The sequence below is a fragment of the Capricornis sumatraensis genome, chromosome 1, assembly GCF_032405125.1.
Source record: "Capricornis sumatraensis isolate serow.1 chromosome 1, serow.2, whole genome shotgun sequence".
NCBI classification, from domain to species: Eukaryota; Metazoa; Chordata; class Mammalia; order Artiodactyla; family Bovidae; genus Capricornis; species Capricornis sumatraensis.
The window spans coordinates 58,734,610-58,806,429 of NC_091069.1; the positions used below are offsets into that span (position 1 = coordinate 58,734,610).

The 71,820-nt window shown below is 45.9% G+C and overlaps 1 protein-coding gene and 2 pseudogenes across 1 annotated transcript; 2 read left to right on the plus strand and 1 right to left on the minus strand.

Moving 5' to 3' along the window:
* Nucleotides 1-3,137: 3,137 nt before the first annotated feature.
* LOC138090870 (spliceosome-associated protein CWC15 homolog pseudogene) lies at nt 3,138-3,884 on the minus strand (annotated as a pseudogene).
* Nucleotides 3,885-9,319: 5,435 nt separating this feature from the next.
* THNSL2 (threonine synthase like 2) lies at nt 9,320-24,617 on the plus strand. Its single transcript, XM_068984073.1, has 8 exons — nt 9,320-9,542; nt 12,016-12,210; nt 13,238-13,390; nt 16,612-16,842; nt 20,382-20,530; nt 20,629-20,754; nt 23,735-23,886; nt 24,392-24,617. Exons 1-8 carry the CDS (start codon nt 9,320-9,322, stop codon nt 24,615-24,617), a joined length of 1,455 nt encoding a protein of 484 aa, XP_068840174.1.
* A 19,694-nt stretch (nt 24,618-44,311) lies between these two features.
* Nucleotides 44,312-44,778, plus strand: LOC138092839 (ubiquitin-ribosomal protein eS31 fusion protein-like; annotated as a pseudogene).
* The last annotated feature ends 27,042 nt before the right edge of the window (nt 44,779-71,820 follow it).

Here is a 71,820-nt window from a genome sequence, read left to right on the forward strand (position 1 = left end):
TGATCACACTTCTGGCATGAGAAGGCAGATTCTTAACCACTAGACCACCAGGGAAGTTATACCTAAGAAAATATTAGGCAGTAATTTCCAATCACCATGAAGAGTCATACTCTAGTATTTGCCTAATTTTTCAGTAATTTTGGATGGTGGATATAAATATCATATATAAATTTATGAAGTAAAGTAAAAGAAATGGAAAACCCTATTGCCACAAGATTTCTCGTTTTGTCTCCCTTCCCCCACTAAACCAAAATTGAATCTAGTTCAATTGAAAACCACTGTAGCAAGCACGCTTGACTGAATACTGCCCTCTAGTGGCAATGAATGTAAACACTCTGGTTTATGCTGGAATCAGGAACCAAGAGTTGGAATTCAGGGTTGGTGGTACCATACAGGAGAGAAGGGAGTCAAAGGCTCCTATCACTTAAATTTCTGCATGGTGTGACTGTGTAAAAGACGCCCTCTTCTGCTCAACCTAAAGTTGCAAACTCGAGTCGCCCAGGCTGGACCAGGGGCCACCTCTTCCACGAAACTCTGGCTACATCTCCTGAGCCCTAAATATATGAGGTGAGCCAGGCCTGTGCTCGCTTCCCTTGGAGCACTTGTCGGTTGGACTGTGTTCCTCTGCTCTGCAGACTATGGGATCAGGAAGTGCAGAGCCTGGCCCAGTGCCTGGTACTTTGTTAGGTGCACTGTATATATATATATATACATATATATATATATATAATATATGTAATAATATATATATATAATATTTAATTATTGGGTTTCCCTGGTGGCTCAGATGGTAAAAGAATCTGCCTGCAGTGCAGGAGACCTAGGTTTGATCCCTGGGTTGGGAAATCTCCTGGAGAAGGGAATGGTTACCTACTCCAGTATTCTTCCCTGGAGAATCCATGGACACTATATATATACAACATATTTAACTATGCATCATATATGTATAGATTAATTATACATCATATATATTATACATAATTTATGCAATAAAATGCATGAATGGCAGAGTAAATGTTTATCACTTTACAATGTCAGCTCCAGAGAATGAGAGTTCTACTCATCTGAAATCATTTTCTAAATGAGGAGGATGCGGTATGGGGTCGCACAGAGTCGGACATGACTGAAGCAACTTAGCAGCAGCAGCAGCAGCAGCAATGCTCTGCTCACACCCTGCTTCAGGAAGGAAGAGCATTTTCCTCAGCTGCTGGGAACCCCTGGGAGAAGACTTTCAACCCAGGAAGCTAGGAACCCCTGGGAGAAGATCTTCAACCCATAGCCTTCTTTGGAGAGTCTATCAGCTGATGGGACAATTGTAGACACTGATTGTATCGGCTTCATTCAAGGTCATACCTCCCCCGGGGCAGCCGTGTGCAATGACTGACAGATGTCAGAGTGACTTATAGCATCATATCTGATTCCTGAAGACACTCTGATGTCTCCAAGGTCTGGCCTCAGGAACCTTCTTCGCCAAACAAGGGTAACTTGCCCCATTCTTCGTGTATGCTCAGTCATGTCCAGCTCTTTGTGACCTTGTAAACTGGAGGCTGCCATCAAGGCAAACACGCTGTTCTCCCCTCCCCTCCTACTACTTGGGATACACCTTTGGTGCTCCTGCTCCTTCCTTTCAGGAAGCTCCGCTGAGCATCATAGATTTAAAAACTGTAACCTAGGGACTTCCCAGGTGGTCCGGTGGTTAAGACTCTTTGCTGCCAACTCGGGGGGAGTGGGCTCGAACGCTGGTCTGGGAACCAAGATCCCCTGAGATGCCACATGCCGTGTGGTGCAGCCAAAAGATCAACCAACCAATCAATCAAATAAAAAGAAAACTGTTTTAAGCTGTGCCCCTTGCCCCTGTGCCCCTCTGTGACTCACATGGTTTCCTGACTTCGGTGCCTGCCTTCCTTCCCTTGGCAGATGTTTTATTGATGCTGCTTGTGGCATCCCATTGCGAGATAGATGGTCAACAAGTCCTGAATCTCCCTCAAAGTTTTCAGACAAACACTTCCCACCTTCACTCTCTCCCTGTCAATTCTACTTAGGAAGAAGCTGCTAGAACAGGGTGGGCAAACACCTTCTGTAAAGGGCCGGAGAATAAACATATGAGGCTGTGCAGGTATGGACGAAAAATGTCACCTGCCTTACTGGGAAACAAAGGATATTGGAGCCATCAAACCTTCAGCCACTGCAGCCTGCATCAGACTATACACCCCAAGGGGATTCACATTGGAGAAAAGTGGGATACTGGCCCTAGACAGCTAAGGTGCATATCAAAAGAGTGATTTCAGTGAATCCAGACTCTTACATCTTCCTATACATAAGTGCTAAATTCATTAACTTGACATGTCTGATTTCCTTTTTGACAGTTATCTCTTAATGTTCTGACTACCTGGTTTCTGTTCTAGCTCTTCTCTTACCTCTTTGGAGCAGTGTTTCAGAGCTATCTGAGAGGCTGCCTCCCAGGCTTAACTTCTCTGTAAGTCTGCCAAACAAAGCATAATTCTCAGCTTTTGTACATTTTTTTCCAATGGACATGGGCCACAGAGTCTATGGCGCAGCTTTTCCACTCTGTGCAAAAACTGCCATAGAAGGTACTCAGATGAATGGGCACAGCTGGGTTCCTGTAAAACTGTATCCATGAAACCAGGCAGTGGGCCAGACTTGGCCCGTGGGTCATAGTTTGCAGACCCCTGTCTGAGACAGTGGACATCTGCTCCCAGCCTAGCTTGATCTATGACAGTCCTGCCTGACTCGTGTCCCATGTTGTCTCAGGCTTGTTCTCTGTGATCTTGACCTGTGTCATCCACATGGTGTGTACAATACCTGTAATGACTTGATGGTCATCTATTATTTTGTTGTTGTTATTGTTTTTTTAAATATGCAATGTTTTACTAGCTGCATACATTTCAACAAACTAGTTGGGGACACAGATTTGGCTATTTATTAAAAATATTTATTACAAGGTTTCTTTTCCTATATTTAAGAGAAAACACATGACTGGAAATATTGAGATGGAAACTGGGTTAAACCAATTCCCAAGTCCTTATCAAGTAATTAATCAATAAAGGAAAAGATACTTTGGAACTAAAAATTAGGGAAGCTTATACACAATTTAGATAGGGGTGGGAGAGAAAAATCAAAATGAAGTCAGATCGTTTACATTTTATAGCCTTCAATTCAGCACATAAAACTGTACTATTTAATGTATTTCTCCATGAACTTTTTGTGAAATTCAGATCGAAGCGTATCATTTACAAATCTTTTGTCTTTCTTCTGATCATCTACACCTTTTGCACAGTTCTTGAAGACAACATCATCATCCCACCTTCTTTTAACTTTGAAGTTGGCCTGAGGCTGGGATGGGCCAGTGAGATTAAGAAGAGGGTTTCCACTCAGAATGTTTTCCATACGAATCCTTTCTTCTTCAGCTTTTTGTTCTTGTTCCTTCCTGGCCTGCTCTTCAGCTCTTTCTTTTTTAATTTTTTCCAACTCTGCAAGAAGAGCTGCAGTATCGCCATCATCACTCTCCTCTTCAAAATCTTCATCTTCCTCATCTGTTAGTGGATCGTCTGATCAAGGTCGGCAGCAGGAATCTGGTCCAATCGAGGCTTCTTTGACACTGAAGAGGAGGTTGTATGTTCTCGGGTTGACCGATCTCTGTTTTTTTCTCTGGCGGCAGCTCTCTCTCTCTCCTCCAACTCTCTCCTGAAGTCACGGTTTCGAACTTCTTCAGGGGCATCCTGAGTGGTCTGTCTATATTTTATCTTTGTATGAGAGGGTAGGTCTCTGCTTGAATATTGCTTTGAGAGTTGGCTCAAATCACCCTCACTTTTTCCTCTTCCACCTCTTGCAGGTTCAAAAGTTGGCCGAGCTGCTGTTGTCATCTTTTATGTTTGGCCGAACTCCAACGCCGCTACCTCCGGAGATCATACAGATGCCATCTTGACTCTAAACTCCCAGAAACCTCTGCCTCATCTATTATTTCTTAACTCACCTGAAGTAATAAGTTACATATTGACCTTACTCTATTTTGCCTCTCTCAAAATTTGTTGAAAGCCACACATAACAACTCAGAGTTATTGTTTAGGTGCTAAGCCATTTCTGAATGCAGCTTTGTAGACCACCATGTTCCTATGTCCATGGGATTTCCCAGGCAAGAATACTGGAATGGGTTGCCATTTCCTTTTCGAGGGAGTCTTCCTGACCCAGGGATTGAACCTGCATTTCATACATTGTCAGGCAGATTCCTTACTCCTGAGTCACCGGGGAAACCCTCACTCAGAATAGCATTACTCATTAAAAGGAGTTAACTGGTTGTTTTTATTCCTGGCCATGTGCTGGTAAGAAGTTTGGGACTTAGAGGCACCACGAGGAAGGGAAGGTATCAGGGTAGAGACAGTGTCAAACATCTCCATCACGGTAGTAATGTCTTCCTTCCTCTTTAAGCAAATACTTTATCAAGCAGTTACTATATGACAGACACTGTTCTGAGCACTGGGGATAAATCAGAGAATGGAACAAAACTACCCTATGCTTTCCGGGGATCTTCCAGTATGGTGAGGAGAAACAGTGACCCTCTAGATTGTCTGGGGTGATAAGTTTATGGAAAAGAGTAAAGTAGGGTAGAATAGGTACAGACACTATAGGGACAGACACTCAGTTGTGTCCGACTCTTTGTGACCTCATGAACTGTAGCCATAGCTCCTCTGTCCATGGAACAGTACTGGAGTGGGTTGCCATTTCTTTCTCCAAAAGGTACAGAGTAGGTGATTAAATAGTTCATCTCACTGAAAGATTTAAGTGAAGAAAAAAGTATGGGAACCTCTATAAGTTAATGATCACTCAAGCAAGCAGATTTGGGAGGGAGGCACAAGAGGGAAGAGATATGTGTATACTTAGAGCTTGTTCACATTGTTGTACAGCAGAAACTAACACAACATTCTAAAGCAATTATACTCCAATTTAAAAAATTTTTTGTGGTTAAACAAAACCAAGCAGCCTTGCTTAGCAACAAAACCATGTAATAGAAGCATAAGACACACCCTAAAACAGTAAAACAATGGCAGCATGAGACCCACACCCTGACAAATGAGCTCACCAAGCGGATGATTCCTAGGACACACTCCTCTGCATGCACTAAAAACAAAAACATAAGGAAAAAGTGAGATGGTTTACCACTTTTAACATACGTTACTGCCTTTTTGCTTATTTCCATTGTGCCATGACAGCACTCCAGGCCTCCCTGTCCATCACTAACTCCCAGAGTTTATTCAAACTCATGTCCATCGAGTCGGTGATGCCATTCAACCATCTCATCTCTGTTGTCCCCTTCTCCTGTCTTCAATCTTTCCCAGCATCAGGGTCTTTTCAAATGAGTCAGTTCTTCGCATCAGGTGGCCAAACTATTGGAGTTTCAGCTTCAACATCAGTCCTTCCAATGAATATTCAGGACTGATTTCTTTTAGGATGGACTGTTTGGATCTCCTTGAAGTTCAAGGGACTCTCAAGAGTCTTCTCCAACACCACAGTTCAAAAGCATCAATTCTTCAGCACTCAGCTTTCTTCACAGTCCAATTCTCACATCCATACAAGACCACTGGAAAAACCATAGCCTTGACTAGACAGACCTTTGTTGGCAAAGTAATGTCTCTGCTTTTTAATATGCTGTCTAGGTTGGTCATAACTTTTCTTGCAAGGAGTAAGTGTCTTTTAATTTCATGGCTGCAATCACCATCTGCAGTGATTTTGGAGCCCACCCCCCAAAAAAAATCTGACACTGTTTCCACTGTTTCCCCATCTATTTCCCACGAAGTGATGGGACCAGATGCCATGATCTTCGTTTTCTGAATGTTGAACTTTAAGCCAACTTTTTCACTCTTCTCTTTCATCAAGAGGCTCTTTAGTTCTTCTTCACTTTCTGCCACAAGGGTGGTGTCATCTGCATATCTGAGGTTATTGATATTTCTCCCGGCAATCTTGATTCCAGCTTGTACTTCATCCAGCCCAGAGTTTCTCATGATGTAGTGTGCATATAAGTTAAATAAGCAGGGTGACAATATACAGCCTTGATGTACTCCTTTCCCTATTTGGAACCAGTCTGTTGTTCCATGTCCAGTTCTAACTGTTGCTTCCTGACCGGCATACAGATTTCTCAGGAGGGAGGTCAGGTGGTCTGGGATTCCCATCTCTTTCAGAATTTTCCATAGTTTATTGTGATCCACACAGTCAAAGTCTTTGGCATAGTCAATAAAGCAGAAATAGATGTTTTTCTGGAACTCTCTTGCTTTTTCCATGATCCAGCGGATGTTGGCAATTTGATCTCTGGTTCCTTTGCCTTTCTTAAAACCACCTTGAACATCTGGAAGTTCACAGTTCACATACTGTTGAAGCCTGGCTTGGAGAATTTTGAGCATTACTTTACTAGCATGCAAGATGAGTGCAATTGTGCGGTAGTTTGAGCATTGTTTGGCATTGCCTTTCTTTGGGATTGGAATGAAAACTGAACTTTTCCAGTCCTGTGGCCACTGCTGAGTTTTCCAAATTTGCTGGCATATTGAGTGCAGCACTTTCACAGCATCATCTTTTAGGATTTTAAAGAGCTCAACTGGAATTCCATCACCTCCACTAGCTTTGTTCGTAGTGATGCTTCTTAAGGCTCACTTGACTTCACATTCCAGGATGTCTGGCTCTAGGTGAGTGATCACACCATCTTGATTATCTGGGTCATGAAGATCTTTTTTGTATGGTTCTTCTGTGTACTCTTGTCATCTCTTCTTAATATCTTCTGCTTCTGTTAGGTCCATACCGTTTCTGTCCTTCATTGAGACCATCTTTGCATGAAATGTTCCCTCGGTATCTCTAATTTTCTTGGACAGATCTCTAGTCTTTCCCATTCTGTTGTTTTCCTCTATTTCTTTCCACTGATCACTGAGGAAGGCTTTCTTATCTCTCCTTGTTACTCTTTGGAACTCTGCATCCAAATGGGTATATCTTTCCTTTTCTCCTTTGCTTTTTGCCTCTCTTCTTTTCATAGCTATTTGTAAGGCCTCCTCACACAGCCATTTTGCTTTTTTGCATTTCTTTTTCTTGGGGATGGTCTTGCTCCCTGTCTCCTGTACAATGTCACAAACCTCCCTCCATAGTTCATCAGGCACTTTATCAGATCTAGTCCCTTGAGCTATAGGGAAACCCCTAGAATAGATCTATGCTTAATAAAAAGTGTTTTCCTACAGAACGATGTCATGAATCCCCGTGGATTCTGAATTCCAGACGCACTTCTGAGAAGTTCCTGAGAAACACAGGGCTCGTCAACCTTGAGATTTTTGCAGGTGGGAAGCATGAAGCCCAGCGAAGCTAGGGGCCTTTCTTCTTTCCACCTGGCGCTCAGTTTTCTAATCTGAAACATGCGGCGATATGGTACTTCCAGGGCTGCAGTGACGATTAAGAGGCTGAATAAAACGTTTAGCAAAGTGGTTTTTAGTTCAGTTCAGTTGCTCAGTCGTGTCCGACTCTTTGCGACCCCATGAATCGCAGCACGCCAGGCCTCCCTGTCCATCACCAACTTCTGGAGTTCACTCAAACTTACGTCCATCGAGTCGGTGATGCCATCTAGCTATCTCATCCTCTGTCGTCCCCTTTTCCTCCTGCCCCCAATCCCTCCCAGCATCAGTTTTTCCCAATGAGTAAAAGGCCAAATGTGGAATACAGGTTCCGTCTCATTTTTATTCCCTCCCGTTTCCTCCTCCACTTATTCCGCCCTCGGCCTCCTACCCATGAGGCCCCGCTCATCCGCCAACCCGAAGCCTGGAAATCCCGCCCTCAAGACCGGAGCCTGGCACTCCCGCTGCGCTCGATCCGCCTCCGGCCGAGCCCTGCCACTTCCGGAGCCTGGGACTGGGTAACCACACCGCCCCGGCCCCTGCAGCCCTCGCACCATCCAGCCCAGCAGGCTGATTTCGGGGTGGGGGTTGGGGTTCCGCCCCACGCGAGCCGGCGTCCCAGCCGCCGAGCCTCCCGCCAGCGCGCCGGCCCTGGGGCCCCTCCCCGCGTCGACCCCCCCACCTCCCGCTCTCGCCCCCGCCCCGCGCCCCTCGGCCATCGCGGCGCCCTCTCAGAGCTCATCTGTAGCAAGACCGAAACTTCTCGCGATTTCACTCAACCCTGTCTTCAGCGTGGCTAGGTCGGCCTCCCTGCCCCCCCCCCTTTTTTTCAGCCGCTAGTTCGGGCGCTGCGACTTGGAGGAAACCTGGGAAGGTTGAGGGTTCCCGACGCTTCGAAAGTTTTGCAGGATTTCTGCAATTCACGGAGAGCCCCGACACTAAAAAGGCTGTTGGGTTTTCCTAGGCTGGGAGTGGAACTTTATTCCGCAGGCCTGATCAAAAACGCCTTGACCCAAGGCCAGGCCAGCCAGAGGTGCCAGTGACTTGGAGAGGCTGGCGGCGCCTGCCATGGCCCTGCCTTGGCCACCATCCCAGGGGCGCAGCGATAGCCACCTAGGGTTCGTCTCCGCCCTGCCCCCATCCTTGCTCAGAAAATCTCTTGGCGTGGAGGAGGAGTCCTTCTTAAGATGTTTCCCTGCCTTGCGGCGGCCATCTCTTGTTTCCTTTGCTCTTCATCCAGATTATTGGTCGGATATTTTCTGATCCGTCTCCACCCTGGAATAGGGCCCAGCGGAGTCACAGGGGCAAATTACAAAATCATGCGCCCGGAGGTCATTAGTCCATGCAGTCCAAGCCAGGCGCTCGATTTTCTTGGTTAACTTCACCAATTCACCACGTCCTGTGGCAGCTGCTTCTGCTTCTGGGCCTCTCTATCTGGTTTGTTGTTGCTGTTCAGACTCTCTGCAACCCCCATGGACTGCGGAAGGCCAGGCTCCTCTGTCCTTCTTTATCTCCTAGAGTTTGCTCAAACTCATGTCCTTTGAACCAGCTCATCATCTGCTATCCCCTTCTCCTCCTGCCCTCAGCAATTTGACTCTCAGTTTTCTAGGTAGCGCCAGGGGTAAAGAACACCTGCCAATGTAGGATTCATAAGAGACTCGAAGTTTCATCCTTGGGTTGGGAAGATCCCTTGGAGGATGGCATGGCAACCCACTCCAATATACTTGCCTGGAGAATGCCATGAATAGAGGAGTCTGGCAGGCTATAGTCCATAGGGTCGCAAAAGAGTTGGACACGACTGAAGTGACTTAGCACACATGCATGAGTGATGGCCCAGGGGTTAGCTGAGGGAGCTGGGTGTACTTGGGCTTTGCCCCGTGGGGTAATGAGCTTGGAGACTAAGTGCCTCTGGGGCTGGTCCCTCTGCAGGCCCCGGGATCATGTGGTATGTCAGCACTCGGGGGATGGCCCCACGAATTGACTTCGAGGGGGCGCTCTTCTCTGGCTATGCTCCAGACGGGGGCCTCTACATGCCCGAGGAGCTCCCACAGCTGGGCAGAGAGACCCTGCATGAGTGGAGCACGCTCTCCTACCCCAGCTTGGTGAAGGAGCTGTGCAGCCTCTTCATTGCACCTGAGCTCATTCCTAGAGATGACCTAAATGGTGAGCACCCCTCTACCTTTCTACTCTCCCGCCTCACTATTCTGCCAGCCCAGACCCCAGGGTTGCAAAGCCATCATTTAACCCCTGGGAAAGCCCCATTTTTCCCAAAGTTTGGCTTCCCAGGTGGCTCAAATGATAAAGAATCTGCCTGCACTGTAGGAGACCCAGGTTTGATCCCTGGTTTGGAAAGATCCCCTGGAGAAGGGACTGGCTACCCACTCCAGTATTCTTGCCTGAGGAGCCTGGTGGGCTACAGTCCACGGGGTCACAAAGAGTCAGACATAACTAAATGACTAACAAGTCCCCAGTCATATTTCCCAAACTTTGGAGTTTTTCCCAGACTCTGAAATCCCAGAACTGAAAATATCCTCAAAGAGTTTCATCCATTCCAACTCCCACCCGCAGTGTGGGGAATGCCAAAGTGATCAGCAGAGAATTTGTTTTTAAAAAAACCTTTTCAAAACTAGGGATTTTACCATTGACCTTGAATGAGATGCTTGAATATTTGAATATTTCCTTCTTGCATATACTTCAGCATTCCTGGGCTTCCCTGGTGGCTAGATGGTAAAGAATCTGCCTGCAATTTGAGAAACCTCGGTTCAGTCCCTGGGTTGGGAAGATCCCCTGGAGGAGGGAATGGCAACCCACTCCAGTATTCTTGCCTGGAGAATCCCCACGGACAGAGGAGCCTGGCGGGCTACAGTCCATGGGGTTGCAAAGAGTCGGACTCGACTGAGCAACTAAGCACAGCATAACACAGCACATGTGTAACACATAACACAGCACAGTATATAAAGCACCCAGACCCACAGATTGCTGCTTTATTTCCTCAAATGGTAATTCCAGAAGGGACTTTGAGAGTGTTCTGGACCAGCTCATTTCAGACTGTTATGTGCCTACAGATTGTCCCTGGGAATCTTGTTAAAATGCAGATTCTGATTCAGTAGATCTGGGGCAGGCCTGAGAATTCTGCATTCCTATCAAGCGTCCAGGCTTCCCTGGTGGTGCAGGGGTAAAGAATCTGCCTGCCAATGCAGGAGACTCAAGAGATGTGGGTTCTTGATTCCTGGGTGGGGAAGATCCCCTGGAGGAGAAAATGGCAACCCACTCCAGTATTCTTGCATGGAAAATTCCATGGACAGAGGAGCCTGGTGGGTTACAGCCCATAGGGTTGCAAAGAGTCAGATATGACCGAGCAACTGAGCATGCATGCATCAAGCGTCCAGATGATGCTAGTGCTGCTGGTCCATGGACCAACTGTATAATGTAATCCATAACTTAATGGTGAGAGTTTGAGACTGAAAAGAACTCAATGTAGTTTGGGACTTCCCTGGTGATCCGGTGGTAAAGAATCTGCCTGCTAGTGCAGGGGACACAGGTTCGATCCCTGGTCCGGGAAGATTCCACATGCTGCGGGGCAGTTAAGCATGTGCACCACAACTACTGAAACCCGGCTCACCTAGAGCTCATGCTCTGCAATAAGAGAGCCCACTGCAATAAGAAGCTCGCTCGTGCAACGAGAGGCTAGCTCTCTCACCCCAACTAGAGAGTAGCCTACCCACAGCTACTCTGGGTGTAGTAAAAATAAATAAATAAAAACATTCTAAATGTAGTTCAGTGACCAGCACTGATGGCATTGCCTGGGTATGTGCTAGAATTCTCATTACTTCCTCTGACTTACTGATCCAAAACCTGCATTTTAAGATCCCAGGTGATTGGTTTGCCAGTTAAAGTTTAAGAAATGCCACTCTAGATGGGCTTAGCTTTAGGTAGGATCCCAAGTTACTGGCATCACAAGTGTGAGATTAAGTAATGCAAAAACAAAGAAACAACTCTATTTTTAGGGAGGAAAATTAGAAGAGATGAGATACTTGATTTGTTTCTGGCATGACTGTTTAACTGAATCTCTACTGGAATACATGCACACAAGAAATCCAAATGGTGAAGAAATCTATAAAATAAAAAATGAAAGTCTGGCAGCATCAATTCCGCTGTCTGGGAGAATCACTGTCAGGAATCCATGAACAGTTTGGTTCATGTCTTTCCAAACTTTTCCCCCTAAGATAATACAATTGTATTCAAACACAGTATCGTTTATGATAAAAATGTCAGGTCTTTTTATCTGGTAACAAGATAGAAAATTCAAATTTAAAAGTGTAAAGAGACTAAGAATGAACTTGGGGGACAAGTGTGTGTGTATGTGTGTGCGCTCAGTGGTGTCCGACTGTTTGTGACCCCATGGACTGTAGCCCATCAGGCTCCTCTGTCCATGTGATTTTTCAGGCAGGAATACTGGAGTGGGTTGCCATCTCCTCCTCCAGGGGATCTTCCCAACCCAGGGACTGAACCCACATCTCTTGAGTCTCCTGCCTTTGCAGGCTGATTCTTTCCCACTAGCGCCACCTGGGAAGCCCTGGAGGAGGACTAGAGAATGCCGTTTTCACTGTACGATTTCCCTTCCTTCCCCTTGCAGATCTGATTGATCGTGCCTTCAGCAGATTCCGCCGCAGAGAGGTGGTGCATCTGTCCAGGCTGAGGAACGGGCTGAACGTGCTGGAGCTGTGGCACGGGGTCACCTATGCGTTTAAGGACCTGTCCCTGTGCTGCACAGCACAGCTCCTGCAGTACTTCCTGGAGAAGAGGGAGAGGCACATCACCGTGGTTGTAGGTGTGCATCGTGGGCATGTGCCCCGGAGCCCACAGCGCCCCAACTGGCCGGTGTCCGCCCAGGGGGTGCCTTCCACCGATGTCGCCTGGGGAGTGTATTACTGATTCTTCTAGAGCAGCTTTCTTTAAAAAAAAAATTGGTGTATCATACCATGTGAGTTTCAGGTAGACAGCACAGTGATTCAGTTATATGTATCTATTGTTGTTGTTTAGTCGCTAAGCTGTGTCTGACTCTTCTGCGACCCTATGGACGCTATCTAGCCCACCAGGCTCCTCTGTCAGTGGGATTTCTCAGTGTTACAAAATGTTGAGTATAGTTCCTGGTGATATACACTAGGTCCTTGTTGGTTATCTGTTTTATACATGTGAAGTGCTCAGTTGTGCCTGACTCTTTGCGACCCCGTGGACTGTAGCCCACCAGGCTCCTCTGTCCATGGGATTTCCCAGTCAAGAATACTGGCTGCTGCTGCTGCTAAGTCACTTCAGTCCTGTCTGACTCTGTGTGACCCCATAGACGGCAGCCCACCAGGCTCCCCCGTCCCTGGGATTCTCCAGGCAAGAATACTGGAGTGGGTTGCCATTCCCTTCTCCAGGAGATCTTTCCCGACCCAACAATCAAACCCGTATCTCTTGTCTTTTTTTGCATTGCAGGTGGATTCTTTACCCCCTGAGCCATCAGGGAAGTCCTGTTTTAAATATATGTATATATATGTTAATCCCAACCCCCTAATTTGTAGAGCAGGGTTCTTAACGTTCTCTTGTGCCATGGACCCTTTTGACAGACTGATGGGAGGCTATGGAATCTTCTCAGAATAATAATATAAATAAATATATAGATGATATGGTGTCAACTTCACAGGTGCCTTGATTTGTATCCATAGGTCTCTTGGAGGTTCAAGGACCCCAGGTTAAGTACTGGATTCCTACCCCCCAGGGTATCCCCTCACTTGGCAACTGTGCTTTTAAGGGCCAATTTCTTTCCATCTCCCTTTGTCTAAAGAGGAGGGTTCCTCCTTCTTCCCATCCAGGAACTTCTGGGGACACAGGAAGTGCTGCCATTGAGAGTGTTCAGGGGGCAAAAAATGTGGACATCATTGTTCTGCTGCCCAAGGGTCACTGTACAAAGATTCAGGAGCTCCAGATGACAACAGTGCTAAGAGAGAACGTCCACGTGTTCGGAGGTGAGTGTTGGGACTAAGGTTCTAGGCACAACGTGGCCCTGCCTTGAGTGGCTCTATGTTGGGAGATGGACTGGAACCAAACTAATCAATTGTCTAGCTGAGCATCCTGCTTCCTCTCTCCTTCCCTTCCTTCATCAGTCCTATTTTGAGGTTGGTATATGCCTCGACTTAGCCGTAAGTAGGCTCGTGGCTACCCAGTCTAAGAAACTATTGGAGGTGACTGGTGCATAAACCATTAATAATAAATAGTACATCCAAGGAAGTGCAGGTTTAAACCCATACCCCAAAGAATGCTACCTCCATGCACATTCAACCTGTTTGTGCCATGTCTGCAAGGCAGCCACCCAGAGCCATAGCCTGAGCCAGATAACTTGGATTTTTTTCCAGGGCACTGAAGTTCAGAGGGCAAAAACACATTGCCCTCTGAGAGAATGTGTTGTTACATGTTGGCAGCTCACACCCTCCCTTGCAGTGTTGAATCAACTAATGCATTTGGTTAGCAGGTCCAAGTATTTAAAATAGGAAGCTACTCAGTGGTACCTATGGCTCGTGACTCCTACTTCCTGAGCCACATCATGAATCACAGCATGTTATGCTTGCAGAAAGGCAAAAAAAATCTTAATGTCTGGCCATCTATTCTGAGCGCATTTAATCATTATGAAGCCCAAGAGTATAGGCAGGCAGGGTGAGTGTGAGTGGAGCCATACTTTTTATTGTGGGCTTCCTTAGTGGTTTAGACAGTTAAGAATCTGCCTGCCATGTGGAAGACCCGGGTTCAGTCCCTTGGTCGTGAAGATCTCCTGGAGAAGGGAATGGCAACCCACTCCAGTATTCTTGCCTGGAAAATTCCATGTACAGAGGAGCCTGGCCAGCTACATACAGTCCATGGGATTGCAAAGAGCTGGATCTGACTGAGCAACTAACACACACTTGTATACTTTTTTATTTCTACCTGTCACACCCCACTGCACCCCAGGGAGCCCCAAGGAAGGGATAGGAAAATGAGCAATAGAGATCTTGGTGAAGTTTTATGCACTGTGGCCTGGAGCAAGCTGTTTAGGTAGCCTGACTTGGTTTGGTCACTTACCTAGCAGGATAACAAATGTCGTAAGAGAAAACCCTCGTTCTATAGCTGACCTGGCCTCCTGTTATAATCCCATAGATGATGTTTCATATAACACCAGTTTTGTCAAGGACCAAAAACACAGTGAAAACAACTGCTACCCAGGGGAGCAGTGTGAGTATTCTTTGTCTATTTGTCAAGAGCAAACAAAAAGCCTCTTCTACTCTTTCCTTTAGCAAACCCATGTACATTCCAGTGAAAAGTGTATTGTTTAGCTAAGGCAAGTGTTGGCAGAATTAACCTTGGTAATTCATTGCCCATTTCTGGCCACATATTGGGCTGCCCAGGTGGTGCCAATGGTAAAGAATCCACCTGCCAGTGCAGGAGATACAAGAGATGTGGGTTTGATCCCTGGGTTGGGAAGATCCACTGGAGTAGGAAACGGCATCTCAGTCCAGCATTCTTGCCTGAAAAATTCCATAGATAGAGGAGTCTGGCAGGCTGCAGTCCATGGGGTCGAAAAAGAGTTGGACGTGACTGAGCAGAGCATCTGACTACATTTTCCTGAAGTCATGGCAAGATTTTAATGCACAAGATTCAGGTTCCTAAGGGTTCCTAAACCCTAAGCACCAGAATTGCTATTTATGGATCTGCGACTGTCTCTGCCTAGAATCAGATCAGAGGATAGCTTTTTGTGCCTCTGTTCTGGACCTGCATCCTTCTCTCCTTGTATACAGATGTTGGAAGGCTTTTATCTAAGGGCATGTATAGAAGCATCGTTCCGGATCATGAGTTGGAGAACAGTGCATATTAGGAAAATGTGGTGGACATGTGGATGGTGATAAATACAGTATGTCGTAAATGTGCATGAATTAGTTTTTATTTCAAAACAGTACCGTTCAAGTTCTTCCTTTCCTTCCTGGAATCTTCTGACTTGGTTTCCAGGAGGATATGCATTAGTTCAGGAGCTAGCAGTGGGTGTGTGTTTTCTCCTGGACTAGGGAGCTCAGGGAGTAGAGATGGGTCACCTGGATTGTTGTGTCTTAGATACTGATGTTTTCTGAAGTCATTAATATCCATTGTACATTATATACTCAATTCTTCTTAAGCACAGGATAATCAGCCAATGCTAGTTATATATTATTTGGGTTGTTTTTGCCTGGAAATAACAGAAAACCTAACTCAGACTGACTTGAACAGGGATATTTTTCAGCTTATGTACCTGTAAGCCTAGAAATGGAACAGGCTTCTGACTGGTTGTTTCACTGCCTTCTGGGAGCCAAGTATTCTTGGTTCCATCTTCCCCAGTTCTCAAGCTTTTTGTGGTTCATGATGGTTACTGAAGGTAACCAAGTCCCTCTTCCTGTGGCTGTCTCTTGAAAGCAGTGAATCTTTCCCTTGAACCCCAGCAAATATCCGCCTTGTAACACTGATCTGGAGAGCCCTGCAGCCTCAGTGCTACTACCTGATGAAAGGGGAAGTGACTGGTAACCTCCACGCCTACTCTGGCATTTACCCCCAATAATCGTGTCCCCCTCTGGCCTCCAAGTTTGGATTCAATGAAGGAATAGACCCAGGTTCTAGACAAGAGATTAATGTTGGCTTGATTGCTGGTTGGGCTGGGTTGAGGGGTGCAACTTGGACTAGGCGTCAATTTGCCCAACAATTACCCAATAATTCATCCATGAATTAAAGTGCACACGCATCCAGCTTAAGGAGAAATCCTGCCCATATCAGGTTCCCTGCCACATAGGAGCCGAGGGCAGAACCTCCACCCTTTGATCTAAATGAGGGAACAGGGCAGACCCCACAGAAAGAGCAGCTCTTTCCCCTCAGCCCCTGATGGAGAACCATGGAGTAAAGCTCAGCCTCTCACCATCTTACAACCTGATGAACTATCCTGTCCTTGTTCCCAGAGCCTGGGGAAGAGGGCAGGGACTACAAAGAGGAATTCTTCCCCCGGTGTCCCAGAAGGTTGATATTTAATATATAATTTTAGATAATGGTAGAAACACTGGAAATGTGACCACAAGGATATGAGCCATGTGTTGAGTGAAGGTCCCAGTGGGATGGGCTCAGTCTGAAAGGCCTTGGGGCGCATGCTGACCATCTGGGGGTTCTCCGTGCTCCTGACAGCTCCTTCTCTCTCCCCTGACAGTGGAGGGTAACAGCGATGAGCTGGATGAGCCCATCAAGACGGTGTTTGCTGACGTGGCCTTTGTCAAGAAGCACAACTTGATGAGTCTGAATTCAATCAACTGGTCCCGGGTCCTCGTGCAAATAGCCCACCACTTCTTTGCTTATTTCCAGTGTGCACCATCCTTAGACATGCACCCCCTGCCCTCTGTGGAGGTGGTTGTGCCAACAGGGGCTGCTGGTAACCTTGCAGGTGAGGAGACTGCTGGACAGAAATGGGCTTTCCAGAAAAATGCCCACGGTCCTTGTCCTCCCAGCCACCCTTTGGCTATAACCTAGGTTGGGTCTTTTGTTGTTTAGTTGCTTAGTCGTGTTCAACTCTGCAACCCCGAGGACGGTAGCCTGCCAGGCTCCTCTGTCCATGGGATTTCCCAGGCAAGAATACTGGAGTGGATTGCCATTTCCTTCTCCAGGGAATCTTCTCGATCCCGGGATTGAACCCCAGTCTCCTGCATTGGGAAGTGGATTCTTTATCACTGAGCCACCATGGCCAGGTTGGGTCCTAGGTGATGGGGAACTACACAAAAGAACCTTCCAGAAAATGTCCCCCTGACTTCCTGGGAGGATGTCCCGGCCTTTTGCCACAGCGGGAGAGTAACAGGTTAACCCCAGTGTGCTCGGCCGCCTGATCTGATGTGGCGCTCAGCAGAGTGTGGGGAGATGAGGTGAAGGTTCAGCTGCTGTTCCTGGATGGCAGAGCCCTCTGCCAGGAACGTGGACTTTCCTCCCAGCCCTGGCCAGCTCCCTGCTCTGAGGATAAGGGCTCACCTGGCACAGCGTGTTCTCAGAGACCGTGTGATGTGGAAAGAGTCCTGGACTTGGGCTTCTGGCTCCAGGTCTGCCCTTTACTAGCTGAAAGGCTGTCCCTTAGGTTCAGCTCCTCGGCCATCAAAGGGAGATTGGACTGCTTATCATATCTCTCAGGACGAGGCGCAAATTAGATTCTCTGTGTGTGTGAACTTTGTGAAGGTTGAGTGCTATAAAGCTGCGTGGCATGAAAATCATTTCCTGTAATTTATAGGAACGTTGATCAAGCACTGACTACGTGTCAGGCAGTGCTCTGAATGCTTCCCTCATATCAATTCATTTAATCCTCACATGGGCCTATGAGGGGCACGATACTGTTCCTTTCATTTTACAATGAGGAGGCTGTGGCACAGAGAAGTCCTTGGACAGCCTGTCCTTGTTTATGCACTGGTCAGTCCCAGGGCCAGGATGGTAGCCCAGGCAAGCTGGCTTCAGAGTCTTCACCCTCTTGAACTTAGGAGGCTGCCTCTTGATGGACCTGACTTTTTTCTGATGGCTCTGTTAGTGGCATTGCTTCCGATGGGTGCCCAGGTTGGCTTAGGTGAGACCATGGAAGCATCTTAGTGCTCAGGAGTCTCTCTGACTTCTGCTAGCACAGGGATGGAAAAAATGAGCAGGCTGTTAGACAAGGACGGTTCAGCCTTCTTCCCCGTCCTTGGAGTGAAGCCCACCACACTGCCCATTTGCATCACCCCCCAGGGAATGGTACCACCTGCCTGTGCCCTGTATCTGCCACAGTGCCTGGCACAAAAGCCACGTTTGCAGAGGGATCTCCGATCTAGCCCCACTCCGTCAGGAACCAGCTGCTTGGCTTCAAGCCCCTGGACCTCCTAAGCCTCCATTGTTCCCCTGTCATACAAGGATATCGTGGCATTTCCTGAGGAGCTCATGAAATAAGGCTGTGAACGTGCTTTGCAAAACTGAGTGACATTGGGTGGTGTGGGCATCCCTAACTCCTTTTACTTACTCATAGAAATAAACTATTCATGGGAATAGGAACCTTCCTAAACTCGATACCTCTGGGCTCTCGATCTCTCGGGGTGAGGCATTTTATTTGCTTCATGCAAACAGGAGCTGCTGTTAGGGAGGACAGTGGCTGCTGGCCGGTCCTCCCTCGGCCCCTTTCCAGGAGACTCAGCCTGAAAGCACTGGTTCTTAGTCTGGGGGCTCAGCGTGTGCTCCAGACTTAGACAGACTTCTAAGTTCACATCCTCACTCTGCCACGTAGCAGGCTCTGAAAGTGAAAGTATTAGTAGCTCAGTCGTGTCCGACTCTGTGACCCCATAGGCTGTAGCCCGCCAGACTCTTCTGTCCGTGGCAAGAATACTGGAATGGGTTTCCATTCCCTTCTCCAGGGGATCTTCCCGACCCAGGGATTGAATCTGGGTCTCTCAAATTACAGGCAGATTCTTTACCATCTGAGCCACCAGGGAAGCCCAAAGCAGGCTTTGGGTGGGTCATTTCAACTTCTCAGAACCTCCGTTTTCTCTTCTGCAAATGGTGTGTGTCAGTACCTGGTGGGGGCAGGGTTTGGCATGGAGAACACCGTCAGGGCACAGTAACCCCCTCCTACTCTTTCCTCCCTTTTTTGTTTTGGTAGCAGCTTTATTGCTCTATGATTCACATACCATACAGTTCACCCATTTTAAGTATTCAGCTTAATAATTTTTAGTGCCCACAGATTTGTGTAGCCATCACCATAATGTTTTAGAGTATTTTCACCACCCTAAGAGGAAGCCCTGTTCCCATCAAGCAGTCATTCCCTCATCTATCCCAGCTTTAGGCAGTCACTAATCTATTTCACTTCCATAGCTTTTCCTATTCTGGACATTTTATGTAAATAGAATCATTCAATATGTGGCTTTTTATGTCTAGCTTCTTTTCACTTAGCATAACATTTTCAAGGCTCATTCATATTGTAGCACATGTTAGTACTTTATTCCTTTTTATGGCTGAATACTATTTTATTATATAGCTATATCACATTTTGTTTATACATTTGAGTTAATGTACATTTGGTTTGCTTCGGTTTTTTGGTTATGAATAATGCTGCTATGAACATTTGTGTCTATGTGTTTGTGTGAGTCTGTTCTCAGTTATCTTGAGAATATACAAACAAGGAGTGGATTTCTGGGTCATACTGGAACTCTGTGCTTAACTTTTTGAGGAACTGCTGGACAGGTTTCCAAAGTGGCTGCAATAGTTTACATTCCTACTAACAGTATATGGGGGTTCCAATTTCTCCACATCCTGACCAAGACTTGTTATCATCTGTCTTTTTGATTCTAACCATCCTAGTAGGTATGAAGTGGTGTATCATTGTGATTTTGGTTTGTGTTTTCCTGATGACTAAAGATGTTGAATGTGCTTCGCTGGTGGCTCAGTGGTAAAGAATCTACCTACCAATCTCTGGGTCAGAAAGATCCCTGGAGGAGGAAATGGCACCCCACTCCAGTATTCTCACCTAAAAATCCCATGGACAGAGGAGCCTGGTGGGTTACAAATGTTGCAAACGAGTTGGAGACCACTTAGTGACTAAACAACAGCAACAGTGATGTTGAGTATCTTTTCATGTGTCCATTGGCTATTTGTATATCTTTTTTGGAGAAATGTCTACACAAGTCCTTTGCCTATTTTTTAATTGGATTATTTGTATTTTTATTGTTGAGTTGTAAGAGTTCTTTATATATTCTCGGTTCAAGTCTCTTATCAGATATACGATTTGCAAATGGTTTTTCCTATTCTGTGGATAGCCTTTTTATAGTGATAAATTGATAGTGATATATTGATAGTGTCATTTGAAACACAAAAGCTTCAAAAAGCACAAAAGCTTCTTAATTTTGATGATGTTCAATTCATCTATTTTTTCTTTTGTTGTCTGATTTTGGTGTCATGTCTAAGAAACCATTGTTCTCCTCTCATAAGCTGGGTGCATCGCTCAGAAGATGGGGCTGCCCATTCACCTGGTCGTGGCAGTGAACAGCAATGACATCATCCACAGGACCGTCCAATGGGGAGACTTCTCTCTGTCCGAAGTGGTCAAACCAACCTTGGCGTCAGCCATGGACATTCAGGTGGGATGTGTGTGCAGGTCTGCCCCAGGTGTTGGTTGGGTGGAGGTGGACAAGGGCTGAGGTCAGCATTACCCCTGGGACCCTGCCTCTCTGCTCAGGTTCCCTACAACATGGAGAGGATCTTCTGGCTGCTATCTGGCTCTGACAGCCAGGTGATAAGAGCCCTCATGGAGCAGTTTGAAGGGACAAAAAGTGTGCGTCTACCCAAGGAGCTGCACAGCAAGGTCAGTCACCACTCACACACCATGGAGAAAGGAAAGGGTACAGCCACGAGACCAGACCTGGGGTTTGAAAATCTTTTCAAGGAGAGGAGATGCTTGGGTATTTTTTTGAGTACTTGCTATGAGCCTCACACTTCTGCAGTTTATGAGGATTTATTTTTTGAATGGGGAGAGGTGGTTGGTTTAGAGGTTATTGGTTTAGAGTTAGATGCACATAACTCCAAGCCAGTTATAAGACCTTGGATTAGTTTCTTAAACTCTGTGCCTCAATCTCCTCATCTGTAAAACGGGAATCATGAGAATGCCTGCCTCATGGCGTTGTTGAAGATTTAAGTCCATCAAGCGCTTTGTATAGTGCCTGGGAATATAGGGCTTAATGTGTGTGTGTGTGTGTGTGTGTGTGTGTGTGTGCGTGTTAGTTGCTCACGTGTCCGACTCTTTGCGACCCCATGGACTGTAGCCCGCCAGGCTCCTCTGTCCTTGGAATTCTCCAGGCAAGAATACTGGAGTGGGTTGCCATTTCCTTCTCCGAGGGCTTAATATAGTAACTTTCATTATTTTATCCATTATTGTTGTTGATTTCCAATAATAACAACTGGAAGCCATTTTCTCTATCCAGTATGTGCAGAGACTATTGTTCAATTAACTTAAAAAAAAAAAATAAAGGAGAGGGAGTTTCTTGGCAGTCCAGTGGTTGGGGCTCTGTGCTTGCACTTCAGGGGACCTGAGTTTGATCCCTGGTCAGGGAACTCAGATCCTGCAAGTCACAGCACTGCCAAAAAATTAAATTAAAAAAATAAAGAATAAGGAGAAATTTTGTCTCCAAATGGGTAGGAGTCTAGGGCTCAGTTGCTCAGTTGTGTCTGACTCTTTGCGACCCCATGGACTGTAGCCTTCCAGGCTCCTCTATCCATGGGATTCTCCAGGCAAGAATACTGGAGTGAATTGCCATTTCTGTCTCCAGGGGATCTTCCCGACCCAGGGATCGAACCTGGGTCTCCTGCATTGCACGTGGATGCTTTACCGTCTGAACTACTAGGAAGCCCTCTAGGGAGGGATTGCTTTTATTTTAATGTAACCTGGTGATGGAAACTTATTTAATATCAAAAAAGGATTTCATATATTGAATTTGACTATAATTTTCTCTACCACAATCCTACCAACTGGTCATCCAGACTGTGTATACTTCCAACAACAAGGACCTCACTACCTCACATCAGCTGTAGTCATTATAAAGTTCTTTATGTCAAGCCAGAATCTGTTCCTTCTTCTAGCTTGTGTACTGGTGAGCTGATTCCCATACTTGAAGAGAATCTTCCTTCACCTGCTAAGCCTTCCTGGTTCCTTTAGCTACATGGCATAAATTGCATGGCGTAATTTTGAGTGGTTAATGCCCATCTTAAAGAGTTGTTCCCAGAACTAGATACAGTTCTGCGGACTCAGTCACTCATACAGACTGGTGTGGACTTTGTCTTCTGGAATCTGTGCTTCTTTTCCTCTCCTTCTTTTTGGCCGTGGCCTGTGGTTCCCCACCGGCGATCAACCCTGCCCCCACACTGCACTGGAATCCAGGAGTCTTAACCGCTGGACCACCAGGGAGTCTTCCTATGCTTCTTCGGTGCAGCCTGTTTTAATCAGTTTGGACTGCTGTAACAAAGTACCACAGACCGGTGACTCATAAACAATACAAATGTATTTCTCAGAGTCCCAGGGACTGGAGGACCGAGGCCAAGGTGCTAGCATCAAGGTCAAGGTTGGATTCTGGTGAGGGCCCCTTCTGGGTGGTAGTAGGCCTCCTTCTTGTATCCTCATATGGCGGAATATGAGACACTAATAAAGATACTGATTCCATTCACGAAGGCTCCACCCTCATGACCTAATTACTTCCCCAAAGCCTCACCTACCAATACCGTCATATTGGGATTAGGGCTTTAACAGGTAAATTTGGTGGGAACACGACTGTGAAGACCATAACACAACTAAAGTTCAGCTTATTTAATGGTTTGTTTTGATATTCCTTCTCCTCATGTAAATGAGATGCTACATGAAGACAGACACCATATCCCCTGGTCCTTCATTCTCTCCCTGGTTGTACATGTAGAAGTTACTCCATCTGCTGAAACAATATTCATTCATTCATGTTACTTACTGACCATGAGCCAGGAACTGTGCTTGGTGCTAGAGATACAAATATAAATAAAACACTCATTGTCTGCTGTGAACCATAATGGGTCAGGAAGATGTCTAAACAATTTATAATAACCTGTGGTTTCTATTGGGCTTCCCAGGTGGCGCAGTGGTAAAGAATCCACCTGCCAATGCAGGAGACATGGGTTCGCTCCCTGGGTTGGGTAGATCCCCTGGAGAAGGGAATGGCAACCCACTCCAGGATTCTTGCCTGGGAAATCCCATGGACCGAGGAGCCTGGCGGGCTACAGTCCATGGGGTCACAAAGAGTCGGACATGACTTAGCAACTAAACAGCAGCAACATGGTCTTTATTGATTGAAGTTGATTATATTCATGGTTTCTGGCACAAGCAGTGCATTTTCAGAGAATGACCAAATAAACCATCTACACCGAGGGAGCCCTGAAAAGGGAGTCTTCCTTTTTCTGAGGTAGTGGGCAATTTTTCTAAAGGAAAGCTGGAGATCTGGGTGGAAACTGATGGGAAGCTATTCCCACACCTACAGGGAGGGGGCGCACTAACAGCAAAGCTCTAGGAATGCTTGAGTGCCCTTAGCCTGTGTTTCCTGCTGATTCAGAGCCAAATTCTAACCCAATGTATTGACCTGAAACTCAAACGTGTGCTTCCTCTAACTTGAGTGAATCTGTTTAAAACTGGGAAACATGGAAAACTAGCTTTTTCTCTGAGCTGAATCTGAGCCATTCCATCTGAACATTTCATTTGAGTTTCTGGTGTGTATCCAGATGGTTCTACTGGGTGGTGGGTTTTTGGTCACCTCCTGCCCACTTCCCCTCAGCTTTCGGAGGCAGTAACCTCTCAGTCAGTGTCGGACGAGGCCATCATCCAGACGATGGGCCGCTGCTGGCAGGAGAACCAGTACTTGTTGTGCCCTCACTCGGCCGTGGCCGTGAGCTGCCATTACCAGCAGGTGGACAGGCAGCAGCCCAGGTACTGGTGGTGGGCGCCTGAGTGTTGGGGAGGGGGCACCCCTTGGGACCTCTCTGGGCCCATCCTCTTCCCCAAGCAAGGGGCACAGGAATGTGAACAACTTGCTTTTTTGGGGGGGAGGGGGAGTGCCCCACATGGCGTGTGATATCTTAGTTCCCTGACTAGGGATCGAACCCAGGCCCTCTGCAGTAGAAGCACAGTCTCAACCACTGGTCCACCAGGGAAGTCCCACAAATGGGTTTTATGAGCATAGTGGGTGCTGAGTGAAGGTGTGTGCTGAGACTGTGGTCCCGGAAGAGGGAGCTGGAACTCCAAAAAGGAGGAGCAGTTGGCTAGCAGGGTCATTGCAGAGATGAATTCAAGGGACCAAACCTGTTTTTTTTCCTCTCTCCACCCTACCTCTAACCTTCCCCTGTTCCTTCTTCTCCCGCCTCACCTTCTTCCGGTACCTGCCCCACTATCTATTGTTTTCCACCCTCTGTTTTTACCTCCCCTCTCTCCCCAGCCCTCCCCGCTGTTGTCTGGCTCCCGCCTCCGCAGCCAAGTTCCCAGAGGCCGTGCAGGCTGCCAGGCTGACCCTGGACACCCCGGCAGAGATCCTCGCCCTGGAGCACAAGGAGGCACGCTGCACCCCAATGCGGAAGGGCGACGACTGGACACGGATGCTCCGGGACACGATTGAGCACCTGAGCCAGCAGTGGCAGGGACGCTTCCTGAATCTCCCGGCATAGCCCTGCTGGAGATGGCTTCCTTTAGGCCTCGGACCCCGGGAGGTGTCCCCTGTGAGCTGCCCAGTGCACCTTCTCCCCATTAAGGGTCTGTGCAGGAGGTTCTCGGGAGGCTGCTCCAGGGTGGGTGTCTGGAGCCAGCAGGCGTGCTCTGTTGCCAGGATGCTCTGTGATGTCTGATGTTGCCCCTGATACCCTGGGAGGCGGGGAGGGCTCCTGCAGATGTTGCGGGGGGTGCACTCCCACCGCCGGGCAGTGCAGGAGCATTGCTGCTGCCTGTGAAAGTTTCAGTGGATAAGAACGTGCCTGCCAGTGCAGGGGACACAAGATTGATCCCTGGTCCAGGAAGATCCCACATGCCAGGGAGCAACAAAGCCCCTGCGCCACAACTCCTGAGCCTGGGTGCCTGGAGCCCGTGCTGCACGAGAGAGACCACCACGGTGAGAAGCCTGTGGACTACAAGGAAGAGGAGCCCCCGCTTGTAGCAACTAGAGAAGGCCCGAGCAAAGCAACGAAGAATAAGTAAATACATACATACATAAATAAAAATTTAAAAAAGAAGTCGAGTTCAGGGTCAACCTTGACTCTAAGATTTTGGACCCCAGGCCCTATAAACCTATGCAGGTGGGGACCGCTGACTCCATTAGCACAGGTCTGGCTTGAGTCTTAGTTTATCTGGTCCCCAAACCATATCAGAGGCCTTGGCCTGCTTTGTCAGAGGCTTTGTGGCTGTGTTTAGTGGATAAGTTGTGTCCCACTCTTTGCAACCCCATGGACTGTACCCTGTCAGGCTCCTCCTGTCCAGGGGATTCTCTAGACAAGAATACTGGACTGGGTTGCCATTTCCTTCTCCAAGGGATCTTCCCAGCCCAGGGGTCAAACCTGTGTCTCCTGCATTGGCAGGTGGATTCTTACTATCTGAGCCACTAGGGAAGCCCAAAATGTGTGTACTAAACTATGTATAATTTCCCTGGTGGTCCAGTGGTTAAGACTCCATGCTTCTAATGCAGAGGTGCAGGTTCGATCCCTGGTCAGGGAAGTTCATATAGTGTGGCAAAAAAAAAAAAAAAAGATATATATGTATATAAATTACACAAACTGTGTGCTAAAATAGACATGAAGAAATAATAACAGCACTTACATTTATCTCTTCTCCCCCCTCTCCAGTGGATTGCCTATGGGCCTGTCTTTGGTAGTCCTGGTTGAGCACCATGCCTGGTATATTCTGGAACCGGCAGGAACAGGGACATAGCTCCCCTGTGATTGCACATCTACCAGATACTGTGTAATGACTCTCAAAGTGTGGTCCTTGGGTTTCCCCAAAATGCAAACTCCCAGCCCCCATGGCACCCCACTCCAGTACTCTTGCCTGGAAAATCCCATGGACGGAGGAGCCTGGTAGGCTGCAGTTCATGGGGTCACTAAGAGTCGGACACGGCTGAGCGACTTCACTTTCATGCATTGGAGAAGGAAATGGCAACCCGCTCCAGTTTTCTTGCCTGGAGACTCCCAGGAATGGTGGACCCTGATGGGCTGCCATCTATGGGGTTGCACAGAGTTGGACACAACTGAAGCAACTTAGCAGTAGCAGCAACCCCAACCCTAGAGCACAGAAAATCTGTGGACATAGGTGGGGTGTCTTCAGTCCTTACAAATGCCCCCACATAAGTTTCTACCTCCTAATTTCAGGAAACCCTGGTAAGTTTATAAATAATTGTCTTTTACAGGGAGATATGCTTTGTTTCCACAAGGGCATGCTTTCTTCCTGCTACTGTTTTTATGATCTAGCCTACACTGCCCAATTCAGGAACCACTAAACATTTGTTGAGTCCTTGCAATGTGAATAGTCTGAACTGAATTTTAAAATTTTAAATTAATTTACATTTAAATGTCAAATTATTTGATTCAGTTATTGGAAAACTTTTAAGTACAACTGGAAAAATGCAGGTCATGTTGGATCTGCTTTTTCAGCTATAAAATTTATGAAGTACATAAAATACTTTGTTTTGGAGTATAGTTGATTAATGTGTTAGTTTCAGCTGTACAGCAAAGTGATTCAGTTTACATATACTATACATGTGTCTGTTCTTTTTCAAGAAGATTCAGTGTTCTGATTGAGATGTACCACAAGTGTAAATTACATGTTGGATTTCAAAGACATCTAATGAAAAAAAATCTAAAATATCTCATTAGTAATTTTATATCAATGATCTGTTGAAAGGATGGTGTTTTTATGTATTAGGTAAAATAAAATATAATATTAAATTAATTCCATCTTTTTCCTTTTCTTTTGCTAAGGACATTTAAAGTTGTATATGGGGCTTGCCCTTGTGGCTCCCAAGTGTATTTCTAGAGACAGCAGTGACCTAGAGCTTAACCTTGGCTTTGTGTGTACATGAACACACTACAGATAGTTGTGGATTTGCTTATATTATTGGGTTCAAGTCTTGTGTGGATTGAGGAAGGGGGTTAGACAAACACAAAGACTGCAATATCAACACAACCCTCAGATCCTGGACCCTGGGAGCCCCTTTGGATGGCAGGTGAGGCAGGCACAGTGTGGAGAGATTTTGACCACTAGAGGGCACTGTTGCAACTACTCTGAGGCCTGCTGTGAAAGGACCCAGTGGCCATCTAGCCACCAAAGCGGTCTTCTCCCCATAGTTAAGGGGAGTTTGGGACAGACATGTACACGCTGCTGTATTTAAAGTGGATAACCAACAAGGTCCTACTGTATAGCACAGGAAACTCTGCTCATTGTTATGTGGCAGCCTGGATGGGAGGGGAGTTCAGAGGAGAACGAAGACATGTCTGTGTACGGCTGAGGCCTTTTGCTGTCCACCTGAAACTATCACAACATTGTTAGCTATAATCCAATATAAAGCTAAAAGTTAAAAAGCTGCCTTCCTTCGCCCTGAGGTCTACAGGAGCTTCTGGTCGCCCAGGCTGATCTCTTCCTGCCACCCCACATCAGAACTTCCAGGCCTGCATCTCCGTGGTGTCCAGGGGCTTGAAGGGAGAGGCCAGAGGGTGCCCTCTTACTGGAAAACTTGACACTGAAGCTTGGCACTCAGTGCAGAGAGAGCAGGAATGCTGGACACACAGGAGGAAGGGGGAGCCTCCTAAAAGAATGACCACAACCCTCACAGCCTCTGAGACACTTGAAGAGCAAACATGATGGAGGCCCCTGAACCAGCTTATCCATCAGGCATGACAGGCCTGATACTTCGGGGTCATGTTTAAGAGGTCCATGAAGATACTTTAATTTCTTTTAAAAGCTGAGGAGGGCATGGCAACCCACTCCAGTATGCTTGCCTGGAGGATCCCCATAGACAGAGGAACCTGGTGGGCTACAGTCCACGGGGGTCACAAGGAGTTGGACATGACTGAGCGACTAAGCATAGCACACAAAAGGAAACAAATGACTATAATCTGGCTTGGATTGTATTTGTGTTTTACCAACACACAGTAGTACAAAAAATTTTTTAATATTTTGGCCCACTGAAAGCAAAAGTGCCCGGGGCCCACCAAAGTCATAATGCAGCCCTGAAAGGGCCTACTGTATACCAGGTGATATTTCATCAAATCGGCTAGTTTAATCCTGATGGCAAGTTGTGAAATGCATGTTACTATCAACTAGGTTTTAGAGCTGAAGTAACTTGTCAGGATGGCACCAAGAGGAAGCAGAGGGGTGGGACCTGAGCCCCATATGACTTCAAGTTCAGCGTGCATTTTTCATCTCCCAGGTCATAGGGAGCTGGTCACATTCTGCTCTGGTCTGCCATTCTCCATCCTGCCCCAGACCGTGGCCCTTCTGCTGGGTCCTCCTCCACCCTCCCTTACATGGGAGCAGCACAGCTGTGCTGTTCCAGGAGGCCTATTACAGGATTCTGCAAACCTGTTTCCCAGGTCTCTGCCTGCAGCACCCCCCACACCCCCCCCCACCTCGGCACCCAGGCCCTGCTGCAGGTGGCCAGAGGCAGTGGTTCCATGTTCTCTGCTGCCATATCTCTGAGGCCTTCAGGGCAGTGTTGGGGGTCATGTGTGCGTGCCAAGTTGCTTCAGTCGTGTCTGATTCTGTGTGACCCTGTGGGCTGTAGCCTGCTAGGCTCCTCTGTCCGTGAGATTCTCCAAGTAAGAACACTGGAGTGGGTTGCCATGCCCTCCTCCAGGGGATCTGCCTGAGCCAGGGATTAAACCTGCGTCTCCTGCAAGGGCATGTGGATTCTCTTCCTCTGAGCCACCCTGGGAAGCCCTAAATAAGGCGTGCATGCATGCTCAGTCACATCACGGGGTCATAAAACCCCTCACCTTCTGGATGGTTTGGAGACCTGTCTAGCACTGAGAGGCCACCGTCTATGAAAGGGGACCCAGAATAAAGCCACTGGACACTACACAAATAGCGTGAAACATGAACTTCAGGATACTCTGGCCATATTCTGGGGCTGATTGGAGGAAAGGATAGCAGTGAGACGGGGTCTGAAGAAACATCTACCCTTGTGCCCTTGTGAACAAACAAAGGCACACAGACACACACACAGACATGTACCTACATATACATAATCATACTTACATACAATACATCCCCCTCAATGGCAAAAGCAAGGATCCCGGTACGAAAGAAGTTAGAAGCAGGATGAAGTTGTCTTTCTGAGTTATCCACTAACGGGCAGTGTGACCACACACAGGTCGTTTCGTCTCCCCGAACCTCAGTTTCCTCATCTACTAATTATAACGCTTACCTTGCTGGTTTATTTTGAGAATTACGTAAGATCATGCATTTCCAATAGCTAGGTAAATGTTAAAATGCCTTACAAATGCTTCTTCTTATTAATTTAGTCTGCACTGAACAATTTAGTACTTCTAAGCTGTCTTGTGTTTTTTACTAGTTGCTTCTCCAATTTGTCTTCTCTTGCCTCTTCCTGGAGAATAAATTTCCTTTGAGGCCCCATGGAGTTGGCACAGCTCTGGGTGCAGTGTTAGAGTTGTTCTGGCTTGATCAGCGTGCCTAGCACAATCTCTGCAAGGGTCAATGGGAGACTGAATGTCAGTAGGGGCTCTGCTGGGCCATTAACAAGCTTGTTAATTTGCACTGATGAAGATAATTGGGATGATTCCCTTTCTTAAGCACTCATAATGGGCTGTTGGTGTTGTTCAGTTGCTACATATACATAGGTCATATCCAACTCTGAGACCCCATGAACTGTAGCCCTCCAGGCTCCTCTGTCCTCCACTATCTACTGGAGCTTGCTCAAATTCACATCCATTGAGTCAATGATGCTATTTAACCATCTCATCCTCTGCCATGCCCTTCTCCTTTTGCCTTCAGTCTTTCCCAGCATCAGGGTCTTTTTCTATGAGTCAGCTCTTCGCATCAGGTGGCCAGAATATTGGAGCTTCTGCTTTAGCATCTGTCCTTCCAATGAATATTCAGGGTTGATTTCATTTAGAATTGACTGGTTTGATCTCCTTGCAGTCCAAGGGACCCTCAAGAGTCTTCTCCAACACCACAGTTTGAAAGCATCAATTCTTCAGTGTTCAGCCTTTATTATCCAACTCTCACATCCAACTCTCACCACTGGAAAAACCATAGCTTTGACTATATGGACCTTTGTTGGCAAAGTGATGTCTCTGCTTTTTAATATGCTGTCTAAGTTTGTCATAACTTTCCTTCCAAGGAGCAAGCATCTTTTAATTTCATGGTGGGCTCAGCCTCTTGTAAAGCATGTTCCAGACACTGGACTCTTCAGTCCTGACAAGGACTGAATGAGAAAGTACCACTATGGGCTCAGTTCTAGAGATGAGGAAATGAAGCTCAGAGAGGTTAAGTAATTTGCCTAAGGCCACCCAGTCAGTGAGTCCTGGAGGAAGGATGTGAGGCTGAGTGGAGGGTTTGTGAGCGTAACCTCAGAGCTAGATCAGGAGAGGAGCTCTGGGCCTGATGGCTCCCATGTTCTCTTCAAATCAGAGCCTGCGGGCTAGATGGGGTGAGGGCCATGTCCGAGGGTGGAGGAGAAGAGAAGGGCCATCACTAGGAGAAGGGCCCTCTGGAGGGGTGGTGGTGGTGCACAGAGCCAGTGCCTTTGCAGGGACCTCTCCTCTGGCTCAGGCTCCAGCTTGGAGCTGGGTTCCTCCTGGGGATGCCTGGAGCTGGTGTCTGCTGAGTGGAGCGGCTGTGGTCGTGAGACCAGAGGGAGGTGATCATTTGGTGGGATTGTCAGCCGCTGGCCGGGAGGCCCAGCCTAGAGGCTCCCACTGGGAAGACTCAGATGGATGAAGTCAGGGAGCTTTTGCTGAGTTTTCTGTGTCCCCAAATAAACAAAGGGTGAGCAGCACAGGGAGGGCTGGACCACTGGCTTCCTGGAAGAAGGAGAGGGCCCCCTTCTCTGTCCTGCTCATGGCCTTTGCCCAGGAAAGCATCTTCCCAGAATTCCTTGTTAGGCCCTACCCATCGGTTAATAAATGAATAACATTCCACAACCTGGGCATCTCCCAGGTGCCTGCTGGGCAAACGCTGAGGGCCAGCGTGCTAGCTTCCTAACAAGTGCTGCGGAGAGAAAAGGTAGGAAAAGATGCGGCGGGGGTCAACTTATGGAGAAGGGTAAAGTTTGTGGGAGCCCCCAGGGGCTGTCCCAAGGCTGTGAGGTCTGGTTACTGGTTCTCCAGGACAGGAGACCAGGCGTCCTCCTGCGGCCTCCTCCTCCTCCACCTGCCCTGACCTGTGTCACGGCGACTGGGTTTAGGGCCTGCTCCCCAGTTACTAAAACATTCCTTAAGGGCTGCTGTCAAGTACCTCATAAGCCAGGACCTGGCCTCCACTCCTAGCCTTACCTGACTAGCTTCATACTCAGTGTATAGAACGGAACAGGCAGGGGGCGCTGCAGGGCCCAGAGGAGTAAGCTGACCAAGCTGGAGAGGGTGGGGTGGGGTGAAGAAGGCTGGGCTGGGTCTCCAAGGGTCTGATGTTCCTAGACTCAGGACTATCTCCTTCTCCTCGATGGTTTAGCCATCAAAGTACCTGCCTGTTCAGTCGTGTCCGATTCTTTGCAACTGTAGCCCACCAGGCTCCTCTGTCCATGGAATTTCCCAGGCAAGAATAATGGAGCGGGCTGCCATTTCCTACTCTAGGGGCTCTTCCCAATCCAGGGATTGAACTTGCATCTCTTGCGTCTCCTGCTTTGGCCGGCAGATCTTTACCATTGCACCGCTTGGGAAAAGTAAAAGTGAAGTCGCTCAGTCGTGTCTGACTCTTTGCGACTCCATGTACTGTAGCCTCGCAGGCTCCTCTGTCCATGGGATTTTCCAACCAATAGTACTGGAGTGGATTGCCTTTTCCTTCTCCAGGGCGTCTTCCCGACCCAGGGATCGAACCCAGGCCTTCCGTATTGTAGACATACGCTTTACCGTCTAAGCCACCAGGGAAGTCCCAAAGCCTCACCCATCACAGAGATCTATTACAATAAGGTGAGGGATCTCCTGTTGTAGCGAAAGAATCTGTGTACTTGCTCCTCGGGGAGGAGACCTGAATGAATGCGCAGAACCTAAGTCACCAAGGCCAAGGTCCTGTAGAATGTACAGAGCCAAGAACTGAGGCTGGGCTCTGGCTGGTCGGGTCAGGGTGAAGCCCCTGGAGTCTCCTTGATTTGGCCGCTAGGGGGACCTACTGAGCGCCAGTTCTCCAGCCTCCCCTTGGTCTCCTCAGTCCCCGGGATCACAGTCTTCCACCATCCCTGAGCCAGACCTCATCCCAAGGCAGGGACAGCGCTAACTTGTAAAACCCACGCAATTTAGGTCTTGAGCGTTCAGAACAGTCAAGACCCAGCTCTGGGCAACGCTCCTGAAAATGCAGGTCCTTTCGAGCTGCATTCTCGCCCCCTTCCCCTGTCCCCCTCAACCTCTGGACCAATTTGTTGTTCAGTTGCTAAGTCGCGTCCAACTCTTTGAGACCTCATGGACTGAAGCACGCCAGGTTTCCCTGTCCTTAGCCACCTCTCCCTCCAAATTCTCCAAGTCTGGAATGAGCCCAGCAGATTATTCACACGGCCAGCAGAGGGCAGCAGAACACACCCAAAGTCTCTCTCCTTCCAAAGATGATTGACATCTCCCCACCCAGCCCCAGCCCCACCCCCACACCCCACAGGCAAGCAGGTCTGACTTTGTTCTCTAGAAATTAGTGCCCCTGAAGGTCAGAGGGGTGATGGGCCCCAGAGATTTTTATTTTTAGCTCATTGCTTCTCAAATTTAATATTGGGAGCTCCCTCTTTTAACAGTTAAATATGTATATAATGTGTTTGTGGGTATCACCTATCTTTCCAATATTGTCTTACATAGTTTTTCTTTTGTAATCATGCTACTAAAACATACGCAAAGGTAAAACTACCTATGAACCTGTTATACTGATAACGCCCATACAACGAGAAACAGAAATAAACATTCCAATTAAACGAGAACAAATCTACAAACAAAATCAGTAAAATTCAAAGTAATCCCATTGAGGTATGTGATCTTTCATGTACTGCACTCAAATCTCTGGTGTCCTGTGACAGGGGCACTGCACGCCTTAGAGATGATTGTTATCGCTCCGTTAGTGTATTTACCTCCCTTTTGCAGTGGAATATCTTCCTCCTCCATCACTTTTCATGTATTACACATGGGAACACATCCCAAGCACAGTCCTTTGTGATGTCATATAACCTTATATCTGTCTGCCTCTCCTTACTGGTTTGTGATAATTGAGGTGATTTGTTGTTTGCAATTGTAAATACAGGTACAAATGCAGACTGTAAAATTATGTGTTGACTTACTTTTAAGGGGGCTGGACAGATGGTGCAGAAAATGCCTTTAAAAAATTATCAAATGAAATCACACACACACAAATATACTACTGATCAAGAATTCTTAAACGGCAAGAATATTTACTCTTTGATATTACTTACATGTGAAATCTAAAAACGGATACTAATGAATGTATGTACAAAACAGAAACAGAATCACAGACACAGAGAACAAGCGAGTGGTTACCACAGGGGAGTGGGAAGGCAGAGGGAAAAACTAGGGGTATGGATTAAGAGATACAAACTACTTTGTATAAAACAGATACACAATAAGGATAAATTGTGTAGCACAGGGAGTTATAGTCATTATCTTGTAATAAATTTTAATGGCGTATAGTCTGTGGAATTAAAAGACGCTTACTCCTTGGAAGGAAAGTTATGACCAACCTAGATAGCATATTCAAAAGCAGAGACATTACTTTGCCGACTAAGGTCCGTCTAGTCAAGGCTATGGTTTTTCCTGTGGTCATGTATGCATGTGAGAGTTGGACTGTGAAGAAGGCTGAGCACCGAAGAATTGATGCTTTTGAACTGTGGTGTTGGAGAAGACTCTTGAGAGTCCCTTGGACTGCAAGGAGATCCAACCAGTCCATTCTGAAGGAGATCAGCCCTGGGATTTCTTTGGAAGGAATGATGCTAAAGCTGAAACTCCAATGCTTTGGCCACCTCATGGGAAGAGTTGACTCATTGGAAAAGACTCTGATGCTGGGAGGGATTGGGGGCAGGAGGAGAAGGGGATGACTGAGGATGAGATGGCTGGATGGCATCACGGACTCGATGGACGTGAGTCTGAGTGAACTCCGGGAGTTGGTGATGGACAGGGAGGCCTGGCATGCTGCGGTTCATGGGGCCGCAAAGAGTAGGACACGACTGAGCGACTGAACTGAAGTCTGTGAAAATACTGAATTACTATGCTGTATGCATGCATGTTTAGTCACGTCTATGGACTGTAGCCTGCCAGGCTCCTCTGTGCTTGGGATTTTCCAGGCAAGAATACTGGATTGGGTGTCATTTCCTCCTCTGGAGGATCTTCCCAACCCAGGAATCAAACCTGTGTCTCTGGTGTCTCCTATGTCTCCTATGTGGGCAGGCAGATTATTTACCACCGAGCCACATGGGGAGCCCCCACTATACTGTATACATGAAACTAACATAATATTGGTAAATCAACAATACTTTAATTAAAAAATAAATAAAATTTTAAAAGAATGCAGGTCTGGAGACCTGTTTGACAAACATCTTGTCCCCCAACCCTTGCTTTTTATAGATGAATGAACAGGTTCAGAGAGGAGAATTGACTTAGCTAAGGTCACACAGCTAATTAAATAAAGCTTGATAACTCTGAGTCTCTCTCACTTTGCAAAGCAATACTTCCTGTTATGGGTTGGACCCAAGGAAAGGAGTTTGGGGAATTCTCCCAGCAATCTTGATTCCAGCTTGTGCTTTATCCAGCCCAGTGTTTCTCATGATGCACTCTGCATATAAATTAAATGAGCAGGGTGACAATATACAGCCTTCATGTACTCCTTTTCCTATTTGGAACCAGTCTGTTGTTCCATGTCCAGTTCTAACTGTTGCTTCTTGACCTGCATACAGATTTCTCAGGAGGCAGGTCAGGTGGTCTGGTATTTCCATCTCTTCAACAATTTTCCACGGTTTGTTGTGATCCCCACAATCAAAGGCTTTGGCATAGTCAACAAAGCAGAAATAGATGTTTTTCTGGAACTCTCTTGCTTTTTGAATGATCCAGCGGATGTTCGCAGTTTGATCTCTGGTTCCTCTGCCTTTCGTAAATCCAGCTTGAATATCTGGAAGTTCACGGTTCATGTACTGTTGAAGCCTGGCTTGGAGAATTTTGAGCATTACTTTGCTAGTGTGTGAGATGAGTGCAATTGTGTGGTAGTTTGAACGTTCTTTGGCATTACCTTTCTTTGGGATTGGAATGAAACTTTTGGAATGATCTTTTCCAGTCCTGTGGCCAAAGCTATTTTCCAAATTTGCTGGCATATTGAGTGCAGCATATTACATGTACTTAAAAGTATTTTGGTAACTGTCTCTCAGTATAATTGGTTTCCTTTTTTATCCCATGTATTTTATGTTGTGTGTTTAAAAATAGGTTGTTCTGGAAATTCATGCACAAGAGAATTACTCTATATTTGCGGAAACCCGGTAAAGTTTTGATTTCTTGAGCATCAGTTATAAATCAGGCACATTCTGGGTTCTATACAGTACATTATTGCTTAATCTTACAACAGTGAGTTGGAGGTTATCATTCCCCTTTTATACATGAGGAACCTGAGGCTCAGAGAAGTGTCTAATATCACTCACTTCACAAAATATAATATGTCCAGTACTATAATAGATATATTGTCTAGTACTGTAAAAGACCCTGATGCTAGGAAAGATTGAGGGCAGGAGGAGAAGGGGATGACAGAGGATGAGACGATTGGATGGCATCACCTACTCAGTAGACGTGAGTTTGAGCAAACTCCGGGAGACAATGCAAGGACAGGGAAGCCTGGCGTGCTGCAGTCTATGAGTTCCCAAAGAATCAAACACAACTTAGCGACTGAACAATGACAACTGTAATGGAAATAGAGACAAAATGAGGGTAATACAGTATCTGTTTTTGTTTTCTACTGTATCCCCCATGCCTGGCACTGCCTAGATGCTCAGTGGATGTCTGTTGAATGATGAGAAGACATCAAGCAGCCCTGCCAGAGGTGGGATAGGAAATGCTTCAAAGGAAAAATGAGAGTTAAGATGAGCCCTGGGACTTGGGGAAATGCAAGCTGATATAAAGCAATCATGGTCCTCCATTCCCCATGCCAATTTCACAAAGGGCTAGTCACCTGAATTTGGCCTGTGAGATGCAAGGGAAAGCTCATCCAGGACTGACTCTGCTTCTTGACATTGGAGTGGGAGGTGGGGACACTTGGAGCCACTGCAGCCACTTTGCCCTCATGAGGGTGGCAGAATAGAAAGGAGACAGGGTCCTTGGCCTTCAGAGGTGCTGTGAACCTCTAGGGTGAACAGCTCAGCTTCCCATCTCTGGATTTCTAGTTAGAGGAGGTAACAAGGCTGACTATATTTAAATCCACTTTAGTTGAGTTTATGTACTTTGTGACTAAAGCCATCCTAAAGAGAAGGTGTTTGTGAAAAGAAATGTGTCAGGAAAGACTTCCATGTTCTTCTAAGAATCTTGTGGTTTATCCCTAGAGGTGGTGATGTGTGTGTGTGTGTGTGTATGGGGGGGTGTTATGTGATTAAATGATTGGAAAAAGGGACTAAAATGGTGTGATTTATGTCTAGAAAGCATCATTTGGTAGTGGTGTGGGGGATGGGAGAGTGCAAATGTTTAATAAAATGGGGCAAAGATGGTAAATAAGCAAAGGATGGGGGTCTTGTTGTGCTTTCATCTTGAGGAAAAAGAGAAGTGGAGTAAGTAGCATGTTGAAATTGGAAATTTATGGTAGAACTCAACTTCCAGGGGACCCACCATGGAGTGGATCCAATCTTGCAGACCTCAGAGAGGACAGGCTGTGGGGAGGATGCTCAGGACGGTGACCTGAGGTCCTGCCAGGACCAGGCCATCAGCATCATCACTGAAAGGGTCAGTCCGTTTATTTGCTCATGGATCAGTTGTTAGGACTCAGCACTTTCACTGACATGACCCGGGTGCAATCCCTGGTCCAGGAACTAAGATCTCACCAGAAATAAAAGAGAGAGAGAGAGAGAGAAGACACAAAAGAAAGGGTCAGTCTGCCCATTGCCATTTAGTATCAGGAATCTTCAGTTCTAGTCTACATAATTCTTTGAAAATTGGTAGGGCTTCCCAGGGTCTTCCCTGGTAGCTCAGCTGGTAAAGAATCCGCCTGCAATGCAGGAAATCCCAGTTTGATTCCTGGGTCAGAAAGATCCCCTGGACAAGGGATAGGCTACCCACTCCAGTATTTTTGGGTTTTCCTAGTGGCTCAGATGGTAAAGAATGTGCCTGCAACATGGGAGACCTGGGTTCAATCCTGGAAACGCAATAGATTCAGGTTTGATGCCTGGGTTGGGAAAATCCCCGGTAGGAAATGGCAACCCACTCCAGTATTCTTGCCTGGAATATTCCATGGACAAAGGAGCTTGGGGGGCTACAGTCTGTGGGATCGCAGAGTCAGACACAACTGAGCATGCGCGCGTGCACACACACACACACACACACACACACACACACACACTCTTTCAATGATGTTTTAAAGTTTTTTAATTTATTTTATTTTTGGCTGTGCTGGTCTTCATCATGGCCTGCAGGCTTTCTTCGATTGTGGCACTTGGGCTTAGCTGCCCTGTGGCATGTGGGATCTTAGTTCCCCGACCAAGGATTGAACATGTGTCCCCTGCATTGAAAGGTGAATTCTTAGCCACTGGACCACGAAGGAAGTTCCTCTTTCTACAATTTAAGTGGTTCCTCTCGATGTGACAGAATACACCTTCCCTTTTTTTAGATAAACGAAAACTTAACTGTGTTTGGGTGTGTCGATGTGTGTGTAATTGACTCAAGGAGTTGGACCAGATTGTTCCAGGCATCCAAGCCGATCCTAGGGACAGAAGTGGTCTTTGTAGTGGACGTGGGAGTGGCCTGGGAGTCAGGAGTCCCCCTTCCTGCTCCTGTTTCTGTCGTTGTCCAGCTGGTGGTCTCGGATGTATCTCATCCCCTCTTGGCGCTGCGCGTGGTGGGTTTGGTCCTCTCTCCCTGCCCCCAGTTCCTACACTCTGTGTTCCTTCCCAGTCTCCGTGTCCCTCCATCGGGCTGCATCTTTTACTCTCATTGATCCTTCATGGGGAGAGGATGGAATTCCTCAGATTAAAAAGTTGTTCTCAGTGTCTGGTTTGGTATCAGAGGCCAAGTGAATGTACAGCATTTATAAAGCCCCTACTATGTGCTCAGTACCATGCAAGGCATAGGAGGCTTCCAGAAGAAGAAGGTTGACCCCACTCTCCAGTAGCTGTCCATACATACACACACACCCCCACACACACGGGATGGATATCCGTATGTTGAAGCCGTAAACCTCAGGACCTGAGAGTGTAACCGTATCTGAAGACAGGGTGTTTAAAGAGGTAATTAAGTTAAAATGACGTCATTAGGGTGGGCTCTAGCCCACCATGGCTGGTGTATGTATAAGGAGAGGAGACTAGGACACAGACACGGACAGAAGGAAGATGACGTGGAGACACAGAGTAAACACGATCTTCAAGCCAGTGAGACAGACCCCGCCCCGTGGTCCTCAGACGGAGCCAACCTTGTGGACATCTCATCTCAAACTCCCAGTGTTCAGAGCCGTGAAACACAGTTTCTCTTGTTTAAGCCAGTCAGTGTGTTGTCCTTAGTTATGGTCCTAATATATACCTTAATATACCTTTAAAAGGGGCTTCCCAGGTGAGTCAGTAGGTAAAGAATCTACCTGCAATGCAGGTTTGATGCCTGGATTGGGACGATCCCTTGGAGGAGGACACGACAACCCACTCCAGTATTCTTGCCTGGAGAACCCCATGGACAGAGGAGCCTGGTGGCCTACAGTTCATGGAGTCACAAAGAGTTAGACACCTTTTAATATATATATATATATATATATATATATATTTACTTATTTATTTATTTATCTGGCTGCACCAGGTCTTGGACTGCAAGGAGATCAAACCAGTCCTAAAGGAAATCAACCCTGCATATTCATTGGAATGACTGATGCTGAAGCTGAAGCTCCAGTACTTTGGCCACCTGATGCAAAGAACTGATTCATTGAAAAAGACCCTGATGCTGCAAAGATTGAAGGCAGGAGGAGAAGGGGATGACAGAGGACAAGATGGTTGGATGGCATCACCGACTCAATGGGCATGAGTTTGAGCAAGCTATGGGAGATGGTGAAGGACACAGAAGCCTGGTGTGCTACAGTCCCTGGAGGGGCAAAGAGTTGGACGGGACTGAGTGACCGAACAACAAAAGGCCTTAGCTGCGGCACGTGGGATTTTCATTCTTCATCACAGCATATGAGATCTTTAGCTTTGGTGTGTGGGCTCTATCTCCCTGACAAGGGATCAAACCCAGGCTTCCTGTCTCAGGAGCTCAGAGGCTTACTCACTGCACCACCAGGGAAGTCCCAAAATACCTGTTAAAATACATATAAATATAGCATCCCCCTATGCTCAAGTAAACTCTACGTTCCTCTAAGATACACATGTTTCATCTGTGGGCTAAGTCCACCCACTTGGAAAGTCATGGGCTTGCACTCATTCATTTATTCATTCTTCCAATACATTAAAAAAATATTTTTTATTTGGCTGAACTGGGTCTTAGTTGCAGCATGCGGGATCTTAGTTTTGGAATGTGGGATCTAGTTCCCTGACCAGGGATTGAACCCAGGACCCCTGCATAGGGAGCAAAGAGTCTTAGCCACTTAGCCACCAGGGAAATCCCCATCTGATACATTTTTAAGGAGTGCTGGTTATAAGCTAAGTATGGGCTTAAGCATGGGTTTAGACATGTAGATATAACAGATAAAGTACCTGCTCCTCTGGAACTTTCATCTGGGGGAGGGCAGGGGGTAACCCACTCCAGTATTCTTGCCTGGAGAATCCCATGGACGGAGAAGCCTGGTAGGCTACAGTTCACAGGGTTGCAAAGAGTCGGACACAACTGAGCGACTTCACTTACTTACTTACTTAGGGGGCAGGCAATAGAGGAATAAATAAATAAGCAAGGTAAGTCCAGAGTATGACAAGGCTGCAAAGGAAAGTGAACAGAGAGGGTGAAGATGTGATGGAGATCAGAGGAGCAGGGCTGGTTTTGGTGGGGTGGTCAGCAGACGGTCTCTGAGCCACCCCAGCTGTGAGGACTGGATATCCTAGCTGGAGAACATTTCAGGAAGAAGTCACAGCTAGAGCAAGGGCTTAAGGTTGAGGCATGCTTGAGTGGTTGAGAATCCCCAAGAAGATAAGTATCGTGGCCAGGTCTGTAAGGGGACAATGGGATGGAATGAGCTTCTGAGCCCAGGGGGACCCCATCATGCAGACCCTAGGAGTCCCCAAGAGAGCTTAAAACGAAATGGTTTAATTTGTGTGCTTAAAAGATCAGTCTGGAGCATATGATCCAGGAATTCTGCTTATGGGTACGTAACTCAAAGAATAGGTTTTCCTGGTGGCTCAGCGGTAAAGAATCTGCCTGCAGTGTAGGAGACACAGGAGATGTGGGTTTGATCCCTGGGTGGGGAAAATCCCCTAGAGGAGGAAATGGCGACCCATTCCAATGCTTTTGCCTGGGAAGTCCCATAGATGGAGGAATCTGGTGGGCTACAGTCAATGGGGTCACGAAAGAGTTAGACACGACTTAGAGACTAAACAACAACAAGATCAAAGAACTGAAAGCAGAGACTTGAATAAATATTTGTACACCCATATTCACAGTAACATTATTCACAGTAGCCAAGTCATGAAAACAACTCAAGTGTCCATCAAGAGATGAATAAGTAGGGACTTCCCTGGTGGTCCAGTGGTTAAGACACAGAGCTGCCAACGTAAGGGGCATGGGTTTGACCCCTGGTCAGGGAGCTAAGATACCACATGCCGTGCAGCATGGCCAAAAGACAATAATAATAATAATTTTTTTAAAAAAGACCCCATAAAAGAGATGAACAGGTAAACAAATGGTATATCCATACATTATCCAGGCTTAAAAAGAAAAGAAATTTTGACGTTTGCTACAACATGAATAAATTCTTGAAGATGTTACTCTGAGTGAAAGAGCCAGACACAAAAGGACAAACACCATATGATTCCACTTAGATGAGGTACTTAGAATAGCAAATTTATAGAGACAGAAAGAGACAGGTGGTTGCACGGGCTCAGGGGAAGGGGGGTGGAATGGGGAATTAATTAATGGGTAGAGAACTTTCAGTTTGGGATGATGAAAATTCTGCGGAGGCAGATGGTAGTGATAGTTACACAAGACTGTGGAGGCACTTAATGCCATTGAACTGGACGCTTGAAAATGATTAAAAGGGCAAATTTTATGTTATGTGTATTTTAACACAAATTTTATGTTATTATTATTTTTGTTTTGGGTGCACTGGGTCTTTGCTGCCACAAGCAGGGGCTTCTCTCTCACTGTGATGCATGATCTCAGTTGCCCCACGGCAAGTGGGATCCTCGTTCCCCAACCAGGGATCAAACCTGAGCCCCTGTGTCGGAAGGCAGATTCTTAACTGCTGGTGGGGAGTGGTTAAAATCACAAGTTTTAGAAACCAGTCTGGTTGTAGCTGAAGAGGAGGGAGCAGACAGGAAGAAAGTGGGCAGGCAGCCCAGACCACTTCCCCATCTCTCTGAACCGTACCAGGCTGGCTCCAGGTTTCCCGCTCCAAAACCTTCCCAAGACCCAATGCCATAGACACTGAGCCTGGGTCCAAGGCTCCCCACATAGGGATCACACTGAGACCTGGCCTTTGGTGTTGCATTGTTGCAGTGGTGGGAGGCTGTGGGGAGGTTGGGGGGAGGAGGGGTGTAGCCTGAGCCACCAGCTGCTGCTCAGACCCCTCACAGCCTCCCAGGAATTCCTTCTTCGGCCCATGGAGCTGCCTGGGCAGGCCCGCATTCGGGAATCACCCTGTCTTGAAAAAAAAAGGTGAGCGAGTCAGAAAAGCAGAACAATTAAAATCTTAGAGTATGAATAATTACATTTTAAAAATCCCCACATTTTTTTTACATCAAAAAGAATTCTGTAATCTGAGGTTTAATTTGCAGATTTAGTGGCATTTGGCAGGTTAAAAGTAGGTGCTGTGAAGTAAGTAAGCATGGGATTTGGGGCTGGAAGCAAAGAATGAGAGAATCTACTGGGCCAGAAATCCTGGCTTTGAGCTGCCTCAGAGATTTGTGGCCTGACTTCCTCTGCCCATAGCCACCCTGGACTACATCCTCTTGGGAGAGGAAGGCAGAGAACAGAGGAGGAGAGGAATGAAGCCCTCTAGGCCCCTTCCTTCTTCTAAAGAGCTTTATTGTATGTTTATTTTTTAAAAACAATTATTTGTTCATTGCAAAAAAAAAAAGAAAGAAAATTCTGGACTTTCCTGGTGGTCCAGTGGTTAAGATAAGAATCTGCTTGCCAATGCCAGGGACACAGGTTCAATCCCTGGTCTGGGAAGATTCCTCATGCTGCAGAGCAACTAAGTCCATGCACCACAACTCTTGAGCCTGCATGCTGCCACCACTGAAGCTCAGGCACCCTAGAGTCCATGCTCCTCAACAAGAGAAGCCATTGCAATGAGAAGCTTGTGAGCTACAACTAGAGAACACCCAGGGACAGCAACGAAGACCCACAGAACCAAAAATAAATAAATAAATTTTAAAAAATTTGGAAAATATAGGGGAAAAAAAAGCAAAGATCACCTGTAGTTTCACTGTCTGAAGGTAGCAGGAGTATATTTTCCTCTTCTCTAAGATAGTGTGAAAAGACCAGGGAAGCCTGGTGTGGTGCAGTTCATGGGATCGCAGAATCGGACATGACTTAGCAGCTGAACAAAAACAATGTGGGAAAAATCCTTTGGCCAACTGGATTGGGCTTCACGAGGTGCATGCCTATTATCCTCACCCCTCTCTACTTGTTCTTTCTCTCTTCTCTTCTGGAAGTCTCCCTTTTTTTTTCTTCCCAGTGAAAACCCAAACAAAACAGGAGCCTTGACATACGAAAGTCAGGTAGGAAGACTTGGGTTCAAGAACCTTTCCAACAGACGTGCTAGAGGAGCAGCCTAAAGGAAGGGGCTCCAGGCTGGCGATCCTGCTTAGGGGAGGGTTGCAGCTGGGTGGCCAACAGAAGGGTTATTCCAGGGTGGCCTTTTCAGAGGAAGGGAAGGGAAAGATGCAGGCAAGGGTGGTATTTATCTTCTGTATCAACTAGTCATTGGTTATAGGCTAGCCCCAGAAAGCGGGAAATTGGTGAGGTGATGCCCTTTCACTGAGATAGTTTCTGCTTAAGCTTAGGGTTCAGGGTTGTCTGCAGCAGAGCTCCCAACAGCTGGGGTGTAGACTCTATGCCCTTCAGTGCTGCAGGGTGTGTGTATGAGAGAAACAGTGACAGCCAGACAGCCAGGGTGACAGACTGGATTGCTGGAGCTCACCAAGGCCAACGTCTAAATGCAGTACAAGGCAGAGAGCAAATGTCCGGGCACCAAGGAGGAAAAGGGGGATAGGATGAGATGGGAGATTGAGAGCGAAGTATAGATACTAATGATGCTATGTATAAAACAGATAACTAATGAGAACCTACTGGAGAGCACAGGGATCTCTACTCAATGCGTTGTTGTGGCCTGAATGGGAAGGAAATCCCCACAGAGGGGATACTGTGAACCTATAGCTGATTTGCTTTGCTGTAAGCAGAAACTAACACAAGATTGTGAAGCAACTATGTGTTGTATTGTGCTTAGTCTCTCGGCCGTGTCTGACTCTTTGTGACCCCGTGGACTGTAGCCCTCCAGGCTCCTCTGTCCATGGGGATTCTCCAGACAAGAATACTGGAGGCGGTAGCCTATCCCTGCTCCAGGGGGACTTCTCAACCCAGGAATCCAACCAGGGTCTCCTGCATTGCAGGCGGATTCTTTACCATCTGAGCTACCTGGGAAGCCCTAAAGCAACTATACTCCAATTAAAAAAAAAAAAAACACATAAAAAATTCCAAACAGTACAAGACAGTTACCCCCTGGAGAAACCTTACCAGTGGCCTCTGTGAAGACAAATGCAGGAAGGAGACACTAGCTGGGTTGTCCTGAAGCTCACATGGAGAGGAAGAAAGCCACTTTAGGATACACCATCTGCGGTGGAACTGCCACCATGATGCAGATTTTTGTGAAAACCCTGACAGGGAAGAGCATCTCTCTCAAGGTCAAGCCCTTGGATACAATAGAAAATGCAAAGGCCAAGATCCAGGATAAGGAAGGTGTTCCTCCTGACCAGCAAAGACTGATCGTTGCTGGCAAGCAACTGGAAGATGGATGTCTTTGACCAACTACAACATTCAAAAGGAGTCCATTCTTCATCTTGTGCTGAGACGTCGTGGTGGAGCTAAGAGAAGGAAGAAGTCTCATGGCACTCCCAAAAAGAACAGGCATAAGAGAAAAAAGGTTGAGCTGGCTGTCCTGAAATACTATAAGGTGGAGGAGAATGGCAGAATCAATTGCCTTCACTGGGAGTGTCCTTCAGATGAATAATGTGCTGAAGCTTTTATGACCAGTCACTTTGACAGACACTATTATGGCAAATGTTGTCTGACCTATTGTTTCAACAAACCAGAAGACAAGTAATTGCATACAGGTTAATAAAATACATGAATAATGAACTAACAAAAGAAAACAGAGAGGAGCAAAGCCAGGGGCAATCTGGCAGTTTGGCAGAATAGGACAGGCAGTTTTAAAGAGACATGAGGGCAAAATCCAGAGCGCTAAAAAACAAGGCCTTCCAGAGGAAGCCAAAGCTGCCAGCCCCACAGCCTGGAGTTCCTTCATGGTCCAGTGGTTAAGAATTCAGCTGCCAGTGCAGGGGACATGGGTTCAATCCCTGGTCTGGGAAGATTCCATACGCAGTGAGGCAACAAAGCCTGGGTGCCGAAACTACTGAAGCCCATGCACCCTGCAGCCCACGCTTCACAACAAGAGAAGCCACTGCAACGAGAAACCCTCGCTCCAAAACTAGAGACTATCCCCTGCTCTCCATAGCTAGAGAAAGCCTGCACACAGCAATGAAGACCCAGCACAGTCAAAAATAAATAAATAAAAGACAAATTGATTTTTTAAAAACACTTGAGAAAAGTCGGTTGTTGAATACCAAACACCGATGGAGACTGTGTTAGATGTCATATGTGTACAATTAGGTAAAGTTTCCTGTCATCCTTCAATAAGTTTCAGCATTTTTGAAAAATATATTATCACATGCTGTTATCAATGGCACCTCTGTAAATGTGTCCAGTTTTTTTTTTAAGTAGATATATTAGAAAAAAAACAGAAAAGATTCAGGGAACTTCTCTATTGATACAGTTATTAAGGGTCCAATGATTTGAGCCATGGTGAGGCTAACTCTCCCAAGCAAAGAATAACTTGTTCCATCTCGAATTCCTATTACTGAGAAAGAAATGTAACGCTTGGCAGACTTTGGGTGTTAGAAGTTACATTTGGCAGACTTTGGGTTTTGGAGGCTACATATCCTATACTTGGGAATCCTGCTAAGATCCATTTATCAGGAGATAGAGAAAGCTGATAGTTTTGAGTGGTGCGGTGCATGCATGCTAAGTCTGACTCTGCGACCCTATGAACTGTAGCCCACCAGTCTCCTCTGTGGGATTCTCCAGGCAGGAATATTGGAATGGGTTGTCATGCCCTCCTCCAGGGGATCTTCCTGGCCCAGGGATGGAACCTGTGTCTCTTATGTCTCCTACATCAGCAGGTGAGTTCTTTACCAACAGTGCCATGTGGGAAGCCCTAGTTTTGAATGGGGCCCAGAGCAAAAGCCGTTCTCCAGCAGCTCCAGATTATAGCACAGGTTTGTACAACCTGGGAGATCACACAGCATCAGACTTGTCTGTGGTAGAGATGCCAGGTCGATCTTCTGTACATCCTAGTAAGAGTGACAATGCAACACGAGGCCTCAGGAAACAGGTAGAGGATTTGCAGCAGAGAACTAGGTACCTTTATTGCAAAAACAACTCTTGACGTATACCTGGGTTCTTGTAGAAATACGGCCTCTGACCGTGGGAAGTCAAGTGGCCATGCGGTCAGGAGCTGGATACCGAAAGGGCCAACATGTTATAGGCTTGGGGAGGAGGCAGCAAAAGTCTATCATATAATGAAAGTGCTGCTTCGGGGATTGGGCTTTAGTGGGCTGAGGAGACAAGCGGATGGCCTGGACATCCACACCATTTCCTGCTACTGCTCTAAAGCACCTCCTTAGTTCACATCTGTGATCTTATCTAAGGAGGAAGTGCTCCTTATGACCAGCTGACAGACAAAGCAGAAAAAGAGCCCAGTGTGGATCACAGATGGGTCAACCGAGGGATAGCTCTCAGCCTAAAGTGGACTGCAGGTACACTATGGCCTCTCTCCGGGGTGGCTTTGAATGGGAACGGTAAGACCTACCAGTGGGCACTTGATCATCCTCTGTGAGACAGCGAAGTTGCCTGAGGAAAGTGTCAGCAGAGACTCCTGGTGTTTGTACTGTTTCCTCAGTCGTGTCCGACTCTTTGTGGCCCCACAGACTGTATTCTGCCAAGCTCTTCTGCCCATGAAATTTTCCGGGCAAAAATCACCGAAGCCATTTCCTTTTCCAGGAGATCTTCTCGACCCAGGGATTGAACCCACGTCTCTTGTGTCTCTTGCATCGGCAGGTGGATTCTTCACCACTAGCACCACCTGGGAAGCTCTAATAGACTCCTGGGCTGTGGTCAGTGGCTTGGATGGTTTGTCAAGGGCCTGGAAAAGCAAAACTGGAAGCTGAAGGAGAAGTAAGCTTGGAGAGGAGCCCTGTGGATAGACCTCTGGGAGTGGTCGCTAAGCATGAGAATCTTTGTATTGACCCATTAATGCCCATCAGAGAACATTCTCTGTAGAAGAAGGAGATAAACAACTGAGTGATTAGGACTTCAGCCAATAGCTGTCAGCCCACTTCTGTTCTCATCCTCCCCGGTGTTTGCACACTGGCTCCTGAGCAGAGTAACCCTGGTGGCAGAGAGGAGATCATGCATGGACCCAGTAGCGTGGACTTCAGCACACCAAGCAATTCCCTACTCTCCATAAATAGCTTTGTGATCTACATCCAATCCAGCCTCTGAATCCGAATACTGGTTTACAGAGAATACAGAAAAGGGAGGAGAGAAAAACACTAAATCACACCAGAAGGATGCAATCAACAAAACACAAACTGTGGGGAACACATAGGAAAAATGCCTGAATTTCTTCAGCAAATAAACTGCAAGATTAGAAACAGCGTAGAGGCTTCCTCGATGGCTCAGTGGTAAAGAATCCACCTGCCAATGCAAGCGACTCAGGTTTGATCCTTGGGTTGAAAAGATCACCTGGAGGAGGAAACTCACTTCAGTATTCTTCCCTGGGAAATTCTATGGACAGAGGAGGCTTGTGGGCTACAGTCCAGAGTTGGACACGACTGAGGGACTAAGTGCCCAAGAGAGCTTAGATTAAAAGATTATTTAAAACCTTAACAAATTGTAAAGTCGGGTTGTTACTTGGATTATGATTTTTTTTAATGGAAATAATCCTGACATTTATCAAATAATTGGAAATGTGAAAAGGTAACAGATATTTTTTGATACTAAAGAATTATATTTAACATTTAAAATATGATAATGGTATGGTGGTTATGTTTTAAAGAGCGAGAGAAAAATCCTAACCTTTTAATGAAATACACAGACATATTTATGGATGAAATGTTATGATGACTGGAGTTTGTTTCGGATCAAAGCGGAACGAGGACATGGGTGAGGTTTAGATAAGGTTGAACTATGTGGCCTGATGTTTTTTGGAGTTAGACAGTGGATACTTGGGGGCTCATTATACCCTTCTGTTCACTTTTTGGGTTTTCCCTTTTTGTTTGTTATCTTTGCTCATGCCTTGCGGCATGTGGCATCTTAGTTCCCTGACTAGGGATCGAACACAATGTCCCTGCAGTGGAAACACAGTGTCTTAACCACTGGATTGCCAAGGAGGCCCCTTACTTTTTGTACATTAGAAATTCTCCACTTAAAAATTAGTTGTGTGATCAAGGTGTGTTTCCTTTCCTATAAAATAAAGATAAAAGAGACATCCTCCAGCCTTCATCAATAAACACTGGGTGAGTAAACTAAGATAATAGATATGGCGGGGAGGAATTAGAAAAGTTAAAATGACTAAGCTTCCCTGGTAGCTTGGATGGTAAAGCGTTTGCCTACAACGTGGGAGACCTGGGTTCAATCCCTGGGTCGGAAACATCCCCTGGAGAAGGAAATGGCAACCCACTCAAGTATTCATGCCTGGAAAATCCCATGGATCGAGGAGCCTACTGGGCTACAGTCCATGGGGTCGCAAAGAGTCGGACACGACTGACCGCCTTCTCTTCACTTCTTTACTTCAAGCAAATTAAAATGAAATAATATTGAAAAAGAGCAAGACCTTATGGTCCTTGCTCCCCCACTGTGACCTCTGCCTGCTTTTTGTCTGTGGAAAACTTTAGTCAAAGAATAAGTTTAACAGAGAAGTGAGAAATGTGGAAACAAAGGAAAACCATTAAAGGAGACTAAATAATAATAATGTAGTCATTAAGCACAATCAAGGACCTTTAGCTCTTTCTCAAGGGCTGTAGATAATATTCTGAGCCACATCCTGTGAGCTGTCTTATAGACACTAAAACACCAGGTGGAGAAATTAACTACATCATGACCAGACTGTACCCGGGACTTGAGCTGCCACAATTCTGAAAACTGACTGCAAAGAAATGGGAACAAATGGACCCTGGAATTGAAGATTAACTGTACCTAAAACAACCAAGATGATGCTAGTCAGACCACTGATGACCAATTTGAAGATGACTGTGCTGTTTCTACATGTAACTGCTCCCCCCCAACACATACGCACACACACACACTCTGTCTATAAAAAGCTCTCACTGCCTGCTTGTTGGGACAGGTGGGGGTCGGGGTTGGTCTTTGGACAGACATCCACCACCTCCACCCCAGTTGCAGGCATTGGAAAGAAAGCACACTTTCCTTTCTACCAACCTGACCTGTTTATTGGCTTTTGCGTGTTGAGCAGCCGGACCCCGCCCCTACTGTCGCCCCCAACTCTTTTGGTAACATTATGGTAGATGAAACTCTAAGAGGGGCTTGACTTGAGCTGGTGTGTGCAGATGGGAAGAACTGCCCCTAATCGGACTAGAAGGGGCAGGACTAGAAGGACGCTGTAAGATTTTTCAGGCTGGGCTCCAAGACTCTCTAAGGGATCTTCAGAGTCCCTGTAGGGGCCTCAGTGGGAGGCCTGTCGGGAGGAGGCTCCTGGCTCTTACTCCTGCCTTCTCTAAAGCAGTTCAGCTTTGATCTGTTTGTTATAATTAGCTCAGGACCAGATTAAGACTTTAAAGGCCCCAAATACTGAGAAACTACTATGCCTCCATGCCTACATAGAACTTGTTTTTAGTCACTGACATTAAAGTAGCCCTTTTCTAGTTTTCCTGATGGAAACATTTTCACTGTGTTTATTTGAGTGGAACTTTCTCTCTCCCTTTTACTACTTTACTGCTGCTCTGAGCCTATGCTTAGCATGCCTTTTGGGTAATTATAGCATTGACTGGGGTTTCACAGTACATTTCATTTAAAAGGGAAGTTTCACTGCTAAAACTTTTGATCAAATCTAATATCCATTTAAATCTTCTCTCCAACAGCTCACCAAGTATTCCTCCAACTTTGGCTTTAACACCTTCCATCTTGAAGATTTACTATCCACTAAATGACCCTGGCACATCTTCAGATTATTATTAGAAAGTCTCGTGTTGAGGCCAAACATGTCATCTTGAAGCTTCCACCATTGGTTGGTCCTCTGCCCCTAGGGCTACACTGAGCAAATTTAATCCTTTTTGCACCCATCTGCCTCTGCTTAGCCAGGTGCTCAGACAGAGTTCTTGGAGTTAGCTTGTCTCCCTCTGTCTCCCCAATCCTGACTCCTCAAATAGCCTCCCTAGACAGTAATAGTAATGACAATGACAGTAACAATAATAGCCACAATTAGCTGAACTCACCAAAGTTACACAGCTGGAGGATTTTATTTTATTTCTGTTTTATTTATTATTATTTTTTTAGACTTTTTATTTTATGTTGAAGTGTAACCTACTAGGGGCTTCCCTGGTGGCTCAGATGATAAAGAATCTGCCTGCAATTCGGGAGACCTGGGTTCGATCCCTGGGCCGGGAAGATTCTCTGGAAAAGGGAATGGCTACACACTCTAGAGTTCTTACCTGGAGAATTCCAAGGACAGAAGAGCCTGGTGGGCTACAGTCCATGGAGTTGCAAAGAGTGGAACGTGACTGAGTGACTAACTCCTTCACCACAGCCAATTAACAATGTTATGATAGTTTCAGGTGAACAGCAAAGGAACTCAGCCATACACAGACATGTATCCATTTTCCCCTAAAGCCCCCTCCCATTCAAGCTGCCACATAACACTGAGCAGAGTTCCCTGTGCTGTATAGTAGGTCCTTGTTGATTATCCGTCTTAAATATAGCAGTGTGTATGTGCTGATCCCAAACTCCATAACTATCCTGTCCCCCCTGGTAACCATAAACTGGTTTTCTAAGTCTGTGAGTCTGTTTCTATTTTGCAAGTAAATTCATTTGTATAATTTCTTTCACCGCTGGACTGGAGGATTTTATTTTATTTATTTTTCTTTTCTTTTTAAACATTTATTTGTTATTTATTGGACTGCAGGATTTTAAGACCAATACTAGTTTGTTTGATTCTGGGGTCTGTGTTTCTGGCCTTTATATTATGCTTTTAACCTCCTGTCTAATATGAAATAAGCTCAAAGTTTTGTCTGTTCAGAACATTCAGAAACCATTGGTATAAGAAAAAACTTTCAAGTGTCCTTCAGCTTTTGACAGTGAGGCATTGTCTAGTCTGAAATATGGGATCAAGGAGTCTTCACTTGTCATTCGAAGGCCATGCTCCTGGGTTGAATGGCTGTGATGGGTCTGTTCCGCTCCTCACTTGTGGAGGCCTCTCTTAGGTGTGGAGGCGGGGCTGTCACTTATGATGGCCTTTCGGTGGCAGGATTGGATCTGTCATTGGCCCTCTGGATCATCGCTGATATCTTTGGTGATGTCCTGTCCACCTGGGGGATCTGTGCCCTGTAGGAAGTTCATCACTGAGTTTGAGATGGTGTCATTGGCACCTTATGAAAGCCAAGGAAGGTGGGGGCTTTTGGTTGGCTTGCTTGGGCTCCATGTCAGTGCCCTGGCTTATAAGGAAAGCTGGGCAAGCAATTTCATGAGTTTCTGCTTCCTTGCTGTGAGGTGGGCTTCTCTCATCAAAATTTATAAGGATGAGAGCTCTTCCAGCATAGGAAGAGAGAACAGATGCGATGAACTGAAAATGCCCATACCTCCATAGGTATGCTATTCCCCAGGTCTTTTTGTTTAATGAATCAACATATATTTATCAAGTCCAAGGTCCCTGTAAGGCACAGGGAATGGGAAGGTGATTGCCAACGTTTAGTTGAAACCTCAGATCTCCAAAGAGCTCAAGACCTTTCATTTCCTGTATGTCTTAACTGGGTTCTTCATTTACATGACCAGAGGTCACATTGGGAGGTGAGGGGACGTCCCTGGCGGTTCAGTGGTTAAAACTCTGCTTCCACTGTAGCAGTGTGGGTTTGATCTCTGGTTGGGGAACCAGGATCCTTCCTGCAAGGCAAGGAGCATGGCCAACAGGGGATTAAAAAAGATTGGGAGGGGGTGAAGAAAGACTGATGTGACTTGCCATATCTTCTCTGATTTAGAATGCCCAGCTGCTGCTGCTGCTGGTAAGTCACTTCAGTTGTGTCCAGCTCCGTGCAACCCCATAGACAGCAGCCCACCAGGCTCCCGCATCCCTGGGATTCTCCAGGTAAGAACACTGGAGTGGGTTGCCATTTCCTTCTCCAATGCATGAAAGTGAAAAGTGAAAGTGAAGTCGCTCAGTTGTGTCCGACCCTCAGCGACCCCATGGACTACAGTCTTCCAGGCTTCTCCATCGATGGGATTTTCCAGGCAAGAATACTGGAGTGGGGCTAAAATCCCCAAACTCTTACCCTTATAGCCAGGGCTTACACAGGGCTGTCCAGGTGATAGTTCTAAAACACAGGTAAAATTGTGTCACCTCCACAGCTTGGAAATCTTTGATTAATCTCCCTTACTCAGAGACTTCCCTGGTGGTCCAGTGGTTAAGAATCTGCCTTCCAATGCAGGGAATATGGGTTTGATCCCTGGTCAGGGAACTAAAATCCTACATGCTATGAGGCAACTAAGCCTGCCCAATGCAACTGTTGAGCCTGCACACAACAATTAAGACCCTTCACAGCCAAAAATTAATTAATTAATTAAAAATTGTGCTTTTTAAAAAAAAATAAAAAAGAATTCCATTACTCAGCTGCTAATCCATTCATTCACTCAAAGCATATGGGTACTTATTATGTGCCAGGTACAGTGCTAGAAAAGTGAAAGTATTAGTCTGCTCAGTCACGTCCAACTCTTTGAGACCCCTGTAGCCTACCAGACTAGACACTTGGACTATAAAGATGAAAGCCATGGGTCCAGCCACCAAGAATCTCAAGGTGTAGCCAAGGAGACAGATAGGAACACAATCACACTTGGAGAGATGGAGCATCCAGGGCTTAGTGTCCTTGATGCCCTTTGCTGAAACGCCCTCCTTAAGACTGCAGCCCCTGGCCCCCACCCACCCCCATACTTGTACCTTGTGAATCTCATACTTCCTTCAAATCAAATTTACTGAGAACCAACTATATAGCCAGGGAACTCTGCTTAATGCTCTGTGGTGACCTAAATGGGAAGGAAATCCAAAAGGATGGGGATATATGTATATATACAGCTGATTCATTTTACTGCACGGGAGAAACTAACATAATATTATAAAGCAACTATATTCCAATAAAGATTAATTTTAAAAAGTGAACCCTAAAAAAAAAAAATCAAATCTAGGTTCCTCCTTGGGAGATCTTCGATGGTTCGATGTGTTCTGAATGCTGGAATCCCCCGGAGAGCTATATGGGGAGGGGGCATCTTTACCGTGAGTTTCCTGCAGTGTCCTGCAGAACACCCCCTCTGATTTCTCTCTTCCTTCCCAAAAGAACACAGGTTTGGTAATGCCTCTCAGGCAGATGGAACACATTTTCATTTTTTAGCACTCAAAGTGTGATGAGGCTGTTCCCAAGGTTACATTCACCAGGTGCTCCACGTCCAGTAGGCACCCAGTGATTCTCTGTGGGGTTTATTTGCAGCCTCAGCTTCCAACACAATCAGGCCTGTGTGGGGCAAGCCTAAGTGGGGGGCTCCCTAAGCCAACTTGGGGCTTAGAGAGGGCTTTGCTGCTGGGGGGATGTTCCGCCTCCATCAGTTTTCAGTGAGGAATCTGGGCCCAGAAGATGAAATGGTTTTCTGCCTGACCGAACTTGCCGCTTCTCAGATTGGCCAGTGAGCTTTGGTTTCTGGCCAAGTCCACGGTGGGCTTCCCTGCTTTGATGTGGTTTTGCAAGGGAAACATCCGCAGATGAGCAACAACCAACACATTTTTTCTTTTCTCTCTTAGTCCACATTGAGTTTTTCAAAAGCTGTACTAATTAGCTTCTTGGAGCTGGTGGAAGCTGGGAGGCCAGAGCCCTGTATAGGAAAGAGAGAATGGATACAGGTCTCAGAGTCTGAATATCAGCAGAAATGTAGATTAATTTAGGATATCATGTACAGATGTGAGAGCTGGATCATAAAGAAGGCTGAGAATTGAAGAACTTATGCCTTTGAACTGTGGTGCTGGAGAAGACTCCTGAGAGTCCCTTGGACTGCAAGGAGATCAAATTAGTCCATCCTAAAGGAAATCAACCCTGAATATTCATTGGAAGGACTGATGCTGAAGCTGAACTGCCAATACTTTGGCTACTTGATGCGAAGAACTGACTCACTGGAAAGACCCTGAGGCTGGTAAAGATTGAAGGCAGGAGGAGAAGGGAGTGGCAGAGGATGAGATGGTTAGATAGTATCACCGACTCACTGGACATGAATTTGAACAAACTCTGGGAGATAGTGAAGGACAAGGAAGCCTGGCGAGCTTCCGTCCATGTGGTTGCAAAGAGTCAAACACGACTTAGTAACTGAAAAACAACAACAAAGGATTTCCAAACAGTTATTCAAATGCATGTGTGTCATTGGTGGAAAGGGGGAAGAGGGGAAATTTGGAATCAGGGGAACTGGGTCCTGAATCTCTCATGCTCCACCTCTTAGTGAAGGTGCATGATTTTAAGGTCTGAGCCTTGGTTTTCTCATCCATAAAACAGAGATTCCGATCAAAGGACTGATAGACTCCAGGAAAATGATGCCTGTGGAAGTCTGTGTGATCTATAAAGCACCATCCATGTCAAGTATTAATCAGGGAGAAATACCAGTCCCCAAAGAAAAGAATTGTTCATTGATATTAAAGGCAAAAGACATTGATTAATTATTTTTGAAAAAAGCTTATAGTTGAATGCTGCTGCTAAGTCGCTTCAGTCATGTCCAGCTCTGTGCGACCCCATAGATGGCAGCCCACCAGGCTCCCCCGTCCCTGGAATTCTCTAGGCAAGAACACTGGAGTGGGTTGCCATTTCCTTCTCCAATGTACAAAAGCGAAAAGTAAAAGTGAAGTCGCTCTGTCCTGTCAGACTCTTCAATACCCCATGGACTGTAGCCTACCAGGCTCCTCCATCCATGGGATTTTCCAGGCACGAGTACTGGAGTGGGTTGCCATTTCCTTCTCCATACCACATACTTTATACTGCAATGGCAACACTGCCTATAGAAATAGGTTTAAAAGAATACTTATAGTGCACACACACGTACCACACTGTGCTTCGTCACTCAGTTGTGTCCGACTCTTTGTGATCCCATGGACTGTAGCCCACCAGGCTCCTTTGTCCATGGGGATTCTCCAGGCAAGAATACTGGAATGGGTCTCCATGACCTCCTCCAGGGGATCTTCCCCAACCCAGAGATTGAATCCAGGTCTTCCTCATTGTAGGCAGATTCTTTACCATCTGAGCCACCAGGGAAGTCCATGAATACTTGAGTGAAGAGCCTATCCCTTTTCCAGGGGATCTTTAATTGGGTTCTTCTGGATTGCAGGAAGGTTTTTTTACCAGCTGAGCTACCAGGGAAACCCTAAAAGCATATTAGCTTGTCTTTTTTATTATTTATTTTTGGCTGTTCTGGGTCTTTGCTATTGCACTCAGGCTTTCTCCAGTTGCAGTGAGAGGGAACTACTCTCTGTTTACAGTGCTTGGGCTTCTCGTAGCGGTGGCTTATCTTGTGGCATAGCATGGGCTCAGGAGTTGTGGCTCAGGGGCTTAGTTGCCCCATGGCATGTGGGATCTTCCTGGAACAGGGATGGACCCATGTAGACTGCGTTGGCAGGTGGATTCTTAACCGTTGGACCACCAGGGAAGTCTGTGTCTTTTTATTTTTTTAATTGTAGGAAACTTATCTTATTTTGAAACAACTGTGGATTCATAAGATGTTGGGGAGAAAATGAATAGGCAGGTCTAGGCGCCCTTCCCCCAGCTACCCCCAGGGTGAACATCTTGCTTGCCTATAGTACTGTATCAAAACCAGTAAATTGACATTGGTATAATGCACGGAACTTATTTCACCAGTTTTACAAATACTCTTCTGTGTATATGTGTAATAGTTCTGCACAATTGTATCCCACATGTAACTTTGTGTAACCACCACCACAATCAAGATCCAGACTGTGGGACTTCCCTGGTGGTCCAGTGGCTACAACTCCAAGCTCTGCAGGGGCCCAGGGAGCTAGAGCCCTCATGCCACAACTAAGACACAGTACAGCCAAATAAATAAATGTTAAAAAAAAAAAAAAAAGATCCAGAACTGTTTTAACACGCCAGGGCTCCCACATGATGCCCCTTAACAGATTCACACTCTCCTCCACCCAATTCTCATCTCCAGGCAACCGCTCATCTGCTCTCCATCACTATGATTTTGATATTTCAAGTGTTATATAACTGGAATCATATGGTATGTCAGTCAGTCAGTCAGTTCAGTCGCTCAGTCACGTCTGACTCTTTGTGACCCCATGAATCACAGCACCCCAGGCCTCCCTGTCCATCACCATCTCCTGGAGTTCACCCAAACTCATGTCCATCGAGTCAGTGATGCCATCCAGCCATCTCATCCTCTGTTGTCCCCTTCTCCCCCTGCCCCCAATCCCTCCCAGCATTGAGTCTTTTCCAATGAGTCAACTCTTCTCATGAGGTGGCCAAAGTATTGGAGTTTCATCTTCAGCATCAGTCCTTCCAATGAATACCCAGAACTGGTCTCCTTTAGGATGGACTGGTTGGATCTCCTTGCAGTCCAAGGGACTCTCAAGAGTCTTCTCCAGCAGCACAGTTCAAAAGTATCAATTCTTCGGCACTCAGCTTTCTTCACAGTTCAACTCTCACATCCATACATGACCACTGGAAAAACCATAGCCTTGACTAGATGGACCTTTGTTGGCAAAGTAATATCTCTGCTTTTTAATATGCTATCTAGGTTGGTATGTAACCTTTTGAAATTGCCTTTGTTCATTTTATTCACCCAATTTAGTTCCCCTAAGCTCCCATGCAAGTTGTTACACGTATCAACAGTGTGTACCTTTTCTTTGCTGAGTAGTATCCATGATGTGGGTATACCACTGTTCAAGCATTCGCTCTCTGAAGGACATTTGGGTTGTGGTTATTCCTGATAAGAGAAAAGAAGCATTTATTCTTTCCTGTGGGTGTGCTTAGTCACTAAGTCATGTCTGACTCTTTGAGACCCCATGGGCTGTAGCCCACCAGGCTCCTCTGTCTGTGGGATTTTCCAGGCAAGAATACTGGAGTGGATTGCCATTTTCTTTTCCAGGGGATCTTCCCAACCCAGTGATCGAACCCACCTCTCCTGCATTGACAGATGGATTCTTTACCACTGAGCCACCTAGGAAGCCCATTTATTGGTTCATTCAGTAAATGTTAGAGGAGTTGCCCCATGTACCAGCTTCTACAGTAAGTATTGGTGAGGCAGCACTGAATTAGAGAAAGACGATCAACCTGTAAATATAGAGGATGATTGCAGGGGTCATAAAGGATGCAAAAGAAATAGAAAGACTGGCAGCCAGAGTGCGTGTGACTCCTTTAGAAAGGAGGCTGGCAGAGACCCCTTGGAGGAGGCAACATTTAAGTCAAGACCTGAATGGGAGGAACCAATAATTCAAAAGCCCCAGTAAAGAGCCTGTAAGACAGCAGGCAGCAGGAACAGCAGGCAGCAGGAACAGCAGGTGCACCCTGAGGTGGGCACGGGCCTGGTTGCTAGAGGAACAAAGAGGAAGCCCAGAGAGGCTGCAGCAAACGTGGAGGCTGGGGGAGGAATGGTGGGAGAAGCAGGCAGGGCCTGTGGGGTGCAGGGAAGAATTAAGGTTTTAATCTAAGGCTTTCAAGCAAAGGGAGGCATGATCCCATTAACATTTTAAAAGAGCACTCGAGTTTAGACAGCGGAGATATCACTTTGATGACAAAGGTCTGTATAGTCAAAGCTATGGTTTTTCCAGTAGTCATGTACAGATGTGAGAGTTGGACCCAAAGAAGGCTGAGCAACAAAGAATCAACGCTTTCCAATTGTGGTGCTGTAGAAGACTCTTGAGAGTTCCTTGGACTGGGAGGTAGGACACGTAGTGCCCAATTGCAGCCTCAGAAGTGGGGAGCAGTCACTTTGTTCCTCTGAACCTAGGGTCCTCATCAGTGGCCTGTATATTCTGGTGAAAGGATGCTTTCCAGCCCCAGGACAAGTCAGTTCAGGACAAAGAAGCATTTCTCTAAGCCTGACTTCCTGGAGTAAAATTGAGGAGTGAATTTGAGGTTCAATAAATTCAGGGACTATTTACCTCCCTTAAAATAGTCTGGGGAAAGGACTTCCCTGGTGGTTCAATGGTTAAGACTCTGCACTTCCATTTCGAGGATCCTGGTTCCATTCCTGGTCAGTGAACTAAGATCCCACAAGCTGTGAGGTGGCCCAAAAAAAGAAGGAAAGAAAAAAGAAGTGGATGGGAAAGATTTAAACCAAACAGTCTCTAAAATCCAACAATAGAAACTGACTGCATGCAGAGAGGTTATCCAAAAGCATCTGATGCTGGAGCAACGCAGATTAATACAACTTGATATGCTCATTTTTAAATAATTTGGGAGTGGGGAGGCGGGAAATCAAAAGATGACTCGTATTTTATGACATGTAAAAGTTACCAGAAGCTCAAATTTCAGTGCTCATAAAGTTCTATTTGAACCTGTTCATTTGTTGACATCCTGTCTATGGCTGGGTTGGGAAGATCTCCTGGAGGAAGGCATGGCAACCCATTCCAGTATTCTTGCCTGGAGAATCTCCATGGACAGAGGAGCCTGGCAGGTTGCAATCCATGGGGTCTCAAAGAGTTGGACACGACTGAAGGACTAAGCATGCTTGCATGCATGGCTAATTTTGCATTATGATGGCAGAGATAAGTGGTTGTGATAGAAGTGTGTACTCTCTAGGGTTTATACAGCTTTGGTCACCCCTGTGGTGAACAGACTCCCTCCCCTAGCCACCCACCACCTTGTTGGCCGTTACCTGGCATTCATGCCTCTGTCGATCCCTCCCTTTGAGGGAGCGTGAACCTTACTTCTAATCAACAAATACATTGAAGGCTGTCACTCCCATGAGTGATATGGCACTGTGACTTCCATCTTCTAGCAGACTCTCTCCTTTTTCTCCTTTGGCAAAGCCAGCTAATGTGTTATAATCTGCACTATGACGAAACCCATGAGACAAGAAACTGGGGCTATCTGGATCACTGCCAAGAGGATACTGAAGCACTCAGTCTGGCAACCTGTGAGGAACTAAATCCTGCCAACAACCACATGAACTTGGAAGTGGATCTTTTCCACCTGGAGCCTCAGAGACCCGGCCCTGGCAGATGCTTACTTCATTTGCAGCCTCATGAGAGACCCCACAGTAGAGAGCCCAGGTAAGCCACGTCCCATCTCCTGACCCGCAGAAATTGTGAGGTAAGAAATGTGTGGGGTTTTCTCTTTTTTTAATTTGGCTGCACCAGTTCTTCGTCAAGGCATGCGGGATCTCTGTTATGATGTGCGAGGTTTTTTTTGATTGTTTGTTTTGTTTTTCAGCTGTAGTACGTGAGCATGTGAGATCTTTTTGGTTGTGGCAAGTGGGATCTTTAGCTGCAGCATGAGAACTCTTAGTTGAAGTATGTGGGATCTAGTTCCTCGACCAGCGATTGAACCAAGACCCCCTGCATTGGGGGCTCAGAGTCTTAGCCAATGAAACACCAGGGATGTCCCTCAAATGTGTGTTGTTTTAATTGCTAAGTCTGTGGTACTATCATTTTGCAACCATCAATGATTACAAAACTGGGATTCAGACTTCCTCAAATATGGATGGTCCTGTGGGGTTTCCTCCACACAGACAAGATTTCTACAAAGCTCCTCAGGAGCAAAGCAGAGGAGTGAAGCCAGGCTATGGCAGCCTTGGAGTTGTTGGAGGACCAGGTGGATGAAGATGCTTCACCAAAGACCCTAGGACAGCCAGAGATCCCAAAGATGCCCCCATTTAAATGAATCACCAGCAAGCCTGTTACTAAATGGAACAACGTGAAACCCTTAGATGTGTTTAGGATCCTGGGTTTCTGTGGCCCAGAGGCACACTGGCCGCTTGGCTTGGAATGGTGAGCTGGGCTAAGACTTGAGGACCCCATGTGGCTTGTTATGTTAGGTCTTAGGCTGAGTAGGAATCATGCTGTCTACACCATGGCTGCTCACATCTGTTCCCAGTCATCCCTTAATCAGGAGGAAACCCCTCCCCACCCCACCCTCAACCAGACAGTCAATACCTCAGAATCATCTAAGGCAAGAGGGCAGAGGCCATGATGACCTAAATGGGAAGATAATCCACGAAAAAGGGAGTATATGTATATGTTTAGCTGATTCAGTTTGCTGTACAGCAGAAACTAACACAGGACTGTAAAGCAACTCTACTCCAGTAAAAATTTTTAAAAAAGAAAGAAGGAAAGCAGAGCCCAGAGAAATTGAGGGCAAGACGTAAGGAGCTCTGGCCTGTACTTAGTAGTTAAAGGACATCATCCAAATATCAGGATGCAGAGAATGATCTGATTATGAAATTCAGGACAATAAAATGAAAGATAAAGTAGACATTTTTTAAAGGAAAAGTTCTAAGCCTTCATTAACCCTTGGCTTAGTAAACATCACCACGGAAGTGGAATCAGGACCAATCGCCAAGACATCTAGAGGAAGTCATAAATGGTCATTTTTGGCATGCTGTGTCCTTTTGCTTTAAAACTCCTGAGCCAGCGTCACCAGGGAAAACTGTTTATGGTGAGTGTGACTTGGAATCTAAACAGAATTTTCATTCATTTCTTCAACTGATATTTCCAAAAAAGTTCATTGAGCCTCTTCTGAGCTCCAGGCACCCTTAAATGCAGGAGGGACAGAAGCAGACAGAATGGACTTGCTTCCTCACCAGCCGAGGCAGCCTCAGGGAGTTTCAAATCACACAACAGCAGGAATAATGGCTTTTGTTACTAGGAGTGTTACCCTCATTATAACTAGTAGTGTAGGTCTTCAATAACTGTCTTTTCTGTTCTCTTCTTAAAATTCAAACACCTGTTAGAGTTTCCCATTAACACAATTAATCATCAGGCCTCATGAGCCCCCACCTGCCATGTAGTGAGACTGCTTCTGGATCTAACAGAGGCATCTCTGTAAACTGTAATGTACAGTCTATGAGGAAGAAATAGATACTTCAGTGAAGACCAAGTTAGCATACACTTAACTGGAACTCTGAAATATTTGGGCTTTGAAGTCAATACCATTTTCTGGTAATGCTTTGGTGTATATGTATTTTTTCAAGCAAAATATTTCTTTATTACAAAATAAAAATCTGTAATGTAAAAGTGAAAGACTCCTACAATCTTTCTAACTTTCTGCATTGTGAAAAAAAAAAATCAGGGAAGTGCAGAGAGTAAACTTTCCTTTTACTCATAACCCTTGACCTTCCCTACTTCCCACACACAAATAAAAGATCACTTCATTGATAAATATTTTGCACATCTAAAACACACACACACGTACATTTCTGAAATTAAAATAGAAAATTATATCTACCTTTTAAAAAAATGTATTTCACTCCAACTCAACACTACATGACTCAACCAAACAGGATACACATGACTCCTATGAACATACATGAATCACCTACTCTGTTTTAGAAGCTGTGTAGACAGACACAGAAAACAGACTTGTGGTTGCCAAAGGGGAGTAGGGATGGGGAGGGATGGATTGGGAGTTTGGGATTAGCAGATGCAAACTAGTATTTATAGAATGGATAAACAAGGTCCTACTGCATAGCACAGGGAACTAACTATATCCAATATCCTGTGATAAACCATAATGGAAAAGAAATTTTTAAAGAATGTGTATATATGCATGGGCTTCCCAGGTGCTCAGCGGTAAGGAATCTGCCTGCCAATGCAGGAACAGCAGGAGACTTGGGTTCAATCCCTGAGTCGGGAAGATCCCCTGCAGAGGGAGATCCCCTGGAGCAACCCACTCCAGTATTCTTTCCTAGAAAATCCCATGGACAGAGGAGTCTGGCGGGCTATAGGTGTTGCAAAGAATTGGACAAGCATGAATATGCACACATGTTATTATTGGTATTTTTCCCCTCCACAGACTGTCAGCTTCTTGACAGGATAGACCCTCTTCTTCTGCATATTCTCAGATATTGAGTGAATGAATCAAAGAATCCATCCATTCATTATCTCTATACGATCTGCCGTTTAGGGACAAATTTGTCTGGGACAGACTCTTGGGAGTCCTCGATGAACCAAAATAGACTTGCTAAGCACATAACTTCCAAAGTAACCCCCAAATCAGGGGCACCCCAAAACCCAGGGAGTCATGCTTCAGTGTGCAAGTGAGATCTGTTTGCCACCTTCACCATCACTTCTTGACTCCTATACGTTTGTAAATAGTGAGGAGTTGCTTTGAAGGAAAAGCACTAACATGTAGGGATGGGTGGGGATGTGACTATTGCCCTTTAGGTGTGTAAGCCTGGGAGGGGTTGTGAAGTTCCCTATGTGATTTTAATTAACTTTATTTTTTAGACCAAGCCAGGATATTCTGGGAATAAGTTGGTTATAGGTGCCAGGGCTGAGGACTCAAGACAAACACGAGACTTTGCTGGTGGAGACTCTGGAACTTGTCTGCAAATACCCAGAGGGCTCCTGGCCTAGACTTATCCTGGGGCCTTGGAGGCCATGAGAGTCCAAAGACAAGAGTGTATCCTAAGAGGGGAGCTCCCATCACCGGAAGTACAATAAGTCCCCTACATATGAATGTGTTCTGTTTGAGAGCACGTTCATTAAGTCCAGCAAAGTTAGCCTAACGACCAACACAACCAACACAATCAACTATATAGTACTGTACTATTACAGGTTTACAATACTTTTTACACAAATAATACAAACACACAAAAATATTTTTAGTCTTACAGTACAGTACCTTGAAAAGTACAGTAGTCTAGTACGAGAGCTGGCACACAGGGGCTGGCATTGAGTGAAGAGGCAAGAAAAGTTACTGACTGGAGGAGGGAGAGGAGGTGGGAGATGGTAGAGCCGAAGGGTCACCAGCAGCAAGAGATGGGGGGCAAGCTGCAATTTCACTCGTGCCTGATGCTGATGGAACACGTTTGCATCTTTGAAAGTTCACAACTTAAAGTTTGTATATAGGGGAGTTACTATATTCAAAGAGAGGCAGATGAACCCCTGTCGGGCTCATAGGAGAGGTTTCCAGTGGGAAAATTGCCACGAGGAGTCTGTAATGGAACTTCTCTGAGAAGCTATCAGTCTTACTCAGAAGGCGGCCAAGGGCTCTGCCAACAACCTGCCCAGCACTGCTGTACTGCCTCACTTTGGAAATTCACACTTAAATGTTTCTGAAATGTTGCAGTCTATGAGGGCATTTGGTGTGGTCTGTCTTCTACATTGTACTTTCTGTGAAATGATTGGTCAGTCTCCATCAGTGCCCAGATGGCCCTGGCAACCCCTCTCCACACAGAGCCCAGGAAGTCCTGAAACCAACTGGATAAACTTTGAGCACAATATTTAAAATGGGTAACCAACAAGGACCCCCTGTATAGCACATGGGACTCTGCTCAATGTTATGTGGTAGCCTGGATGGGAGGGGAGCTTGGAGGAGAATGGATACACGTCTATGTGTGGCTGAATCCCTTTGCTATTCACCTCAAGCTATCACAATGTTGTTAATCAGCAATAACAAAATACAGAATAAAAAGTTAAAAAAAACCCCACAAAACTCTGAGCATACCTTCTCTTTATGGGAAACTGAGGCCCAGAGCAGATGAGTAATGAATCCTGCATCATGCCGCCAGAGCAGGCATGAGCAGGGCCTCCCAGACCCAAGTCCTGTCCAGGATTCCCGAGGGACTGATGCTCTCATAGCTGGGAGTAGAGATAAGGCTGCGGGACTCTGCTCCTTTTGGCCTCCTTAGAGGGTCAGACTTCAAGCAGTTGGAGAGGAGACCTGGGCTAATCATCAGAACCCTGAGCAGCCACAGCAGTAACATCTGCCAACAACATGCCAGGCATGGTGCTGAGCTCCTGGCACTAACTCTCAGAGGTAGAGACACAATCATCTCATTTTACAGAGAAGCAGTGTAAGGCTCAGATCAGGGATGTGGCTTGGCCAAGGTCACACAGCCAGGAGGTGGTGGAGTCAGGATTTGCAGCCAGTGCTTATCCCAAAATGTCATCAAAAGCAAGAGGGCAACTGGAGGGGAGGATAGGGAGAAGGGATAGTTAGGGAGCTTGGGATGGACGTGTACAACTCTTATATTTAAAGTGGATAGCCAACGAGGTCCCACTCTGTAGCACATGGACCTCTGCTCAATGTTATGTGGCAGCCTGGATGGCAGGGGAGTTTGGGGGAGAATGGACACATGTATATGTATGGCTGAGTCCCTTCACTGGTCCCCTGAACCTATCACAACATTGTTAACTGGCTACCCCTCAATACAAATAAAAAGTTAAAAAGAAAAAAAGCAAGAGGGAGATGATAGGCATCCTTGTGGTTGGTCTGAGGCTAAAATAGCTGAGGTCAGGAGAGGTGGTTTGTGAATGAAACACCATGCGGCGGTTTGGACCACTCATCCTGGTTAGTGTCTTGCCACTGGGCCTACACTCAACCCTCCCCACCTGGGAGTCCCAACTCAGCAAGGGCACCGCAGCGCAGGCCTAAAGGGCCACAAGCCCTAGACCCTCGTTCTTCAACTCCAGCACACATCAGAACCACCTGCAGGACCCATTAACACAGCGATACCTGGGCCCCACCCCATGGTTTCTTTTTTTTTCTTCTTTCTTTTTTAAAGTTATGAAAGTATGAAAACATGTTTATAGGAGACTTGGAAAAAAACAGAAGAAAGTTACATATAGTTCCACTATAGATTACAATTATTTTTTAAGTAGATAAATTAAGCTTTTCTAGTTGGCGTTTTCGTATCAAGCTCTCAAAAATTACTAGAATGAGTAGACAGAAAAGGAGGATATAATAGACCTGAAAAGCCCTATGAACCAATTTATCTTAATTAAGGTTTATACAATTTTCACACAATAGCAGGATACAGATTCTACTCAAGTTCCCATAGACTATAAACCAGGAGACACTGGAACATATATCCAGGGATGCAAAACAAGGTGCAGAAATTTCATGGTTTGAAGATGTTGAAATCATACAGAGTTTGTTCTCATATCACTGTGGAATTATGTTAGAAATCAATATCAAAAGATATTTTCAAGTGCAGTGTGACATTTACCAAGAGAGATCTTTGACTAAGCCATTGAAAGCCTCTATAAAGTTAAAAAGACTGAAAAAACATAGAAGGTGATTGCAGAGAAAAAAGCATTTACATGAGAAATTAATATCAGAATGAGAAATTAATATCAAAGGTACTTTAAAAACCCCATTTATTTGGAAATTAAATGTCCACTTTTAAGTCCCATCCCAGGGGTCTGATTCAGGAGGTTGGTGGCGGGGGGTGCCTGAGACTCTGCATTTCTAGCCAGGTCCCAGGTGATGCTGAGGCTGCCAATTTCGGACCACATTTTGATAACGACTGTGATACCTCATGCTTCTCCCCCTCTGCCCCCCACCCCAGCCCCATCTGGGCTAAAAGAGGGCGATCTAACCAACAGCAACCTCTGGGATTGAGATGAGAAAAGACTTTCAAGTCACACTAACTGGGTTTTGATTTTCCTGTTGGCTTTTTAGTCCCTCTGTGAAGTTTGTTGAGTTACCTAACTCCTCTGAGCCTCTGAGAAGTCCCTAGAAAATGTGGATGCTAAGACCAGCTTCATAGAGTTGCTGAGACTGTATCTATCAACCCGTTTGTCACATAGCAGGAGCGCAGCTAATAGCAGTTACGCTGAGTCTGGCACACAGGAATTTCTTTTTTGTTTCTGCTTCTCCATCAGGCCTCTGGCCTCTTGGGTCAGGATGCTCAAAACCCTGGAGGCTGACTGTGTTCATTAGAAATGAATCCTAAAGGTATCACCCGCCTGATGAAGAGGCCGTGGGCAATCCTAGAGCCTCCAATGGAGCACCCAGCCAGGGAGAGCAGGAAGGCAGCGGACAAAAAGGCAGAGGAGACAGCTGAGTGCAGAAGGGCTGCCTGGAGTTAAACCCCTGAGTGCCCCACAGCAGTACACCCTAATCCCTGACAGCTGTAGGCTCTGGGCTCTGTCACGTGGGAGGAAGCAGCTGGCTCCTGGGTCCCTACCTGTCGCAGCAGGGCCAGCTGCCTGGCACACAGGTGCTGGGGCTGGGGTCTGATCTTGCATGGAGCCTGGCAGCTTGCTGACGGGGCTGCCAGCATCTGTTCAATAGACTGGGTACATCCCTGTTTAAATCTGCTCACCTGACCTCTGCCTATGTTCCCTCTCTCTCCTGGGGGGCTGCCAGAGGGTCCCTAATGGCAGGCTGACTCTTTCCTGCTCAAGCTCCAGAGAGAGGCTCATGGGCGTGTCCCAGTGTGCCCACATCCTTAGCCACTGTATGTCCTTTTACTTGGCATGGAGTTTCACTCCTTGAGGGGCCACCCCATAGACCTGTGCAAGAACCTCTCCAATTCTGAACCAGGCCATTGTTCCATGTCTGGTTCTAACTGTTGCTTCTTGACCTGCATATAGGTTTCTCAGAAGGCAGGTAAGGTGTGCAAATATTAAAGTGCTTGTTCTGAAACTGGTTTTGTAATAACTGGTATTCATAATTCTCTTCTTCCACTGTCCATTCCATACTCCATCCTCCCTGGGCAAATACTTTGAGTGGTTGAGATTCCTTGCTTAGGAGGATATTGTTGGTGCTGTTGCTCAGTCGCTCAGTCGTGTTTGACTCTGTGCAACCTATGGACTGTAGCCTGCCAGGCTCCTCTGTGCATGGGATTCTCTAGCCAAAAATACTGGAGTGGGTTTCCACTTCCTCCTCTAGGGGATCTTCCTGACCCAGGGAATGAACCTGGGTCTTTTGTGTCTCCTGCATTGGCAGGTGGATTCTTTACCACTGAACCACCTGGGAAAACCCTGGGAGGGTGACCTGAACCTTTTTCTTCCTGAACGGCCTGGGTGGATAGCAAATCTGCCTGCACTGGGCTGATGTTGTTTTCTGCTGAATTTTATCACAGCCTACAGGAGTCCTAAGAGGACCCCAGGGAAACATATTCCAGACATATTCCCCCTGACCTCCACTATGTGGCTGCAGCCTGATTATCTCTTGAGAGTCAGGATCAATCACTCTAGACTGTACAGTGACCTCTTTTCCTGTTGATTCGCTGGAGGGAGGAGGCAATGTGGCCAGGTGGCCATCCTGGCTTCCTCTTCGGTGGCCCCTGTGCCATGTCTCCTTTGGGACACCTCCCCTTGGAGACTGACACCTCTTCACCAGCAAGGCCCAGAGATGTGAAGGTGGGAAGCCAAACGCTGGCTGTGGATCAGCAGAGTTGATAATGAGAGGAACCACTCCCATCCCCTGCCCCGTGGCCCTCTGCCTGAGGATCCTGGAGGACTGCCACAGCTGCAGGGTTTGAGAACCAGCCCATCATCTGCCTTTCATCTCTGGGCTATCTGGAAGGGAGATCTCTCTCCTGTCTGTCTGTCTCTCCCTCTCTCTGGATGGAAATCTTTACTCATGTATTGGGCAAAACTCCAGGGGCTCATAGGCCTCCCCTCACACCTGAGAACCACTTCCCTTCCTTAGTTTACCCTCATGGTCACCCTGTGATGGAGGAAAGGAAGGAAACTCAGTTCTTTTGATTATTTTTGTTCTTTGTTGTTATTTTGTTTGTTTTTCCTTTTGTTTTTTAATTTGTTACTTTGTTTTATAAACAAAAGAGTGCTCTTGTCTCTTACATCTCCTGCATTGGCAGGTGGGTTCTTTAACTCTAGTGCCACCTGGGAAGCCCAATAAAGCAACAGGTTCACTGATGTACCTGAGGTTACCTAGCCAGCTGGTGGGCAGCTGGGGTGTGGCTGTGCGGGGGCGGGGAGAGCACTGTCTTGCTTGCAGGGCTTCTGACCCCTAACTCGGCAGTCTCTTTCTGCAACAAAGGACTTCACTGTTTCTGGAACTTTTGCCATCAGTAACTAAAGTAACATTTGCTGACAATATGTGGTTCAGGACCCCAATGTCTCTCTCTCTCTCATTTTCTTTGGCTGTGCTAGGTCTTTGTTTCATTTGCAGGCTTAGTTGCTGCGCAGCAGGTGGGATCTTATTTACCCAGGGACCAAACCTTCTCTTGCCTTGGAAGACAGATTCTTAACCACCGAACCACCAGGGAAGTCCCTGGATTGCACAGTCTGATTTTGCACAACCAGGTGTCTCCTTTTCCTGACACCTCCCGCAGCTGGTGAGTCATGAACTAGATTTTCTTCCCGGCCTGGCCTTGTAGTGTAGTCAGAGGTGTGAGAGATTTGAAGTCAGAGTCTCCCCCAACTTTCCGTGGGTGAACTTTGGGGAATCCCTTTGCTTCTCTGAGAGTGGATATTAGTCCATAAAGATGGCAGAGATGGTGCCGTCTGCATTAAAGGGATTTGGAAAAACTGAAGGGGTATGGTGGATATGAGAGGGTTTTGTAAATTTATAACTCTTGTATCAGTATGACTGCTTATTGCCAGCATGAAATGCTTGTATTGTGAGGAGTCAGTAAGTCTGCTCTGACCTGCATGTGGGGTTTGCAGAATGGAGTCATGTTGGTTGGCAGTCTCCTGGAAAGGGGCATCTTTGGTGATGTGATGGTCAAGTTGTAAGGGGCCAATGGGCTCCAAGTTCATGTGTGCTGCTAACAGTGAGAGAAAAGGGCGGGGGCAGGGGTGTTTTTTGAACACCCAAGATATACCAGGACCTTTCTGTGGTTTCTAACATTTTTCTCATAACATCCCGCATTCAGACATTCCTTCAACAAGACATGATTTTGTTGGGCACCTGCTCCAGGTGGGGGTCAGTGCCAGTTCAAATACATCACAGATTCTAGGAACAAAATGACAAGCTCTACAGACACCACCCCAAGTTGCAAGGAATGTAGACCTTAATGAGGAAGATGGGCTTTACACAGCATGGCTGGCTCCATTCAGGTCTCTCTTGCTGCCTTTGTAAGGGCACTGCAAGCCTTCTCCCTGAGTCCCCACTTCTCCCTTCTCCAGAGTCATCTTTCTTTCGCCCATCACTTTCCTTCATAAACTTATCATTAACTGAAGTGACATTTTAAATTTGATTAACATGCTTAGAAGCTTTTGTCTCCCTTGAGCCACTAGAACCCAAGCTCCCTGAAAGTAAAAGTATTGTTTGTCTTGTTCAGTGATGTATCCTTTGGGCTGAAAATAATACCTAAAAACTAGTTTGGGAAGGAATGCATGGCAGAAGAAAGGGAGGCATGTTCCCTGCCCTCACAAAGCCTCTGCTGTGTCCCCTGTGGAAATGACCCCCTTGACTAGTGGAGGAAACGGATGAGTGAGTGATGGGAGGAGGCAAGCACAGTTGGGGTTTGGTTGGCAAGGTGGTGCAAGGGATGGCTCCCCAGGGGGAGTTGTATGCTTAGCTCCAAAGGAGGAGTGTATCAGTTTCCAGTGGTTGCTATAACCAAGTACCACAAACTGGGCTGCTCAAGAGAACTACATTCCCTTATAATTCTGGAGACTAGAAGCCTGAAGTCAAGATTTCAGCAAGGCCCTGCTTTTGATTAATGTTTGCATCGTATTTTGAGTTATCCCATTTTTGCTTTTGTTTTGTTTTTGACCATAGCAAGTGGTTGTAGGATCTTAGTTCCCCAACCAGGGATTAAACCTGCACCCTTGGCAGTGAAAACATGGCATCCTAACCACTGGACTGCCAAAGAATTCCCAAGGTATTGTTCTATATTTGACCTACCTATATCATTATATTTGAAGTGAGTTTCTTGTAGACAGCATATAGTTGGGTCATATATTTTTTTAATCCCCTGGATCAATCTCTTTTTTAACTGGTGTATTCAGACCACTTATATTTATTGTAATTATTGATATATTAGGGCTTATGAATCATGTTTTGGTTTTGGCTTATTCCCTCTGTTTTCCACTCTTCTGTGTCCTTTTTCCTGCCCCCCTATGGATTATGTGTATATAGTTTTTGAATTTCATTTTCATATATCACCAGTGTTTTTGGATGTATCTTTACATACAGTTTTTTTTAGTAGTTGCTCTTCATATTACACACACAGATATATAGATATATATGTAATATTGCAGTCTATTAGTGTAAGCATTTTATTGCTTTGTTTGTGTGAAATATAGAAATCTTATGTCCATTTAGGTCCCTTTACCTTCTTGCATTTATAATTGTTTTATATATTTAATATACATACTTTGAGAAACAGATCACACAATGTTATAATTTTGTTTCAACCATGAAATAATTCAGAAAACTCAAGGGGAGAAGAAAATCTTCTGTATTTACTCACATTTTAATTTCCCATATTCTTTCATCTTTCTTGATATTCTAAGAGTCCTTTCTTTGTAGAGAACATAGTTACGCTATCTCCTATGGCAGGTCTGCTGGTGACAAATTCTCTTAGTTTTTCTTCATCTGAGAATGTCTTAATATCCCTTTTATTATTGAATGATATTTCCGTGGACATAGAATTCTAAGTTTTCTTTCATCATTGTAGATGAGAAACCTGTTGTTGAAGGTGCCATTTCTCACTTGATACATTCAATATTTTTCTTTGCTTTTAGTTTTCAAAAGTTTAACTATGATGAGTCTTGGCATAAACTTCTTTAGGTTTGTACTGTTTGGGGTTTAATTAGTTTCTTGAATCTGTTTATGTCTTTTGCCAAATTTGAGAAAACTTTAGCCATTATTTTGTAGACTGTTTTTCAGCCCCCTACTCTTTCTCATCTTGTGGTACTCCAATGTCATCAAATGCTAAATCTTTTGTTGTCTGAGCAACTTCACTTCAGGGGTCCCTGAAATTCTGTTCTTTTTCAGTCTGTTTTCTCTGTGTTGTTCATACTGGATAATTTATTTTATCTTGAAGTTTACTGATTTTTTTTCCTTTTGTCACAGCATTGTGCTATTGAGTCCATCTAGTGATTTTTTTTCTTTTAGCTATTTTATTTTGTTTTTAAATTTCCATTTGGTTCTTCATTTCTTCTATTTCTTCTAAATCTTCATTTCTATTTCTTCATTTCTTCAAATCTTCTATTTCTTTGCTGAGGCATTTTTCATTTGCTTCAAGTATGCTTCCAACTGCTTGTTAACACAAACACACGTGTACTCAGTCATGTCCGACTCTTTGTGACTCTGTGGACTGTAGCCTGACAGGCTCCTCTGTCCATGGAATTTTCAGGCAAGAATACTGAAGTGGGTTGCCGTTTCTTCCTCCAGGGGATCTTCCCACCCAGGGGTTAAACCTACATCTCCGCATTGGCAGGCAGATTCTTTACCACTGAGCCACCAGGGAAGCCCAATTTGTATGATTAAGTCCAGGGTTTTTAGCTATACCAGAAAGAGGAAGAAATCGGTCTATTCCATCTTTACTGAAACCAGAAATCTCTATATCATAACCTTAAAGAATTACTGTCAGTTTTTCCCAGCTTTACTGAGATATAATTGATATAGGTTAGTTTTTATTAAGTGTAATAATGAGACTATTTTAAAAAATAGTCATTTTGGAGGTACATTCTGAAATATATACATATGAATAATATTTGGAACTTATTGCAAAATAATTCAGTGGGGTGGAGGTTGGTAGGGATATAGATGAAACAGTAGTGTTCAGAAATTGGTGATTGTTGAAGCTGAATGATTCATTCAAAATTGGGATTTATTCTACATCAGCTTGACTCAATAGAAATTTAAGGTGAGCCATATACATAATTGAAAATATTTCAGCTACATTTTAAAAGGAATGGAGGTAGGACTTCCACTGTGGTTCAGTG

Bases quoted from the DNA above. Each gene is read 5' to 3' on its own strand.
- THNSL2 (XM_068984073.1), top strand. From the start codon at position 9,320: ATGTGGTATGTCAGCACTCGGGGGATGGCCCCACGAATTGACTTCGAG. The intron at 16,843-20,381 runs GTGAGGAGACTG...TCCTCTCATAAG, and splicing joins GGCTGCTGGTAACCTTGCAG to CTGGGTGCATCGCTCAGAAG. The intron at 20,755-23,734 runs GTCAGTCACCAC...ACTTCCCCTCAG, and splicing joins CCAAGGAGCTGCACAGCAAG to CTTTCGGAGGCAGTAACCTC.